The sequence below is a fragment of the Amaranthus tricolor genome, chromosome 14 (genome assembly GCF_026212465.1).
Source record: "Amaranthus tricolor cultivar Red isolate AtriRed21 chromosome 14, ASM2621246v1, whole genome shotgun sequence".
Lineage (NCBI taxonomy): Eukaryota > Viridiplantae > Streptophyta > Magnoliopsida > Caryophyllales > Amaranthaceae > Amaranthus > Amaranthus tricolor.
The window spans coordinates 5,416,861-5,479,717 of record NC_080060.1 but is presented as its reverse complement, the minus strand read 5'-3'; the positions used below and the strand labels follow the sequence as shown (position 1 = coordinate 5,479,717).

The following is a 62,857-nucleotide window of genomic DNA, read 5'->3' as shown; positions in this document are numbered from 1 at the left end:
TTGTTTCATTCCCGAGGTTGTGGCGACGACGCAGCTACCGCCATTGTGGTCGCCCGCTGATCGCCCGTATCAGAAGACAAAACATCATAAGAAGCTCTAAGTCCTCATTTCCTCCGCAAACCTCATTTCCACACTTCTTCATTTTACTTCAACTTCTACTCGTCTTTTAATCCTTCAAGTTTTTCATTTTCCTTCTCTATTAATTTACTTTTATCTTCAACTTCTACACATCTACAACTCTAAAAAACTCATCTTCTTATTAAAAGGTTAGTGTTTATTGTTTATTTTTTAAATTATTTCAATGTTCTTGATGATGATGATGATAAATTATGTTTGAATGCTTTTTTTTTTTAATAATCAACTATGGGCAGAGATTCGAAGAGGAAATGCTCAGACAGCCTATGAGTATCATCAAAGGATGACTGAACAATTAGCACGAGAACGAGAACAATTTATGAAATTCCTTGAATCGCATTTCAATTTAAATCAACCCCCTCCTCCACCTCCTCAATGAATGATTATAAATATTTGTAATTTTTGTGACTTTGTAAATAAAGTTAAGATTTATATATAATATTTTCAGTTTTTTCATTTTAATATATTTGTTTTATGTGTTTATATTTATAATTTATAAACATAAAATATATATAAACATAAAATATAAAATATATATAACTAATATATATAATAATATTCATTTTAACAATAATAATAATATTTATAACAATAACAGTAGTAGTAGTAGTAATAATAATAATAATAATAATAATAATAATAATAATAATAATAATATTAATAAAAATAATAATAATACTAATAATGATAATACTTCTAATAATAATAATAATATTAATAGTAAAAATAATAATGACAACAGTAATAATGACAATAGTATAATAATATTAATAGTAAGAATAATAATGACAGCAGTAATAATGACAATAGTAATAATGACAACGGTAATAATAGCAAGCGACGGTCTAGCGACGGAAAAGTGGTCGATGACCTGTAAAGTCAAACAGATTAGTCTTATCAATGCAGGCGGCAGTGGCGACGGCCCGGTTGGTCGCCAGTTGGTCGCCCATGTCAGAGCTCCATTGGCGACATCTTGTTTCCTCGCCCTTTCGTCGCTAGCTTATTACATTTTGGGCGATGGAAATATTCGTCGCTCTCTTGTCGCCCTGGAAACCGGCGAGGAAAGGGCGTCCACCTTGGGATTAGCGACGAAGTGAATAGCGACCACCGTATAAGCCGTCGCCCGCTCGTCGCCAACCCTACTTTTTGACCATTTAGCTATGAAATGGCGACGAAAACGTCTGTCGCCAATTTGTTAGTTTTTTGTAGTGAATCTTGACATTACGATTACACTGTGTTTACATTATAAAAGAAACATCTAAAATATTATAGAGCAAGAGTCGCACCGGCATCTTTTATCAAAGATGACTTAAGGAGTATTTGACAAATATTTATTGGACCATTCACCATTATAACACATTTTAGATGTGTAGTCAGATGTGTAGTCAAATTATTTTAAATTTGCACCTTATAACTTAAAAACTCTTATATTTGAGTTAAATATTACAAATTCAAAAAGACAAATAGAGCATAAGTTAATACTCTATTTGTTCTTTAAAATTGTTCCCACAAGAAATATTTACGGTAATTAAGAAAAATAAAATTTTTTAAATTGTAAATATAATTATTTTATTTGATAATACATTTAATGGAGTAAAAAAGAAAACCATAATCATTAAAACATATTATAATAAAGTTAATGAAAAAATATAGGAACTACAACTATTAAAAAAATATTTTAATAAAATTATTAGAAAACTTGTAAGGACCATAAAAATAAAAAAATTGTTAAAATAAAATTAGTGAAAACTACATTGGGACCAAAGTATTATTAAAATATTTAAGTATAAACAAAGTTAATTATGTTCAAAATTTGTGATATAAATAGGAATATTAATAATGAGAACAACAAATGGAACAACGCAAAATGACAAATGATTTTTATTTTATACTATATTTGAAAACGATGATCTTCATATGACAATTAAAAATTGACTTAAATTTAATGTTTAGTAAATCAATGGGATTCAATTTTAGATTCACAAATTATTGTGACAGAAGATCACTCCAAGAGACGCATTAGATATAGCACGATTAATACAAATAGAGAACATAAAAATATGGACTTCTTATTTTTAATACCATCTCTTTAAGAAATGGTCTCTCACAAAAACAGCTAATCATTTTCAAATTTTTTTCTTTATAATTTTGTAATTAAAATCTAGTGCCATGAATAATACAATTTTTTGTTGATTTTCCTACAATAATACCAACTATTGATTAACCATGAATACTACTAATTTAGTGGGGTATTTTTCTAGAATAATAACAACTTTAGTTTAACTAATATACCAATTTTTTTGTTTTATAATCACTTGTAATTTGATTTTTAACATGTTAGGAATTTTCTAGGAAAATGCCCCTTTAAGTTGGTATTATTCATAATTAAGCAATACTTGGTATTATTGTAGAGAAATTAACAAAAAATTATATTATTCACAATAATTTTTCATTTTCAGATTTAGATCATTTAGATTTAGACCATATAATTTTTGTTGGTGCTCCTGTATGATTGAGGGTGTAGGTCCAATTGTCTATTAGGCCGGGCACAATAGTATGTTGGCGATGCATGTTTAACGCTTTTATATGACTTCCTAGTCCACAATTTTGAGCAAGAGTCCATTGATGACATGTGAACCTAAGAAAAGCAAATCTTAACTGCGACGTAGTAAATCCCCCTCCAATGCCTGCGTTAATTCCTTTGCTATTGAGTAAATTCCTTTTTAACTTGTCGTTTTTGATTAAATGATTTTATGAAGCACAATAACCTAAATAATATTTTAAAAGATAAAGATACCCCAAGTACATATTGTTAGATGTGGTGACTCAATAAAACCCAATATGTACATTTGATATGATGGGTATGTGTCTTGGATGTTTGAGATAGAATATGGGTTCATTGATAAATGGTGATGGATTGAAACTGCTCTGATGGGCATCTGCTGCTCGCTTGACCATGACTCGACCCAAGGAAGGTTACTCGACCAGTCGAGCAAGAGATCAGAAGCTGGACTACATTCTGATCTCCCGCTCAACCCACTCGCTCAAACTTACAATTGGGAATTGAGTGGAGAGCCATAAACAGATTATTAGGGTTTTAGTGAGAGGTTTTGGGGATTTGATCTATTCTCTCATTGTGATCAACTCTAAGGGGTTCTTGTCAAGAGTGGATTATAGTTTGTAATCAATACTCGAAGAAGCAATAATATTCATTCAATTGTTAAGGGTGGAGTTTTATAGTCCAATATCACATTGATATTAGGATTTTCTCCACCTCCCAAGTCTTGTGTTGTTTCTCTTTGTTTTGCAATCTCTGCTTTTGATATTTATTGTGTTCTTTCTTGATTTATTTGGATTAAACTCTAACACATATAATAGCTCATCTGCTTTTTGTAAAACCCAACTAGTACGTTGAATTCATTGGACCTTCTAGAGGGTCAGATCTAGCCAATATAGTTGGTACACTTCATGTGATACCCCAGATTTAGCTTTAAAAAGGAGTGATAGACTACTCATATCAATAGGGTGCATCTTCTTTTCATGAGATCCCATTTGCTAAGAACTTCACAGTTAAGCGTGCTTGGTGGAGATCAATCTTAGGATGGTGACCTCCTGGGAAGTTTTCTCGGGTGCGCACGAGTGAGGTCAAAGTGTGCTGGAAAAACTTGTGTTGGTCTGTGGGGCCAGTCTACAGTCTGCCTGAATAGTCACCGGCGATCCGAGAAGCCGTGGTGTTACACTTAATATACTAGTCAATTTTTATTTATAAAACAACAATTTTCTTGTCGAATTCTTAAAAGCGCTATATTGATACTTCTAATATTTTATAAGAAACAAAAAAAATTATTTTATGTCCAAGGCTCTAATATTAAGCAAAAATTTATTTATGGTCAAATACAAAAAAAAGCAAATTAAATTAACTAAGCTCACCCTTTAGTTAATTGTGACTTATGACCTGTCTATTGATAGACAAAGACATTTGTAATGTCACCTAACATACTTCACATTGACGAGGGACCGCGGATATCTTGACTTATTAACATCGATTATCATTGACTAAAGCGGTCTTGAAAAATTAGAATTTTGTATAAAATTTTTATTTTCTGCTGTTAGAATATATAATGTATTATTGGGCCTTAACCATCAGCTTAAGGTTTTAATTGAGTTGGTTTCTTAGCATGTTATTAGAGCCAACGTGACAAGAGGTCACGGGTTCGAATCTCAACCGCCCCTCATTTAAAGTGGAAATATTCAGCACTTATGTGCATCCACACTTCTAGTCCAAAGGACTCTTCTCTGAGGGGGGGCGTGTTAGAGTATATAACATATCCTGGGGCCTCAACCATCAGCTTAAGCTTTTCGTTGAGTTGGTCTCTTGACATGCGCCTTTTATATATATATATATATATATATATATATATATATATATATATATATATATATATATATATATATATATTATTAATAAACTATTAATATAAACTTAAAATATTTATTTATTTTATTAATCTTTTCATATATGATAGAAAGAAGAGGCTTTGTACAATCGATCACCTTGCACACTCTTAAAGACCCCTCTAAAGATCCCTCTGTCATTGAGTAACTATCATAAATTTATATTATTATTACTCTCTGGAATTTTAAATAATCTCATTGGGTTGTATATATTTAATGCCCTTTTTACCTATATGAAGTTGTATATAATATTTACTATTAAAGATTGATTATAAATATTTTATTATTACTTTTATTATAAACAATTAGACTTGCCAAAACAGACATATGAATTTTAGTTTAGTACAGGTTCGGATCATGTCGGGTTTGAAACGCGTTTGAGTCAACTCAATGGGGTTGTTGACTTTTGTTTTATCGGCAATCATTAAATTTTTTACAAAATATATGTATAATAATTTTATTTTGTAGTGGCTCCCGGCTAAAAATGATGACGTGGAGCTGAAAATGCTAACGTGGATCTGAAAACGGGTCAAAATGGTCATATTTAGATTCAGTTTAATTTGACCTACTTTTCCAGTGGAGTCATTTTCGATCAGGTTCCGGATCAATTTCGAGTCGGATTAAAATGTGACTGATTTATTAACAATTATAAAAAATTGTCTATATTTAACCCTCTTAAAACTCATCCAAATTAAAAACCACAAAATAGCATCGGCGAAAAAGAATGTTATTTTGACTAGCTAGAAGCCTAGAACTATTCCATATTCTCCATGCCTTAGCTTCTTTTAAATTATCTCAGCAATTCTTGGATGTTACGCGGTTGCTTCTCTTCACCATCCTATGAAGCTTCAGCTGTTTGACAATTTTTCCAACTCCAAATTAAAACAATTACTTTAATCGTTGACTGACTTTTTATTATTATAAATTTCAGTATTTGTACTACCATCTCTTCATTCTTTTCTAGGCATTATTCACTTCAAACTTTTTATTCTCTTTCTAAATCCATCATCAATATTTCTGTTTTTGGTTTTTTCAGTTATTATTTAACTTTAATTAAATTAAATGGCTACAAAACGGCTTATTGCTAATGATGATAACCAACTCCAGAGTGACGACCATCAACCAAAAGAAAAAAAATTCAGACGCATGCCTTCTTTTGCCTCGTATGTAATTATATTCTTATTTGAACTTATCTTCGTTTTTCTTGAATTAGTTTTTTTTAGTTTTTTTTATATGGTATCAGAGTTAATGTGAAAATAAATCACGAATTTAAATCTCGATAACTCCCTATTTAAAGTGGAATATTCAATATTAGGTATAAGGAAAATATGTGTTACATCCACACTTTTAGTCCAAAGGGCTGTCGTGTAAGAAACATGTTATATATAACATATTCTAGAACCCTAACAATTATTGATTTAAAAATGATTGAAATGGTTGATTTAGAACACGTTGGTGGAAACAACTTATTGTAGATTGACTGGTTCATCATAATAAGTTATTTCAACTAGTCTGTTAAATACTAATTATAAATAATTTAACTGTCCAATTAATTATTTTTTAAGAATTGGAAAATTAACTAACAAAAGTGATTTCTTTATTTTTTTTTAGAGTGATTAGAGAAGTAATGATGGCGACATCTACTCAATGCTTCTTCAAGTCCTTTGAGCCAATGCTGAGACGTGTGGTATGACTCTTTCTATCTAACCAAAAACTTGTATAAAGCTACTTTTCTAGGAAATTTTCTAGGAAATCATCTCTTAGTTGTGAGTTTAACATAAGAAGTTTATAATAATTTGTATTAATTAGATTATTTAACTCATATATAAAGTGTATTTTCGGTGAGATTGTCTCTACAAAAACTGAGACCATCTCTATTGGCTAGCCCAATATACATTTATCGTATTAAAGTGATTACTTATAACCTTAAATTAATCAGTAATAATTTTAAAAGAGCTACTCTTATGAGATATCGTTTCTTGGTGAGACGACATCAAACAAGGAGCTCATATTCTCATATAATGTTAGATAAGCTTTTTAATCTATGTTTGAGGCGCATTTTTTTGTGAGACCGTCTCACACAATAATTTGCGATTTTGAAAATGATCCTTTTATAGTCTTAAAGTGATCACTTATATGAGACGGTCAAATCTAAGACAAGTTGTTTATATTTATGTTTTTGTTTTTTTAATGAATACTCTTATATATTTATGTTTTTTTATTAGGTTAGTGAAGAAGTAGAACGTGGAATCAAAAGAAGTATACGTACCATGGGTAGATATCCCTCTTTGAGAAATAGAATCCATGCACCTGAAAATTCATTAGATTACTTAAAATTGGTATTCACCAATAAAAAATTACAAAACACCATTTTTACAAGTAACAAAATTTTAGACATCAACCAAAACCCCCTTCAATTAGAAGTAATTGGAAATGAAAGTGCCCTCAAAACCCTACCCAACACTTTAAAGGTAGAAATAGTAGTCATTGATGGTGATTTTGATCTAGATTCTTGGTCTGTTGACGAGTTTAATAAAAATATTATAAAACAAAGATCGGGAAAACCACCTCTTGTTTCGAAAGAAGTTAATTACACGATTCGGAGTGGAAGTTCCATAACTCTTGGCGAAGTTGAGATTACCGATAATTCGAGCTGGACACGTAGTAGGAAGTTTAAACTTGGTGCTAGAGTTGTTGGTGAAAGTTCCAAGAATTTAAGGATTGTTGAAGCTTTAACAGAGGCTTTTGTGGTCAAGGACCAACGTGGAGAATGTAAGTTTTATTTAAATTTGTTTTACTTGTTTCGCGCTCTTTTCTTTTTTACAATGGCCATTCCTTTTTTAAATTTCATATACTGACATATCTTCTCACTTCATCTCATCAACTTATTCATTAACTATAAATTAATATACTATATTTAATAAAAGACATGTTGTTTTTTGGGGACAAAGAAAGTAATATTCAACATAATGAATGATTTGTTAGATCTTTTATTTATTTTACATCTCACAAAATTTAAAGTTTAAAGAATGCTTGATTTAACTAAACAAACTACGAGATATTTTCATTTGCTTTTGAGATTTGACATTTTGGTTAGTCAAATAACCAAAAAGTTTGTCAAAAAGTAGCTATTATGAGTAGGTTTTTCATTAGCTTTTGACTTTTTAATTCACTTTTTCTTTAATAATTAACCAGCAACAAACTATTAATTGTTTCTAAATATTTTCATGATAGCTAACGAAACAATTGGCTTAAATCAATTACTATATTTTAAGACCTTAATTATATATTCGTCTAAACACCTTTTATGATCTTAAATGCGCTTGTGGCTCAATGGATAGAGCATTTGCATGTGGAACAGAAGGTTTGGGGTTCCACCCCTATTGGGCGCAGGAATTAATTGGGGGTTTTTTTGACTGCGCGCATCTTTCTTTACTCCCTTCTTGGGGGAACGAGTATGATTTGTCTGCAGTTTTCAGAAAAAAAAAAAAAAAAAAAAAAAAACCCACTCAAACCCTCCTTTACCTTGTGATCTTAAACCATCCATCATTCATTTGTCAAAAAAATTAATAAATTAAACTTAATATCTAGCTAAAATCATATTATATGTCTGTTACAATTTTACACGTACTTAAAACCACGGTTATGACCTTTTAATACATAGACTAATAATTACTATTGTGACATGGCAGCATATAAGAAGCATTATCCACCGATGCTAGACGACCAAGTATGGCGCCTAAAAAAGATTGGCAAAGATGGAAAATTCCATGAAAGATTAGAAGAGGCAGGCATTAAAAATGTGCAAGACTTTTTGAAACTATCAGTTGTGCACCCAACTAGACTAAAGAAAATACTTGGAGGAGATAAGGGTGAAATGTCCGATAAAATGTGGGACACTGTCTTAAAGCATGCTAGGACATGTAATTTGGGCACTAAGCTTTACAAGTACTACTTTGACTCTACTTCTACCATCTTCTTGGATGCTTCTTGTAACATTTTTAGCATCAACATCAATGGACAACACTATCGTGCTACCGATATTTTACATGAGGTACGACTGAAATTTTAAGTTTGACGACAAATAAAAAGCCTATTTTGTCAAGTTTGGTGACAAACATTTGTTTTGGCGACAAAGTGGATAGCGACAAAGGGTATTTTTGCTATTTTGTCGCTAAATGCTGTTGGCGACGAGAACTCTTTGTCATCATTTGATTTTAATTTTGTAGAGTATAATTACTACGTAGACTTACTACTTTTTTTCGTCTTTTGAATTTTTTACATAATTGTAAAAGGTTTAAATTTTAATTAGCTTTATGTAACAAATTCAGAAAGACAAAAGAATATGACGGTGTTACTATTCAATCTTTTGGTTTTATTGTACGTTTAGTGAGATGTTTATAAAATGACCCATGACTTACATTGGCAGATTGAAAAAGAGATGATTGATGGGTTGGTAAAGCAAGCCTATGAAAATTGGGAGTCATTGCAAGTTGAGGAAACACCAATCAATGAGCAATTTGAAGGTAAGCAATTTGATGAAACATACATGTTTAAACTCTGACTTTTATCAAGATGGCTTTTGAATATGTCACAGATCTTCTTAACCAAAAGCATAATTTAATGGCTTTAGCCCCATGATACATTATATACTTTGTCAGAAACTGTCAAGTGACCAAATCCGTCATAAGCTTAAGCATATGGTTAAAGTATCAGAATATGTTACGTATTCTATCACGCTCCCTCACACAAGAACACTTTTTGAGTTAGAAGTATGTATGCAACACATACATGCCCTCTCATATACGTTGCTAAATATTCCCCTTGAATCATATAAGTGTTGAATGAGATTCAAACTCATAACCTTTCGTCATGTTGGCTCTAGTACCATATCAAGAGACCAACTCAACCAAAAATATAATCTAATAGTTGTAGGCTTGTAGCTTCATGAAACGCTATATACTTTGTGGGAAACAAAAACTATTATATAACTAATTAAGATCTAACAATTATGTTCTTTTGCAAAATGAAACTTTTGCAGGGATTTATGAACTGGTTGGGAATAGGTACAACAATAATGAAACGCAATATCAATATGAGATAGTAAATGGCGGTGTTAGCACAGAATTGATGGATTTAGGGACTAATTGGGAATCATCTCTACAAACGTTTTACTAATAGAATTAAGAGCTTACTTTAGCTACTTGCTTTGTTATTGTAAATATGTTTGGTGTGCTTGTTAGATTACGATTTTCCACTCTATTAGTGCGACTACTCCTCTATTTTTTTGATTTTGCTACATTTCAGAATTTGAAGTGAGAGCATTTGGGATAGAGGAAGTGTTTTTGTGACTTGTTAGCTGATCTTAAATAGAAGCTTTAAGTAACTGTTTTAAGGGGAATTATATACAATTGAACACATCATATGATGTTTTTTTGGCCGTTGCCAAGCATTCTCTTGTATACTCTCATTTATATGTATAGACAAAATCTTAGTTATGTCATGTGACTCATGTCTCTGTTTTATTATACTTGCTACAATTTCATGTGTTGAACCTATTATTCTGATTGAATATTTAGTGGGAAATAAGGAAGGCAATATTCTTCTAAGGGCCATAAGTCACTCATTGGAGGTGGGTGATGACAAGAATTTAAGGCCGAGAAGCTACTAAGAATATTCCTTTTTTTTTTTCCCACTAAATAAGTAAACATCATGAGAAACTCATGTAATTTGTCTAAGTATCACATCCTTTAAAGAAAATATTGAAACATTCAAACTCGAACAAACACGTCAGAACAAGGGTGCTCAAACGAGTGACCGAACAAGAATCCCACTAAAACACACTAGAAGCTACTAAAACCAAAAGGAATTGTTTGCTCCAACAAGTGAACCTTACTCGAACAAGCACTTAGGTGATCAAACAAGCATATTGCTAGCACTTACGCCATTTTGTTTTTACTTTTTTCAATTTGCTCCATCGAGCAAATTTTCATCGAACGAATACTTTGACATTTACAAAATTAAAGTCTAACAAAAATCAAAGGTCTCCAAACAAGAATAAATATAGACACACCAATCTAACAATTATATGAAAAGTTACAATTAGTTGGTGTATATAAAGTTTCATGTATACTAACATATACTCCCTATACTAACATGTACTCCTATATCCCTTTAATTTTGAACTGTTAAAGCAAGTGCCAATAATCTTAATGATGATGTTAACTTTAAACATATAATCGAACATGCTTTGTCTTGTACTTTAGAGAGGGTCGATAAAGATGTGGCGTATGTGAATGGTTTGAAGTTTGGAACGTTTGATGAGAGTTGCTTGATCGAAACAACAAGAAAAGAAGCAAACTGTGAGTGGCTCGACTAGTCGCTCGATCGAGCAGTGTCTCGCTTGACCGATTGAGCGGTGTTGGCTCGGTCGAGCAGAATGTCCAGAACAAGTCAGTAGCTTCATTGGAAGCTCGCTCGACCGAGCGAGGTAGTGGCTTGATCGAGCGGTAGTTGAACAAACTACATTGGATCCAGTTTTTGTTCAAAATTTGTAGTAATTATGCAATAATATGGTACATTACTTTATTGTTTATTGTCATAGTTAATTGGGGTGTTAAAAGTGCTTTATGGTGAGTATTTGAGAGGTTCTAAGAATAATACTCACCTTTCCACTATAAAAGGGAGCATTATTCATAGAACAAAGCACACCACAAACACACATATTGTTGAGAGGGTTATTGCATTGTTAGAAACTTGAGAGTGTTCTTATTTTGCTTTAGTATTTGTGATCTTGAGAGATTGTTCTCAAGATAAGGGGAAGTTTATTACATAATAATTGTAAATTTCAATATAATAAAACTACATTTGAGGATGAGGTATCCAAGATACCTCATAAACACTTGTGTTCATCTTTGCATTTTATTTTTCATTTGTTTTTCGTTGTTGAACCTCTTTGAAGCTTTCATTTCATGAACCATATGACCCAAAAAACTCATATATATTTGAGTCTAACAGTGCAAACTCAAACAAACAGAAAGAGATAGATCACATAACATCGATGTCTTTATTATATTAGCTATACAAAATAATTACTATCAATGAGTAGTATTTAAGATCATGAAGCATAGATCAAACACTAGCATAAGGTTTATAACATGTAACCAAATGATATTCTTCTCTTTGTGGTGAAGCAGGAGAAAAATCACCCTTTAACATTAAGACATCATCAGCAGGAATATCTACTACTTCTGCACTATCCATTTCACTTTCTTGCTCATCTTGTATACTTAACAATCTATTATAAACTTCATTCATAGTTGGTCTCATTTCTTTTGTACTTTTCAAGCAATGAAAAGTGAGTTCCGCGACTTCTGTTAGTTCCTTCTGTACCTTAAAATCCGACTGATACCCAAGAGAAGGATCAACGAACTCGTGTAGAACATGGTTTTGGATCTTGTTAATCGCCATGTTCGATAAATTGATGTCCGTTCTGTGCCTTGTGATATCGACAGCAGGCAGAGAAGATATAAGTTCAGCTAATACAACGCCAAAGCTATAAACATCACTTTTTTCCGTAAGCTGATAACACTGATGATATTCAGGGTCTACGTAGCCAGGGGTGCCTTGAGGGGCTGTCGATACATGAGTGACATCTAATGGGAATAAACGAGAAAGGCCAAAGTCCGCTACCTTAACCGAAAAGTCATTGCAAAGAAGGATGTTTTGTGTCTTGACATCGCGGTGAATGATGTCTGAATCATGAAGGTAAACCAGGGCGCTTGCTGTTTCTGTGGCGATGCTTAGTCTTGTCGACCAAGGGAGTAACCCAAGTTTGCTCTTTTTTCCATGAAGATGATCCGCGACTGTGCCATTTGGAATAAACTCGTACACGAGTAAAAGCTCTCTACTTTGCCGGGATGTGCAACCATATAGATTGACTAGGTTTTTGTGGCGTAGATTAGCAAGTATTTCAACCTCATTTAGAAACTGCTCTGCTCGTTTGTTGTTGTTTTTGTATAGGCGTTTGATTGCTACCTCGCGTCCGTCTTGAAGCTTGCCTGTTATTGTACAGACTAGTAAGTATATAACGTATCATGGGGCCATAACCATCAGCTTAAGTTTTTGATTCAGTTGGTTCCTTGACATGGTATATGATTCTAACGTGACAAAATGGTCACAGATTAAAATCTCATCCACCCTCATTTTCAAGTGGAATATTTAACAGTAGGTATGAGAAATGTCTTTGTTACATCATATTTACACTTCCTAAAAGTCTCTTATTTGAGAGGGTGCGTGTTAGTATATCTATGATTGTTAGAGTAAAATATCCTAATAACGTTAGCCATCAACTTAAGTTTTTTAGTTGAGTTAGTTTCTTGACAATGATCAAAGCAACGTACCATGGTAAACTGCGCCAAATCCTCCTTCTCCTAGTTCCTTTAAGGGATTAAAGTAGTCGGTGGCTTCTTCAAGTTCTCTATAATTGAACACATTGACACCAAAATAGGTACTCCCCTGTAAAAATGGGAAAATTGATGCACCATTGGATGAGCCATATGAATTGTGACTCAGGAATTCTTTGGAAGCATTCTTTTTATGACGCCATCGATATAAAAAGATGCACAAAAGGCCACTCAAAAGTGTACTGACCCCAATTCCTACACCTGTGTTGGTAAAACTTATGTTATAGAAGAGGAAAAAGAGAAGAAAAAAAATAGACATTCTTTGTTGCTAAAGCCAAATATTAGAGGTGTTCAAAATAGATCTGACGATCAGATGTTTATGCGACTTTGAAACTGAATCTGGTTTGACCAGACTTTAAATTTGGATTTTCAATTATGTAAAAATCAATATGAACACAAGACCAGATTTTAAATTGAACTAAAACACATGATCCGATGACCCGAATAAACACCTCTATCAAATATGTTGGTGATATGGAAAAGGTTACCTAAAGCAATTGGTGTAATCCTGGCAGACTTCTTACCTGCATTTAGAGACAGAAAATACAGTTAGCTCAAATATGAGATAAGGGAACAAGATTAAGTTACTATATTCATAAGGATAGCCTATGATATGCTGAGAAACTTATAAAGCATCCACATGAATCCTATTTCTAGGAGCTAAATGGTGAAGACCGAAGATATACGTGATGAAAGGTCATAGGTTCAAATCTCATCATCTCTAATTATTTTATATGGAACATTTAGCGACACATATGAGGAGGATATGTGTTGTATTCACGGTTCTAGCCTTAAGGATTCTATTATGAAGGGGCGTGATAGAGTATAGATAGCAAATTTAACTATTTATTTCAACTTTTAATTGAGTTGGTTGCTTGATAAGCAGATCTCAATTGTGGACATACTAGTACATATGATAAGACAACTTAGGAAATTATATGTGATATCCCTTAGGGAGATGAGAGAAATTGTAAAACACTAAAAAAATCAGTCTAATTAGTGGATAAACAAAATGTCGTGTTTTTAATATTACAAGTGTACTGGGTTTTTTGTTTTCTTTTACTTGGTCATTCTCGAGTTGAGAGTCTCACTGTTCACATATGGTCTGTTATCATCTAATTTTTTTCGGAATTTAATTAGTTTTTATGAACGACATATATTGCATATGATAATGATTTTGTAATGGTGTATGACAAATTATTGAATATTATCATAATCCAAGGCATTTACAAAATGAATGTTATTTTTGAGAACAATCAATATGAGTGATGACATATTCATCATTTGAAACTTTGATAATTGGGGGTGATATTGTTTTTGCAAGACTTTAAAAGTTGGATGTCCACAATTTTTATTTTTATTTTTTTTTGTTTGGTGGGATTAGGGAATTCAAACATACCTTGTACTTAAAAGATGACCACGACTTTGAGGAGCAAATACATTGCAATTTTGGCAATTGGTATGAACATTGAATTTTGATAATCAATGAATGGAAAATGAACATAAAAAGGAGAATGAGATTTTTTAGGTGATATATTAATGAAACAGCCTCAACATGACAAATGATTATTTTCGTATTTGTAAATTACATTTTAACCCTTATTAATTCTAGGGTAAATTATTAATAAAATAATTAATATACTAATTTATGGTTGATCCGCTGAAAATAATTCCACCTATTATTTATTTTTAAATAATTCAGATATATTTTTCTAAAAATAAACCAACCTTTTGTTTATAACAATATTCAAAACTTCTTTGTAAGTCAAGAACAAGGAATAAATAACAGTTAAGTTTATTTTCAGCAATTATACTGAATAAATAGTTTACTTAAAAATAAACAATAGTTAAATTTATTTTTAGCGAATCGAGTAAAAATTAATTTATTTTTTACCATTTCCCCTTAATTTTATAAGTACAATTTATTTTTTCATTTATTACCAAATTAATATTGATTTAATCCAAAAAAGTGAAACTCCAAACAAAAATAGAATTATTTTGAATAGGGTGTGCATAAAAGCCCGATCCGAAATATCCGATCTGGATTATCTAGTATTCGATTTTCAAAACCGAATAATTTACTCGTTTTTTGCAAACCGGATAATTCGAATCGGATACCTGGTTTTAAAACCGGATACCGGGTTCAGATTCAGATCACAAATTTTTTGGAAACGAGGTATCCGATTTTATTTATATATTTATCTATTTATTTACTTTTTTCGTAAATAAAATAATGATAGTATCTCTCAAGCTAACCTTGAGTTGAATCTTAATATAATTGTTCTCCCGCAATTTTTTTTTTATGATTGTCCTTATTTAAACCAATAAGCAATAATGTTATTCTTTAATTTTTTTTAATTTGTGGTTTATGACTAATTAAGCTAAATATTTTTAGAGAGTTATTATTTGAATTTTATATAAAAAAGATATTTAAAAAAAATAGAGATAAAAACGCATAGTTGAACGAAAAAGTCAAAAAAAAAAATCATTTTAATAAAACCGGGTATCCGGATTCAACCCGAATTTAACCGGGTATTCGGAATCCGGATTTTCGGATATCCGGTTATTCCGGATACCTGGTTAAATCCGGATCGGAATCTGATTGTATTTTAAGGTATCCCAAAAATCAGATTTCCGAATCCGAATCGATTTAGTATTTAATTTTGAACACCCCTGATTTTAAAGGTTTAGCAAATTTAAGTTATGACAAAAATAGCAAATCCAAAAGTAATTACCAGCCGCTGCAGCAGAATTTGAAGTAGCATTAAGCGCCTTACAATTAGAACCATCTGCTTCATTTTCACAAAAACAAGTAGGTTGTTTCAATTTATTATCATATCCACATCTTCCCCCAGATTTCGAACAATCTTCACATAATCCATCATCCTCGATCCTCCATTTCAGCTCAAATCCCTTTTTCAACACATTCTGGATATTCGATTGACCATTAACAAGTTGTAAGGCCATACTCTTGAGGATCGGAATTTCTACCCTAAATTGGCAGTATTTTCGAATTGATTCATCCGTTGTATTAATCGCCATAAAACCAAGATCGGTGTGAAAACCGGAAGAACTTCCATCATACGTATTACCAGATGAACTAAACGAACAAGAGAATCCAAATATTGGATTTGAACCTAATTTGAAGGTTTGACAATCGTAGTAAAGTGTTGCGTGTTGAGTATTCGAAGTGTAGGTAAACAATTTGGTGTCGAAAGTTGAGTTGACTAATTGATTCTGTTTTGGCGGACATGGACCCTTTGAGAATTGTAATTTTGAAATTGTGAGAACGTTTTTAGAGTAATTGATGTCTAAAACTGTGTATTGTTGATTGTTAATGGTGATTGTGAGGGATGAATCGTTTTCACATTCTACCATGAAAGATGGATGGCCGCAATAATTTGGGATTCTGCTGTCCCAAAATGGATATGCGATTTGGAATTTGGAGCCACATGATGATTTGATTGGAGCGCAATCGTCAAATCGTTGATCCGCGATTGCAGAAATGATGAAGATGAAGATGAAAAACAAGATTGAATTGGTAAGATTCATTTAGCGCATATTTTTTGAATCCAACGAAACTATTTGATTAAAATTGCCTTCAAAAGTATTGTAATTAGGATGAACAAGTCAAAATTGTGACAATCATGTTATGATGATGTTGATGATAATGATTTTTTAGTATCTTATGTTAAACAATTATTTGTCTTATTCGATTTTTTTAATTGATCAACTCACCTAGAGTATTAAATTATTATTAATAAGCAAAGAAAATCAAACAGTAAACGAATAATCCACCTAATTAGAGTAGACTTTCATTATTGACATAATTTGACATGTTCATTTCTGTGCAAACTGCAAAACATATATTTTTCATTTATGCATTTCATTATATTTGTTATATTTTTATGCAGTTTAATGCGTTATTTTAGTCATTTATGTATTGATATATTGAATTATACATAATTAAAAATAAAAAGTTAATATGCACAATTCAAATAAGATTCTAGTTGACTACTTCCTTCATTCCAATTTACTTGCAACGTTTTTTTTAGGCAGTCCAATACACTAATTCAATATTTCTAATTATGAATAATAAAAAATTATAAAAATTTGATATTAATAATCTTTACAATGAGACGAATCAAACAAGATCTCACTTGATTATATTTTAACCTATAGATTAAAAATTAATCACAAATTAAGAGTGATGAATGAATAGTGTCATTTTTGCCCATGTTACGACTAATTTGGAACGGAGAAAGTATATTTTTTCTTATGCATTAGCCGCAGTATACTTCTTCCGTCCCAATTTACTTGTAACGTTTGTTTTTTCACACAATCCAATGCACTAATTCAATCCTTCATATCTCTAATTATGTATAATAAAAAGTTATAAAAATTTAATATTAATAATCGAGACAAATCAGATAAGATCTCTCTTAACTATGTTTTAACTTATAGATTAAAAACTAATCACAAATTAAGAGAGATGAATAAATAATATTATTTTTCTAATGTTAAAACTAATTTAAAATGGAGAAAATATAAAATAAATTTAAACGATAAATAATGACAATAATCGTAATATAGCAAATATTTTGAAATAGAGGATGTTATAGTTTTGTTATGCGGTCATCACACCTGTCTGGTCCCCTTCAATTAAACTGTCCATTTTCTTACTATCTTTTCAGCTCTACGTAATTTGAATTATTTTTTATCTTTTTCGGATTATTTCCATATTTAAAAATTGATTCTTTTTTTAAATTCGATCATAAATTTAATCATTATTTTTTCTTTTTTATTTTTAATATGAAAAATGGCATTAATAATTCAATCTTTCGCCCAATCTGCTGTTAATAATCTCACCTTTTAACTATTTTCTAATACTCTAACCTTTGTCATATATTTACCCACAACATACCAAATTATTAATAATAGGTAATAATAGGATATGTTGCCAGAAAATTTAAAAAAAAAGTTGGATTATTTTTAGCGTACTTAGAATTAATGTTGAATTATTAGAAAATAATTTAAAAGTAAGATTATTCACAGCAAACGAACAAAATATTAGATTTTTAATCGGACCCGTCTAGAGCCCTGTGCAAGCTGGGCTTCACACAGGGCCCAATTACATTAATATTCTGAAATAGACAATTAATCTAACACTAACGTAGCTTAGCTAGTTGTCAATGTGTATTGTTAAATTATGGGCACGAGTTCGAATCCTAAGAGAGCCTTTGAGTGATATTTTTGCCGCAAGTTTCTATTGTTTTAGATTGTAGGGGGATGTAGGTTAGTTAGCCTTAAGACTTTATTTATGCACACTTTACTAGGGATGTTGCTATCAAATCTATTTTATTCTACTAATATTTTTACATATTTTTAGTTTTGAACTTTCAATTTTTTATATATTGTTGATATTAAACAAGTAAGTTGGACATTTATATCATTATAATCTACTATTTATTCATATGAGTATCATTTTTATTGAAATGGAATGTTTAAAGTATGAATGAAGAGAGTATTAGCTTTATAGGGCCTCTAATTTCAATATTATTATTTAATTTATTTAAAATAATTACAATGTACTTTATCAATGTTATTTAGTTGTTAATATGTAGTTGTTATTATGTAGACTTTTGTGGTCAAATTTTAAAAAATTTAACCAATATTAAATCTAAATGTACGAATTTATGAATATAAGAATTTATTAAATTTACTTAGATATCGACCATAGTGTTTTTTTGGATGAGGGTTGACATGTTTCATCTCGTCCTCCCCAAACTGTAAGCATTGAAAACATTGGATAAATGATGATAATGATAGATGGAAAAAAAAATTATACAAATTGTTAAGTCAAAACTGTCAAATTTACGCTATTTATTTCTGAGGGCCTTTTTTTTAAATGTCGCTCTGGGGCCTAAAAATATACGAGACGGACCTATTTTTTATATCAATTTTCCCTATTTAATATCACTTTCACAATTTTTCATATTTTTCCTGAAAATCATTTTAATTCGATTTATTTAACCTCATTGGGATAGAGATTGTAATTTGAAAAGGGAAGAGATCTACTACAATAGTGTGTGTGTCCATTTGCTTTCTAAGCATGATATCTACTATCAAGCCACAAACAACAGTTTGAACTCTTGACCGCTGCATTATTATAAAAATATTGATGACTTAGTCGGAACCCAAAGAAGGATTCCTAGTATAGTATGTGCTACAAGAAACAAAATACAAAATTTTAGTGTATAGGTATTATAATTTTATTTAAAAACCTAAAATTGTTTCAAATATTGTGTCTAGAAGATCAATAAAATAGAATTTTAAATGAATTTTATTTAAAGATGAAATATGTAAAAATTTATAATTTATTCTCAAATTCCTTATCTATGATTTTGTAATTGAAATCTATAATTTTAAATGATTTATTTATTCTCAAACACAACCTATGATATTTTTACCAAAATCGCAATTTACATATATTCTTACCTTTTAAAACATTTCAGGTTATAAGATCTTAGCCCGAACAATTATAATAATTTTATTTTATTTTTTGTTACGTAAAACATTTAGTTTTCATTTATAATGATCTTCTCGGTGGTGGATTGTTGTATTTAATTGTATCGTACATTGTTTTGTTGTAACCTTTTAAATCTTTAATTGAGTTTTCATTAGTTGCCAACATATGAGGTGTGATTTGAAACAAAATTGAATGATATCAAATCAAGTTCAAAAGGTATTTGTTTTAAACTACTTTTGGAAAAAGGAAAAAAATGTAAATACTAAGATTCGAACTCTTTCGAATCAATGCTATGACACAAAAAAAACTCCTACCCACTTAAATACTCTCAATTGACAATATTATTGGCCTATATCAGACCCTATTTGTATGGACTAATGTGACATTGGGTTTTTTTTTTTTTTTTTTTTGAGTAATGAAGAATTTTAGAATGTTCATCTTGTGACTTATGATTGTTCGTCTTGGCTTACGATGATTTTATCCTTGTAAATTTATACTATATGTTTTCGATAATGTAATTTTTTTTTAATGTGAACATACTTGATCTTAGGCTTGAACATAAAAACGCTTATTTGTGGAATTAAGTTAACCCAAAGCTTTTTTTTTTGTTAAAATTACTTATTTATTATTAGGGTGGTACATCCTATTTTTCACCCTATTGTACTTCTTCCGTACCATTATACATTCTAGTGATAGTGACGTTTTTCCACATAACATAGCATAATTGGATGCAAGTGTTTCAAAACGGATTTGGTACATTTTACTTCCTACATACCCAACTATCATATATCTTGTTTCTCACACATCGCAAGTTCTGTCACCTTTTTAGGAAAAACTTCATTTTAAAATGTTAGTCTAGATGCAATTACAGAACAATTTCAAAACACGAAAGCTCAGCTAGAATAACCGTAGAACTATAGTAATTTTATTCGAAGATCCGTTAGCTCTAAAAATTGTGGACTACCAGTTAATTAAAATCTGATTGACACCACCTATCTATACACACAATAGATCACTCAATTTTACATAGCATGATCCAATTAGAATTTAAACAATCATTTTCAAAAAAATAAAAAATGGGAACAAAGCTAAGTGAAAGTAATTCAACAAAAAGAAATTACACCAAAAGTGCCTATTGCATGCTATTTTGGTTTACCAAAGACAAATTTACTGAACATATCGAGATTTACTTATCATTTATCATTTATCATTTATCATACGAGAAGATCGTAGTGATTCCTACCACTGTAAAGTAGTCTCACAACTTGTCGTGACTTGTTTGCTCCATATTCTGCTATAGGAATGAATCCAGACCCCCAATTGCCACTTTTATGCTGCCAAGTACACCAATTGTAAAAATTTCTCCAACAACTAATCACAAGCTTCTAAATATTTCAGGTTTGGAATAAAACAAGCAATTTTTGTAGTGCCACAATAATGAATTTTAAACCATTCCTCAGTTGCATTGAATTTGCTATATTTTATTTTAAAAGTGTAACAAATTCAATAGAATAAGAGTACTTCACTAATAGGGAATGATATCAACTGTACCTAAAGCTCTATATCAGCTCTGCTTAAAGATGATTAATGTTAGGAGAAAATTGATGATTTATCAATAAAGATTTGATGAATTATTAATAACAAAACAATCTTATAATAATTAAACAGCAAGTCAATTATTAGCCCCAATATTTGAAGTCATAGCAGCAAAAAGTACTTTGAAGGCTATACTAGGCTACGAAAACATTTAATGCAAATATGCAATAATGCTGTATATTTATATGTTGATGTTTGGTGTAATTCAACTAGACTGAACATGGGAAGAAGAAACAAGATGAATGGATGATTCCAAAGACTTGCGACAAGTCGCTTCTAGGAAGGGTGCAGTGACTAGTCATCGTTGCTCTTCTGATGTTAATAGTTTCCAGTGGCTGAGCGACGAGTCGCTGCATTTTAGGAGACCAGTCATCGCTTCTTCACTGATGTCGAAAAAACAATGTAGTAACTATGCATCTGGGCGACGAGTCACCGCTTTCTACGAATATGCGGAATTGCAGCAGTTACGTGTTTTTTTGACGGTTTTTTGTTAACCTAATTTCTTTATAAGAGAGGGTTACTACATAAACCCTTCTCTAATTAAAATTAGGGTTACACAAGAGAGCAAGTAGAGAAAAACAAAGTGAGACGCCATTAAAAGAGTTTCTTTGTTTCATCTTGTTCTGTAATCTCCATTTATAATGAAATTAAAGTTCTTAGTGCATGTGGACGTAGCTACCACATTGATGGTGAACCACGTTATACTCTTGGTGTGTTCTGTATTGTTCTTGAAATTTTTATTGTTTCTTTTATTGTTTTGGGGTAATTGTTTCCCCTGCCTGCACAACTGTATTTTGTTTGGGTAACTCATCCCACAACAGAGACCCAAAACAAAACAAAAGAAAACTTTATTAAATAGATGAATAAATTAAAGAAAGTTTGACAACATTAATCCATATTAGGAAAAATTACCAACAATAATCCAACTTTTCACTTATTTTCATACAATAATCTGATCTTGTGATTAATTATGAATAATCCCAACTTTTAAGATTGTTTGCTCACCATTTTATTAACCGACTATAGCGAGTAAAAGCACCTAAACAAAAGAAAATTAAAAAAGTAAAAAAAAAAAATGTCCCTTTCTACCCATGACCACCACCACAAGAAGCTCCAGCACTACCCCTGCCAGCACCATCACCATCCGCCTCCCTTTCCAACACCATCACCTTCACCATTAATCTAGTCGCAACACGACCACATGCCTCCCTTCCATCACCACTACCTCCACAGTTGACCTAGTCATAACACCACCCTCCCCCTAGACCCCCTCCTTTCCAGCATCATCACCCTCAACCATAACCTTCGACGCCCACTTAATCACCACCATCGCCACTTCATCACTTCACCTTCAATTTCTACCCTAGTAACCACCAGTTTAGCTGCCTACTTACCTATGACCATGAACCTGAGCCCAATCATAATTTTATTAATGACCCCCGTATAATAGCCTCGTTAATGTTTGCAGACGTAATTCAGCCTTAACCCTCTTCCTTTGATGGTGGTCAGAAGGTTGCAAAATTTGCAATTGGTTGAGACCTTGAGGACTTTAAAGATGTGGGAGGGGAGGTGGTCATAGCGGCATGACTTGAATGGGTTGAGGACTTTTAAGTGAGGAAGGAGGTGGCCCTGGTGGTCATTGCCCTATTAGGGGTTGTTAGGGAAGAGAAGGGAGGGGTAGACAAATTTTTTTGTTCTTATTTTTTCTTTTAAATATAATTTTAACTTTTATTAAAAAAAATGATTTGTATTATTGGTTGTGGTTTGCATTGATCATTCCAAGCAAACACCCAAAAAGTTGGGATTATTCATTATTAACCAAAAAATATTAGGGAAATCAGTGAAAGATTTAAATATTATGGCTGGTGTTCAGTGATTTATCCCAACTTTACAAGGTATATATCCAAATTGATCTTGAGTGATCATAAACTTGTTTAATTGATTAGTTTTTGTATTTCTATTCCAAATTTCGCTTCAATTTTCCCAAACCCCAAGACTCATCTAACTAAATTTGGAATCATGGACCATGGTTATTTGATTTTTTTTTTTTTCAGTCTATAAATTACACTGCAAAGATGCCCTGAAGTTGGGGTTATTCTCAAATGGTCCATAGACATATGACCGGCCATAGTTAGAATTATTCTTATTAGTTGTTTCATAATATAAAAAAACTTGACATGATTGCTGATCTTTTTCTTTAAATATGTCTTCTCAACGACTAATTGTAAACAAACTTTGCAAGAAACATTAAAACACAAATGTAGTAAAATGAGGGGAAAGTAAGAAGAAAATGGAGTTGCAACTTGTGAAGCAATGCTTTTAATCAAATATTAGAATGAAAATGATTAGTAAAGACAGACTTATAGGGACATTATTTATAAACTCTAAGTGACAGATCTTCAAAACTTAAGATATATTACGCTCGTCCCAAAAGACGCTTGTTGTAGCATTGTAATGGGGCAACAAAGGGTAGAGGAGAGGAGTTGGAGAATCACTTTAATGCTATGGAGAAAGATGGGAAGAAACCTTTGAGGTAGGAAGAGGAAAATCTGCTTAACTAAAAGAATAAAGGGAACATGCAAAGAATATAAATCATGGAATATAGAGGAAAACCAATATGATGGAAGTGGAACAAGGCCAATACAAACTTTCAACAACAATGGCATCATTACATTATCTCAATATCACTAAGGAGTAAGGGATTCCCACCTAAAAGGTTCTGGGGGTTCGTAATTCGTACCTTTGTAACTTCACGTAACTGTACTCTTATAATAATAAAGAGGTTAATATTAGGGGAAAGTAAAATCATCCTCATAAATTAGCAACATTAAAGGTAGGCATCGGATCTGTTTCGGGCAATTGTGTTTCGGATTGGATGTTTTTGTGCGCGCATAAACATGTCACTTCAGTATCATTTTAATGTTTGGGTCATTTGTCGGGAGAGTAAAGTCAAATTTAACCCAATTGCCAACCTCTAAGCAAGGTGACCAGAAAATTTATAACCCTAATTAAAAATAAAAATAACTTGGCACCTTTATGAAAAGTTGGTAAAACTCCATGGATGACACTAATGAATAAAATTTAGAAAATTTATAATTTAAAAATCTCAAGCTTGCATGATAAAATTTTTAAAATGTCGCCACTCAAAGATGACAATTTTAGTTATAATTTTCCCTATATTTTTATGTATACAACAATTTGCTTTAACAGCATTCTCTTAGTAGGAAAAAAAAACTTTTGCTATTATCCTCACATTTAGAAGATTCAGATAAACTTCATAGACACCACACACATTAAAGTCACTCTATTTTGAATTTTAACTTTAGCAGTTTAGCTTTTCCAATATTTACAAATCACAATGCCAAGCTTCAAGTATTTGAGCACGGCACTTGACATAAATCACAATAAGCAAAGTTTGAAAGCAGATATCATCAATATAACCTTTGAGACTATGACTATGCCACTCAAAAAAAATAGTCAAGCTAGAAAAGTTACCTCAGATTCTGGTATATATACAATGATCCGCTGTTTGCACAACTTTGACAATACCTGCAAGCAAAAAAGTCAATGGAAGATACTAGTTAAAAAAACTGTCTGGATAGTAATTATCTCTACTCCTAATGAATAAGTTATAATACATCTAGCATATACAATAGTATGCATTTAAAATGTAATACTCAAATGAACAGCATTCAGAAAAATATAAAACTTCAGCAGTATAGTAATAGAAATGAAGACTAAGGCAATTGAGGCCCTACAGCTTGGAGAGAGAGAAGAAAGATGTGTGAAGTGAAGGATGTCTAACTGTACAGCATTACAGGAGTGTATAAGTAATTTGTACGTAATAACTAACTCGGAACAGCATAGTCAACAAGCACAAAAGTAACTAATGACAATCAAGCGATTTGATCAATGACTCCAAGTGCAGTCATGTATCTATGATATTATTACAGCGAAAGCTCAGCAGAGAACTAACCAATAGCTCAGACTCTCCGCCCCAGAAATCAGATCTTCCAATTCGCTGGCAGTACCTGCACAAGAATTACAGTGAGTCAAGCAGATAGCTGGACTAGTTAAGAAACCACGATAAACACAACAACTTCAGAATATGCATGTCCAAAAGGGACAAACCGGTGCAAAGGCTCATCAACAGTAATTGCTGTGACTGCCTCTTTATAGTGGCGCTTATCATGTTCATTGTCACATATAGTCTCTTTCACTGCTGCTCTTAAATCATCTGCAATGTCACAAAAAGCAAGTTAGTGGTTACAAATAGGAAACCTTTTTCCATAAAAATTCACTGGATTTCCAGGAGAAGTAAATCTCAGGAACAGCAGAAATAGCCATAATAATTAAAATAACAAAAGCATACATTGAATTTCAAAATCAACCAGTAGAAATGGAGAACATGGAAACCAAATTGCCATTACCAGCATCAACTCTTTCTTGATGTGGTGTGAGATTGATACCCTTGTTCCTGGCCATGCCTTTCACCTGTCTCCACCAATAAGAATCTTGTTAATTAATAGAAATAGGAACAAAGCTTATAACTCCACTAACTATACTCCTTCACTAGTGTAACGCAATATGTGCCAGAATATAAGACCCTCAAAGCATAGAGAAATTTACTAGCTCTGGAAAAGGTATCATGTATTGGGTAACTTACGTTTGCGCCTATGTTGAAATGAATAATTTTTGCTATTTTCAAGTAAGCAAAGCATGAAAGTACCACTATTCTAGCCCCAACACACTTGTCTAACACTTATACCCTGTCTCTTCCAAGATATCATTGCCCCCAATCTCTAAAAAACCGCCTACTTACAAAAAGGCGAGGGGGGTTCCAACATAAATTGAGGCTTGTTCACACTTACACGAATAATGTGGAGGAGGTTCCTTGTGGGATCCTATATAATATTGTCTCCTATCATTTCCATTCCTTTATATTAATCCATGATCAAATGAACATAGTTCATGAATGAATTCATCAATTTTCCACTGTTTCATACCTAATAGCATGAAATCAAGTTCCACCAATGAAGTGCTAGCGGAAACAATTCCACAAAATCCTTAAATCTACATCAAACAAAAAATGGCTAAAGCCTTTACTAACTTGCTTTGAGATAATAAAAGAAATGGCCATAAGACAACAGAAATTTAAGAACTATTTTGACTTTTAAACCAATTAAATGTAGCAGTCAAGACATATCTAAGCATTTCATTTCAAAAATCCAAACACTTCCATAGAGTTTGTTCAAGATTAAACAGAATGCAGAAACAATTCAATTGACATCAAACATAAAACCAATGCCAAAGCCTTAGTCTCAAAATATTGGGATCATATGAACCCATAAATCAGTCTTATTGCAAACAATTCAATAGACATCCAGAAATTAAATTTTAAAAAACAACACAAATCCACAAAAGCTACACTGTTACACATAACACTTGACACTACTTAATGGTGTTCTCTGAGAGAGAGAAAACACAAACCAGAGCTCGAAACATGCAACGGCCATCTCCAGTAACCCTTTGAATTGCATAACGCTCTACTTTTATAGAACTATTCGAAGAAGACACTGCACCACTGAATTTGAAAATTCCAATCAGAAATTCAAACATAATTACCCTAACTCCTACCCTAAATTGGAGGAAGAACCTATACATAGTTAATTAAAAAAAATCAACAAGAGTTATAAAAAACTAAATAAATGTGGACAAGAACCTACAATGGAGGTCCGATTCTAGCAAAAAAGCTGCGATTCAACGAAAGGTGAAAGGGATCATATAGTTTAGATTGTAAAACTGGACGAATACATGGAGATACCAGCTCAAATTGAGCACTGCCACTTCTCAATTGATCAAGGATTTTTTCTGGGACAGGAAGAACACAAGAAAAAGTAAGAAACAACTTCAAGAATATTGAAATTTGTAAAGTATGTATGAATCTACCATTAGAAAATGTGGAGTCCATTGCAGGTTACTTTCGTTTTTTCCTTCGAGCTCAAGGGACAAATGAAAGATTGAAAAAATGGGATAAGGAGCGGAAAAATGAAAGAGCGAGACTGTGTTTTCAAGAGATATATGTCAAATGTAGCCTATTAAAGATTAATGTTTGTTATAGTATTCTTACCTACCTACATTATCCTTAAAGCTTATTTACATATTTTTAATGGTTACTTTTAATATTTTAAATGTCTACTTACATTATTCTTAATAAAAAGGCTTAATTTTAATATATTTGGTAAAATAAATTTAAAGACAAATTAACAGACTTATTTTAATTTTTAATTAATTTTGAAAAATATAAGGTTTGATCTCATTTTTTCACCATAGTACCTTAATTGTTTTGTAACGAATAGAAAAGGTGAAATATGATCCTTTCTCATTCCCTTGTTATATCACTTTATGCAGCTTTTTTTTTTAATTCTTCCAATTTCATGTTTTTTTTTTCATTTTTCCATTAAGATTCTCTTCCTTTATTTACTTCTTCCAATATCTTTTAAATTTTTTTCTCCTTTTCATTTTAAAAAATAAAGTAATTTGATATTGAAGATGTATTCTTCTTCATCATCATCTTAATTTTAAACATCAATTGCAAAAAAAACTCTTTTTTTGTAAATATAGTGTTGTTGCTAAATTATGAGTTGTCAAACAAGGAACAAGGGTTAGTAAAAGGTTTATGGATGTGCATTTTAACCAGTAAGTATATATTTTTCTATAGCTTTATTTTATTTAAAATATAGGCACAAAACTAATGAAAAAGAGTAGCAAAATTCATTTTTATTCGGAATTGTAGCTTCAATCACATACATGTTATAGCCAAAATGTTACCTTTACATACATACATAAGCATACCTTACACATACAATTACTAAATTGTTTTCCAAAATGCAAAATACTTGAAAAATGTTCGAAGCCATAGATTACACCATAATGGTAACTTAACATAAACAAACATACTAAATTGTTTTCCAAAAAGCAGCAAAATGACACTAATTTCTTTGGCTTTTCCCTTTTAGCAAGAACCCTTTCACATGTAGTTATACCGCTCCTTCCGCTTGCACTACCAGTCTTACCCTTTAACTCCCTTCCTCTGTTCTAATTGTCTTATTACCTTCGCCTAAAGAACTAGGTTGTGCAGACATGTTGTGATGGGATAAGTCCGATGTGGTGGTTGTTACATCAACAATCTTTTTTGATCATCCCCTACTTCTATTTAATGTAATTGGATGAGAATCAATAGATTTGTTAATTTTAGGCTAATGTCTCTCCCTAATGTAAGGATTGATGTTTTCTTCATAGGCTCTCAAATAAGCCTCTTTAGTGTGGCACTCATGAACGAAAGACTCAACCTCTTTGTGCAAGTAAAAATTAGAGCAATTCCATGACAACATGAAATCTCTCATAAATCTCATTTTTTACAAGTGTAAGTTCTATTTTCAATATCGACCTCTAAAACATCAATATATTGTGCTACCTGAAAACAAGCTAATGTTGAAGGAATGACAGTGCACTTAGTTGCTTCTTACTTCTCTGTATCTACAATTTTTTGTACTTGTGAACACGATAAACCCTTCCACTTGTTTAATGTCTCTTTCTTTTTACTAGCCCTCTTCCTCATTAGCATTGTTCTAATTTTTTCAAGCATATCAATGAAGTGCTTCGATCTTGCATTCATAATGTAGTTGTTGAAAGTTTCGGCCATATTGCTTACACCAAGGAAGTTGGTGTTGGTGAGAGAATGAAGAAGCGGTAAAAGAGATGATGAAGCAGTAAAATATTGATTAAGTCCTTAAAAAATAAAATTATAATGAAACCAGTTAGAAGTTAAAAACAATATTACTGGAGAAATGATATTAAACTCCGTATTATTAAGGGTTAAATTAAAAATTTGTATCATTGTAGAAAAATCAATGAAATATCGTGTTATTTACGGTAATCATTCCATTAATTAATTAATTATATCTTGGACAAACCGTTTGACTATATCTTAGTTTTCAACTTTGGAATTTAGGGGGTTCTTAACTTCTTACCCTAGTTAATTAGGGTTTAGTTGTTGGAGAGGGTTTTTTTAGGGTTTTAAGATTTTCTCCTTTGTACGCTATAGTATCGACTAAACCTCCATGGTTGAAAACAACAACCTTTCCGCCATTAATACAAGCATTTGGTAAAGCAGAGAAATTTATAGAGTAGAAAAATAGTACAGGAATGGAAGCAAGAGTAGGCGTAGTAGTTGAAGGACAGAAAGTTATAAAATCTAGTCATGGCGGAGGAGCAGCAGGGGTTGTCGAATGTAGTGCAACAAGGAAGCTTTTACAACAATCGCAATCGCAGATTCAGCTTGGGACTGTTTCTCAACTTCTGGCTGGTGGTCTTGCTGGAGCTGTCAGCAAAACCTGTACCGCCCCTCTTGCTCGTCTCACCATTCTCTTTCAGGTTTTATCCGTCTTTTCTTGGTTTAATTTTAATTTAGTGATTTTAATTGAGTTCATTTGTTGAGAATTGTACTAATTTGTTAGTTTTATTATTAATGGAATATTAATTTTTTGCTACTTGGTTAATCTGCTACATCAATAAATTTTGAGACTGCTTGTTTTACATCCTTGTTTTTTGAATTATTGGGCGTATGAAGAAGTAACTAATTAAACCAAGCAACTAAAAACAATGTAAAATAGGAGTAATATTTAAGGCCCTTCCTGTGCGGTTGGGTAAGGTGTCAACAATGCTAGTCTTGCGATGGATCTTGATCACAAGAGTGGTCGGGCATTGGTAAATTGGAAAAAACAGAGTCTTGCACGTAGTCTTGATAAATAAAACCTATTGCTAGACCTAAGTGAGCCAAGTTTCTAAATTGTTCACAAAACTTTTGATTAGTAAATGAGTCTAAAATAAGCATAGGAATAAAGTGTAAAATTAGGAAGAATCTTGTACGAGCCTGAATAGTTAAAGAGTGATATAATTTAGTGGACATGTGATCTGGCTTAAGTTTGAGGTTTGAGTATGGAGATATTAACATCTTAAGCTCCATCTGGGTTACGTACAACATGATGACGTTTTTATTTTCACAATTTGATCAATTAGCATTTCTTGGCTCATGCTGAGATAATCAATTGTATTGAGTTTTATTAATTCAATAATATAGATGCAGCTTATTACCATCTTAAATACTCCTAATAATCTGCTGAGAAACTACTGGATAATCTCTAGTCCTTTTTGCATTATTTCTTTGAATGTTAATGTATTTGAAAATTGCTATGGAAATTAAATGTTTTGTATTATTAGGTTCAAGGAATGCATGCTGATGTTGCTGCATTGAGAAAAACTAGCATTTGGCATGAGGCTGGTCGTATTGTTAAAGAGGAAGGATTCAGAGCATTTTGGAAGGGAAATTTGGTTACAATTGTGCACCGTCTTCCATACTCTGCTGTCAACTTCTATGCATATGAACATTACAAGAAGGTTAGTATGACTATTTATTTTACAGGTGATTCAACTTTTTTGTTTCTTGCTCATTTCTCACATCTTGAGCCTTTTGTAGTTGTTGCAATCCATTCCTGGCTTACATAGCAAGAGAGAAAACACTACAATGAATGCCTGTGTTCATTTTGTGGCTGGTGGTCTTTCAGGGATAACATCCGCCTCTTCCACATACCCCTTGGATCTTGTAAGGACACGTCTTGCAGCACAGGTATTTCAGTACCCTTTTTCGAGAAAATAAACTCTCTTTTTCCTTTTGTAATTGCTCCTAAATTGCTTTCCATCATGCATGGTTCGCGTATATTGTATTCATGCCTTCATATCTCTATTCTTCTCGTGCTCACTGTTAGTGTCTTTTTACCTCCTTTCTGTCAAGGAAGGGACAATAGTGTGTGTTTTGCTCTTAATTTTTTTCTTCTTTTTCTATTTTGTTTCTTTTTGCATTGCTATGATGATGATGATGATGTTGTGGGCTAGTCAAAGTCATAGTGAAATGTTTGAGGCACATTTGTTTTGTGGTTGATGCTCAACTTAGTTCATTTTAGAACTTTTGGTATATGATTTGTCTGAGGAAAAAGTACTTTTAAGATTGGTTATTTAATTTGTTTCGGAAAAGAAATGTTTAAGAATCTGATGTTGTAAATTATGTTAAACAATGAGAGATAGTGAAATGTAGGCTCTAGAAAATTACATTTCTTAGTGTGGGCTCATCTAGATACAAAATGTGCGCGCTTTTGTGCACTTTTTGTGCGCCTTGCGCTTTTTGTGCTTAATGCACTTTTGCTTTCGTTTGAAGAGAGTTAATGATGTATCTTTTGGTGCTGATGCATCTTTTGCTTGTTGAATTTGGGTCCGATTGCGTGAAGTATTCTTAAGTTGAATGTTCTGAAAATTTTGTCAAAAATCTGTTTGAAACTGATGATTTCTGTTGCGCATTATAATTTTGATCTACTCTTTTTGTAATATCATGAATGTATTCCTTTTCGCTCCCTTTGTTCATATAAAAGGGTATTATGTTTCCTGTGATAATATTATATAATTGTACAAATTTCCACTTAGTTCAAGTTTATTTTGACATGCTTTCATCATGCATAATATCATCTATGACTGGCATTTGTATCTGAATCACTACTCATGTTGATTTCTAGAGAAATTCCACATATTACCGCGGTATTTGGCATACACTTGAAACAATATGTAGAGAGGAAGGGTTTCTTGGCTTGTATAAAGGCCTTGGAGCAACAATATTGGTACATCTCAACTCTACCTTGTTCATTGATCATTTATTTACCCTTCAACTTGTGAATATTATTTTTCCATCTTTGTTTTTCTTTGGATTTATGCAGGGAGTTGGGCCCAGTATAGCAATAAGTTTCTCTGTTTATGAAACTCTACGTTCTCATTGGCAGTCTCGGAGGTTAGCATTTTTAAATCTTAAAATGCCTTTTTTTCGTTTGTAATTTTTATCCTATTTGCTTCTGGATCTCAAGCTCTAATCGGCTGGCTTTTAAATATCAGGCCCAATGATTCCACCAGCGTGGTTAGCCTCACTTGTGGCAGTCTTTCGGGTGTTGTGTCTTCAACAGGTAATTTATTTGACCCCTAAACTTTTGTTTTGTCCATTTGAATACCATTACTAAATAACTCTTTTATTCTTTTGTTCCTAATTTGATTTTGAGAGCTCTTTGGTCAAATTAGAAACATCCATGAAAGTAGAGTAATAGAGATTAACCTTTAAGTTGGAAAATGGTTGCACCATTCTTGCCTAGTTTTACTATCTTTAACTGCCTAGTTTTATTGTGGAGGTGTAGGTAGACTGCCTAGTTTTATTGTGGAGGTGTAGGTAGAGTGGGGGTGCTTTTTATTCCAACTGATGCATTTTACCCTAGCTGTGGACTCAATAATATGACCCTTGTGTTATAAACTGTATATTCAAAGCCACCAACAGTTTCCACCAGTCCAACAATGTGAAAACTGCGACACCACAACCAGATGTATTTAGTATTCTATATTATGTGGCCTCCACCTTTTGTTTCTGCTTTTCTCATTCAATTCTTGAATACCACCTTGAGTCAAATCTACTAAACCATCGTTGGTTCTATCACCAGCACCAAACTACCATGACATTTGTTTGCATTTCTTTCAAGAACTACGACTTATACTTTTCTTTCTAATCTCTATTTTTAGATTTTCTTGCCTCCAAATTTTCAATTAAATTAATATTCCCCACACTTACCTATATTATCATCTGTTGTTATCTCTGTTACTTTATAAATCAGGAGGTTGTTGATTTCTTGTTTATCAACACCAATGAGAGGTAATTGAAACTCATAAGGTTTTGGTTCTCTTCCTCGAGCGCAGTGCTAATTGAATCCAATGCATGTTCCAAGAAAACACTGTCAACTTCATTCATAATTCCATTGACATAGTTCTCAATATGCTTGTCATTTTTTCCACCGGATGAACTTGATCTATGCAAGTCAGATCTCTCTCTTCCTCAATAGTTTTTGTGATCCTGTTTTTCAACCCCCAACCCCAATCTTTTGGGATTAAGCTCAAGCATTGTTGTTGTTTTTGAACCCTTGATCTCTCCTCCTTAAAATCCTAAAAGAAATCCAGTGATTGAAGCCTGCTCCAACTTGTGTGCCTCCGCTATTGTGTAGGAAATGCACGTCATCTGTAATATAAATGAAGAATGAAACACTAAAACCCCTTTCTTCCTCCTAGCTGTGAGATATGAGTTTGTTATTCAAAGATTACAAGGAGGATAGTTTTACTAGAAACAAAAATGATCTCGTCTCTCTTTACTCCCAAAAGGTATATAAAAACTAGTGAGTTGAAATCTGCAACAGAGATATACTTGCATCCATAGATTTTGAAAAACTGGCATATCCAAACCTGAACCTGATATATGATCCTATTTTTGACCCAATCTATACTTCCTTGAGCAGAGCTAAAAATTAATGTGTAATATAATTTATGTGTTGGACTTATTGCAAAACCTTAGCGGTATCTGGTTTGCTTGGATTGGGATTGGTATCATATATTATTTCAGAGCTAATGTTTCAAATATATCTGGAATTATATTTAAATCCTGTTGGGAGCATTTCTTGCATATTGTTTATTGTCTTCTTAATCTCAACTTATGGCATATTGTAAAATTCATTTGTCAAGAGCCGTTTTGCTAGATTGATTTGTTGTGACACAATCAATATACACATTGGTGTTGAGAAGGTGGATGGTGATGTATACATTTGTTTTTGTCAAGGAGTCTAAGAAGGGACTTGAAAAATTCAACTTGAATTTATTCCCTTTTAGACAGAGGAGAAAAAACAGAGGGTGGGTGGAAAATAAACATCAAACTAATAGCATACTTCTCAATTTTTTTTTTCAGATTCCAATTGTAGTTGATCAACATTTGTGTATATGACTGGTATTTGGTTGCAAATTTTCCTATCAACCTGGCCGCTTATTATTCTGTTTCTGAAATACCTTTGGTAGTGTACTCATCCAATCCATTCTCAACATAGTTTTCTTCGTGCAGCTACATTCCCGCTGGATCTAGTAAGACGGAGAATGCAGTTGGAGGGAGCTGGCGGCCAAGCCTGTATATATAGAAGTGGGATCCTTGATGCTTTCAGGCATATATCCCGAACAGAAGGTTTCCGTGGATTCTACAGGGGAATCCTACCTGAATACTACAAGGTTGTCCCAGGAGTGGGTATCGCTTTTATGACTTATGAAATGCTTAAGAAGATATTATCAACGTAGTGTGACTTTGTGCACGCAAAGATGTTTATACAGTTTTGGTCCACCATTTTTTTTTTTTTGTGGAAGCTAATTGTTGGCGTTGTGGAGGTGGGACAGGGTGAGCGTACTGCTGGTGTAACCTAATTTTATGTACAGATTGATAGATTTTGCCTACAGTTGAGCATAGGCAACAGTATATTTAGGTATTAGGAGTTCTTAATTAGCTCTTTTAATGTTTCATACTATGGCGCTAAGCCCAACCTATTTTTGATGTAAGATAAACGGTCGTATGGCCAATCTCTGCTATGTAGCTTGTAGGTGACATTGATTTTGAACTCATATAAAGATTATTTAACATGATCTTGGGGACATGATTCATAATTTGGGCTTTGTCTTCGCATTTTTTTGGTACTTTACTGAGTGACCTACCATCTCTTCTTAACCAACTCTTTTGGTATCATGATCATCTACATATCTTTCGATGACAGAGGTTGGAAAGCCATAAGCTTATCAGAAAATGATTCAAGCAAAACATATGCTTTGCTCGTTTACTTTTTTTTTTTTTTTTTTTTTTTTTTTTTTGGTTTAGTTATCATTTTCAATGCAAAATGATTCAATGTTATATAGGAGTACAATTTTCCATTATATGTTCATCGTATGAAAAACTAGTGGGATTAAAGACGAAAAAAAAGAAAGAATGGATTTGAGAGAAATAAGGTAATATGATAAATGTTAAAGGTCAAAGGATAAAAAAATTAGCCTCCCTTGCGAAAGGGTAATATTTTCTAACGTTTACAAATCCAACAAAGGAAAATGAAAAATTATTTCCAGTAAACTGTATAGCATGGACCATTTGACGTAGAATTTACACAATTTAGTTTGTATCCCGAAAGATTTGACGTTCAAGACAAATTTACAATACAACAGGTCATCAGCCCGAGCAAACCAGACAAGCATTAGTTTGCAGCAGTTGGATGCCATTGTTCATGACCATAGTAAGCTTTTTCAATCGACGCCGCGATCCCTGAACACGAGAAGATCAAAATGTGTTAGCCAAACAAGCAGGCAGATAATGTATCGTTGCTAAACCCTAGTCTAGACTACACCTGTGCAATGATCCAGATAAGGGCCAGCCTAGACTAAAATAAAACAGGTAGGGTCAGGCCATGCGTCACAAAAAACAGATCGGGTCCATTCAAGCCACCCGCCCAGACAGTTCTAGTATGATTGAACTTCAAAAAACAAATAAGGGGAAGTAAAGGCTGTTGCAGCTTTAGTTTACTCTTAAAACAATGACAATCAGATTGTGATCATTGTTTGGCAGGTGTTTCTTGCAATGGTGTTCTATCATTTTGCATCAGATATTTTTGCACACCTCTAACCTTAACCATTATTGTCCTTAATCATGGTCGTCAAAAATTCAACTTTGGATTAGAGAAGGCGTAGTTACAACAAGTGTAAGGTGCAGTAAGGTGCAAGGGGTTATGCCTTGTCTTCTTTTGCCTCAAGTGCGCTATGGTATGCATTTTGGAAAAAGTGCTTGCTAAAACATGTAAAATTTTGTATTTTGTTGAACCATGAGCAAGCAAAAATGATGTCTGTTAATAGCTTTGTTGACATGATTAAAATAGATTCAAATTTGGAAGTTTTCGCTAGTTAAAGAAAATTTAATCGCATAGATTCATTTAAAAAATTGTTTGGGCATATTTGTGATGTTAAATCATGAAGTACTATTCTACTGTAGAATGGTGATAATTGATAATCATGGTTACTATTATTGTTACTTTATTATTGTTACTACTAAAGCTATTATTTTATTTTCATGACTTTTTACAAAACATATACAGCATATGGTCATCATTACTCTGATCTAATATGGTACGAAATGATACTTTCTAGTTTTCTAGTCAGGTGATGTGATCTGATCCCAAAAAATTAAGAAATAGGGGACTCTAATAAGTTTAAAGAACAAGCATGCTTAAAGCTCCCTAGCTTAAGGATCTTTTTATCAAGCGAGAGGCCAAATGAAAGTATACATGAACTACATTTATAGGAAAACTAAGAAAGTGGATTCAAGCAAAAGAAAACTTTACTTACATTTATGCACAGCTCGAAACCTACAACTCACTGTAGTTTCTCCAGACTGCACGAAATTCTTCACGGAATGTATTCAGGCGTGCTTTCAAGTTGGGAGTCCTAAAGCTTGCATGGAGCACAGTTGCTGAGGGAAAAGTGGACATCAAAAAAGATTAACAAAATTGCTCAAGATTACTCAAATTCTGAAATAAGATAAGAAGCGTTAATTACCTAAAAGTCCAATTGCAAATGCCCATAGAACAATGAGTAGGCCACATGAAGCAAACCAAAGAAAGAAACTCACTAAAACAAGGAAAATGACAAAAAAAACAATTAGAACTTCTAAAGCGATAGCTAACCATAACAAAACATATTAAGCATAGACCTACCACTAGAGAAAATCAACACGAAAACCCAACGAGGCCGTCCACAAATAAATATTTCCCTTTTAGCTGAAGGTCGTCCACGGATGACAGGCCTGTCACATTCAAGTCGTTAATAATATACAACTAGACAAGTAAACACACAAGCATACTCACATGCAGGAATGTTTGTTGCTAATATAATAGGAAAGTATTTTGCAAGGTTCAGAGACTTACGTAAGAGGAGGCCTCATTTTTGCAGCCATGTGTGGAGAAAACCGCCTCACAGTTCTTGTTACCTTCTCACTAAATGTACTTGCAAAGCTGTAAAGTAGGTATAAGCAATATTATTGATAGAAAAGAAACAATGGAAAAAAAAAAGCTAAAACAATAGTAAATTTTATCAACAGTGAACAAAAACACGTGAACAAGAAGTGTTAATGTGTTATTACTTGATCCCCTATCCAAATCAAAATAAAAATTCTATGATGCGCACTGTATATCCATAGAGCAAAAAGACTCAAATACCATTCTAATAGTTATATAGATGAATAACACATTATATGAGATGAATCCGAGAAAAATATATATTATGACCCAGATGATGTACTGCAGACTACAGCTACACAGACAATTAGTTTAAGACCCACTCGAGTCAGATCAATTGCTCCAGTCGCACATTAAAAACAGAATTTCCTACTTCAATGTTCAATTAAAATTCAACTTTCAAGTTCAAAATGAATGTATAAAGAGGGAGTTCTTGTAAAATTGTCAGTTAACAAGGTGATCATTAAAGAGTAACCAAAACCTTCAAGATCAAAGATTTGTTACAACACATTCACCTACCATAGGAGCTTGTGCTATTATATACATGAAATGTTACTTGTCACGGAACACAAAATCTACAGAGACCATCTATATTTTCCATCAGGTGAAAGGTAAGCATTAAGATCATTAGCTTTATTAACAAGTATAAATAAAATGTGCTACAGGGAAGTGTAAGTGGTTGAACATGGCAAAAGATCATTCTCCAACGTATGTCGTATAAGCCAGCAAGGGTAAAAGAAACTTTCTTTGACAGATAGAAATACAAAAGTAAAGACCTTTCTTCTGACTGAATGAGGACTTAAATGGGTCCAACAGGTAAAAACTGAACAAAGTTAAGGTACAAAGAAGTTTATTAAAAAAAAAAAAAGAAACAAAAAGTAGGTTAGAATTTCAAGAGTGTAAGGCCAACCTTTGAAGGTTGCTTTGGATATACATTGACCAAATGATGATACTATGGAAATATAAGTCAATGCTACCTCTATCCCGCATATAAGATTACAGATACTTATTAGAAGAATATTAAGAAATGAACAGGAAAGGGGGAAAAAAGAAGTGTGGGTTTTCCCTGTGAATTTAAAGCAAGTACATGAAAAAGTGGCCAAAAGTATTAGGACATCCTATAATAAAATATGTCAACTTACACCCAAATCGTATAGAGTTTTGTTTCAGTTTTCAGCTTAGTTAAAACGACAATGCAAAAGCCTTAATCCCAACAACATGGGGAATTATGTGAAATTTAAGAAGTAAAAACAATCAATAAACGCAATAGGTAGTTTCAGGTTTGCCAATGGATGATAAGATAGCGCATTTGAAAAAACAATATCCCAACAGCCCAACAATGGAGATTCAGTTGTTTAGGATAGGCTGTATTTAAGTTGAGAGCATCAGAAAACATATGTACATTTTTTTCTTATTTTTATATGTTCTTTCTAAATAGTGAGACGCCTCTCAAATACCATATTTTTGTTGAGTTTAAGTTTTAATATGTGAATTCGTAGCACAACCATTGACAGCTATTAAGAACTATGTGATTCTAGCATGTAATGATAACTAAAGTACTGAAGTCTAAATAATCAAACCTGTCATTCAGGAAAGCAATGCTAAGAGCTGTCAAGGCAGCAGCAATAATTGCAAGTGGCCTCCTAAGAAATCCTAGGCCTGCACATTACAAGTGAAACAGGCAAAGAGCACTAATGAATAAATAAAACAATATATAGCGAAAAATAATTTTATTTAGATGATAATCTTTCTTAATTAAACAGCACAATAAAATTCTCACCAAGAATGACAATAATCATGATAAAGTAGTTTGTCCTGTAGCTGCCAAAAAAATAGAAGCAAAAACAATATCAGTAAACCCATAAACACAAGTTCCCACTATAAACAGTTGAAACAGCACATATCAAGTAACAAAACAATGGGTGACAATGATGTCAAGAATTGTTTTCGTGTTTTGAAGGGTCTTTGTTACAAACAAGTAATACAAAAGTCTATTAGAAGGATAACCATTTATGAAAGAAGCCTCCATACAAAAGATCTTAATCTCAAACAGTCACTAAGCATGGATCAATATGTATTATATGGGCCACTAGAGCGACATAATGACTATGACGACATTCATTGATCCATAATAGTCAAGAATATCAGCTTCCCGGATTTTGGAGCTAGTTCCTAGTTTAAACTGGAAACACAGTGATCAACAAATAATGTTCAAAGTTCAAATGTTCAAAGAAAACAGTCAGTTTTTTTTGCTTAGATTAATGAAAAATTATCCAGCTGATTGGCAAATGAGGTATCATTAAAAAACAACAGGTGTAGCATCTGATTTACATCAGCATGAGAATAGTCTAGCACCAAAACGGAGTAGGTTATCTCAAAGGTGAAATAAGATCTTGTAATCTTACAAAAGTCAGTTGGTACTTGGTATGAGGTGGACTAAGATTGATTTACTGTTATTCCATAATGATGTTCATACTTTCTGTTCCTAACAATTCATATTAATGATTACACTTTACATACATTTTAGCCATCCACTAACTCAACAACTTCCTCCCTGCAGCAATTTTTATCTCATTTTCTCCTTTTCCCAACAATAAAGAACTACAGTAAATGTAAACATCATTGTGGGATGTAGGGAGTTTTACATACTCCCTCCTATTAACTATTGTTTTAAAACACTATTCATCAATCATTCTTAACATGTGCTTTGTTCTTAATCTATAAATTAAAAAATAGTCAAGTGGGATCTTGTTTGATTCGTGTTAATGTTAAATTTATTAATATCAACTTTTTATAATTTTTACTGGAACACAATTAGAGATATTTAAGATTGAAATGGTGCATTGGCAAATGTGCCAAAACTAAATGGGACATAATAGTGAATAAGAGGGGGTATTTTGGAAGCTTTTTTAAATCTATTTTTATACACAAACTTACAGGATATCAGTACAGCAAGGATACAAATAGCCAAAAAAATATATTTTTGAACAGTCTGCAAAGGATTTTTAAGATGTGCACAACAAAATAATTGAGGAGAAACGGCTTCTTGAGTAAATTCACACTTTGCAAGGAATCCTGAAGTTAATTAAAAGCGTGACCATGGTCCATATGTTTTGAGAATAGGATATGGTTAGTATGTAAAACAATAGAAGAGAAAAGGAAATGAAAATAAAGGAAATATGTAAGCCACATAAAGAACAAGGTACATTTCTCTTCTTTGACAACAAACTTTCAGGGTTCTCCCATTGCTTTCTTCTGCCCATTTTCTTCATTGTTTTCCATTATTCTTCACCATGGTATATAAAATCTGAGTTTGATAAATCTTCATTCAAAAATGAGGTCAAGGCTAAGCACTGTACTGTCCCCAAAAAATACCCCTTGGGAAACCCATGGGCATCCCCAAAATACTTATAGGCATTGTGGCCATGTATGGGAATTCCAAGCACTACCCAAGGTACCCCTGCCACGTATTCGTACGAATCATACCCTATATTTAGGTGTGAGAAACCACCAGGAATGCACTACACTTCATAGCAAAGCATTTATGACCCTTAGAATCTTCTTACTATAGAGATAATGTTATTAATAACCCAATAAAAAGGATCTTTGCACTTCATTAACTAAGGTCTATGGTTGATATCTAACTATCCAAAACTTAGACTCCTTAGTTTAACATGAATATTTTGAGAAATTAAAAATCAAGATTAAAATTAAACCTTCATAGTCAAATTTTCAAGCATGAAACATCCAAGTGTAGCAATATAACTTAGATATAAAAGCAAAACAAGTTATTAAACAACAATGTTTCATCACCCCAATGTCACTAACACTATGTTTGAGTAGAAAGAAATAGAGAGAAAGGAGGGGAAGGGAAATCAACGGATTATAGTTCCCTCATTTGGATACCAATAGGGACAAGAAGGAAAATTGAGGAAAGAGACTTGGAAGGAGGAACTTCTTCGCAACTAAAACAAAACAAATCATTCCAATTATTGTTACCTAGAGGGAAATTCGCTTTAGAACAAGAACGTGGAAAAGAAATGCAAAATGTTACCTATAGTAACTCGGGAGCGATAGGGTACGATATTGAAACATTTTATTAAAAATAGAAAAAACATAAATAATAATGAATAAAGACTAAAAGCACATTATATATATACCATTATTATAAGTATTTAAAAAAAGGGTACAAAAATAGATGTCATTCTATTCTTCCTCTATATACTTATATATCCCGATTCAGAAAGAAGAAAAGTAAATGCCAGCACCAACAACATCTTTCTAATAAAAAACTAATAGATGTGGTGATAACTTTTTCAAAACTAAATCTTTCCAATTAAAAAAAGAAGAAAAAAGAAAAGATTACAATTGGTTTCCTTAGTACGCATCTTTCCAGTACCTCTGATCCACTTCTCTCTCCTCTGATTATAACCTCCATTATTCATCTCTTTTCTGATTTTCCCAATTATTCTTCAACTTTGCTTACCATATCTCTTTCTTACATCAATCTTCAAGCGATATATGAACCATTAAATTGGAACGGTCTTGTTCACGATTTGGCTCGCGCTTGACCCGCTATCGGGAACTATGCTTTCAACATTGGAAAAGTTTAGAAGGAATACAACCATGCCCCTTCCCCTTCCCCTTCCCTACCATCCCCTTCCTTTCCATTCCCTTGATTGCCTTCAAAAGTTGTCATGCAAAACATTAAATAGCTCCCACTTAAACTCCTACCTAATATTAAACAAACTAAGTAAAATATTCCCTTATTAAAATGAGTTGCCAATAGTTCTTATCATTTCTAGTTCACACTGTTAAATTTAGTATTCCATGGTATTAAGAACAAACAATTCTCACCAAGAATAGAACAAAATGTTTAATATAGTAATGGAAACAACCACAAAAGGTGAATGAAATAATAAATTGGCCTAAGGCTTTTCATTTCACCCTTGAGATAAGAATTCAATTTTTACTACCTAAAAGATCAATTCCTCTCTCCCTCTTGCATGCACAAGATTCTCTGGAACAAAAAAGAAGGCAACACGTAAAAAAAAGAACAACAAGCTCTTAAAAAAGAGTGATAAACAAAGTGAAGAAAAGAATTGCTCGTCAATGACTTGGACCATAATTGTTGCGCCGCCTTGGAATGACTCAAGATCAAGGATGCCATTTTCAAGAACAAGCCCCCACAAGGCAAACAATTTTTTTAAAGAGAAATAAGGGAATAATTCGAATTTCTCAATTTGAATAGATTGTTCAGAAGCTAAAAATTTATACTCCAGGGAAATGTATACCACAATGTCCAAATGAGTGATGAATGATGATTTCGCCTCTCAATAAACTTAGTGCCTTGAGTCTCCAAATGCTCAATCCAAAGATAAATGAGTGAAAAGTTGAAATATATACTATAGTTCCAACGAATTTTCCATCGGGAGCTACTAGCGGCTAGTGCATCAATAAATCTACCAAAAGTTCAATTGATCTATTTCCCACACCCATCATTACTGTTCTATATAAGCCATACACTAAACATTTTAAAGTTTAATGTCTTTTGTTAGATTGGAAGCATCCTTAACCTTTTATTCTCTTTATTTGGGGGATTATAACTTAGTTCTAGTTGGTGATTATATGTTCTTATAATCCCTCTAATTGGATGGAACCTACTACTTTTAAGTGTGTTAGGCTCACAATTAAGGCCTTAAATGAGTTTCATGGTGATGAACCACACTACTTGATTTGGGTTGCATGGATGAGAACAAGAGGTTGCAAAATTAAGAACTAAGAAGTATCCACAATTGTATGTTTCTGAACTTTATCCCCAAACGAGGAACTAGTTGTGTACCACAACTTTATCCCAAGTTTGAGGCTTGAAGGCAACATTATGTTTTAAGATTTTAAGCCAACTTAGTACCATTTATATATAATTAAAAAATATATATTTTAGAAAAAGCTTTATAATCATTGTTGAAGCATTTCATATGATTCCTATAAGCAACCCACCCTGAGGGTTATCGGACTACTTGTTGGGCAACCATCATCATTGTCCAAGCAATCAATTGTTTTGAGCTCACAAAATCATTTCCTATAATCCTATTCTCAAAATTTTAACTTTTTGGTAATTAATTTTGGAATTTCTAATTACTAGCTTAAAAATTAACTCCCTCCTATACAGCCAATGTGTACCATCTAGTTCAGCACATTTTCCAATGAACTAATTCATTTCTTAATATCTCAAATTGTACTAATTAAAAATTATCAAAAAAATTTATATTAGAAAAATTTATATTCAGAGGAATCAAACAATCAATTAACTATGTTTTAACATAAAGTTTAAGAATAAAACACAAATTAAAAATGGCTGATGAATAGTAAAATAGGACACATATGACTAATAGGACGGAGTATTAGATTTATTTTCTACTGTAATCAATATTCTCCTTTTATTTTGTATTGCTTGGATTAAAAGATGTTAAGGGTTTCCTTATATCATGGTGCCCCTTTATACAAGAAGTTCTCTTAATGTGTAAGAACGCTTGATCATATCATTAAACTTTGTAGTGCTATTTCATGTTGAAATTCAATCTTATTTTCTTAATTTCTTTATTCTATTACCAAATTTGTTGAGCTAATTGGCTTATTAAATCATGTTTGCTTCAATTTAGGTGAGATTGTTAATGATGCATGGCAACTTAACTCTTTGCATAGATGTACGACATGGGCTACAAGACTACTCTCCCTTGCTTGATGTTATTTTAATCGTATCCCTCCACGGCTAGTTGTGTGCTCATCTTTTAGTTGTTTTGGCTGATGATTCAAGGGTAAGAGTGGTATGATTCTCTTCAAAACTTACACAATACTACTACAATTGTTTCACCCAATGCTAAAAAGTGGATTTGTGATAGTATTTGATCTGGGAAGTCACTAATTGATCCTTGGTAATGAATAGGATTTAACTACTTGCAATAAGTTATATAGCCAATAAGATGTCTTTCATCCAATAAATGTGATTGATTTACTATAACTACTAAAAATTGAAGGCAACTCCTTCACAAAAGGAAGGTTGAAGCATCCTTGAACTTTAATTCTCACAATTTGAGGGATGATGACCTGGTTTTAATTGGTACTTATATGGGCTTATAATGGTTAAATTAAAAGATTCTACAACTTTGGAACCTGTTATGATTACAAATAATGCTTAATAAAAATTCTAATTTTCAACGTTCTTGCATCAAAAAAAAAAAAAGAATTCCAAGGTTCTGAATCAAGTTACTAATTCGTCAAACAATCGCTTTTCCCGGAATAACAAAAAGAGGGTCACTAAAAACCTTGTGTATCATTTGTTACTGCATATTAGTACTTCAAAAAATGTCAGTGCAATACTATTTGTTGGGATTAAAAAACATGCAATGCAGCAACTAAAGAACACCAATCTGTTGGTACAAGCTTATAAATTAATAAGCTAATATGCATATAGAATTGAATTCAGCATCAGAATCATATAAATGAAAATAAATTATCCAAAGCAAAGTAGCCAACAGTGAAGGGAAGCAGAAATAATTATGTATATCAAAATTGAAAAATCCAATAAGAAAATTCTTACTAATAAAGATTGCATTTGAGGCGACTGTTCCATTTAGCATAAGATCGAGGAATAGTGAATCTAGAGAAGAATTCAGAAAAAGGTCGAGGTGGAGATGACCAATCAACCTCTCTCAAAGCGTCCATCAGATCCTCCGTTGTTACACTTCCCCAATCCATTTTTGTTGTTGAACATTCAGATTCAAAATCACAACACCAGCAATATCACTACAAATGCTAAGAAGAATCAATCCTCAATCGTAAATAACAAACCCTATAAATACGAATGATCGATAAGAGTGAAGATAGACTAAGAGCGTAGAACACCAAACGGCGTTTTGGAACGTTCCTAACAGAACGATTAGAAACGAGAACCCGATCGCCGGCAGCAACGTTCAAATTGCAATCTAAGGAACTACAACCCTAACAGAAGAGCACAAGAAAAAACGAGAGAGGAGGATGAAGAAAACTTACCGTCGTCGATGGTAGTCGTGAACAGAGGTTCCCTTGAGGATTTTATAAATGCGTCACTTTTTATTTTATTAAATGAGTTGTTCTTGTATCAGACCGTCTCACCATAAGATATATATTAGCCCATTTATTTAATTGATAGTGATTGTTTTAAGATTATAAGTAATCACTCTAAAACTATAAAAAATAATTAATTTAAAATTATAAGTGATTACTTTAATGTTATAAGTGATCACTTTAAGACAAAATATGTGTATTGGGCCAGCGCAATAGAAATGGTTTAGACCATCTCAAATTAGTGATTCTTAATTGGAACTAATTTTTACCTTCCCATCAAAAAAAATTAATCTGAAACTAAAATAAGGAAGGGTTTACCGACTCTTTTATTATTATTATTATTATTATTATTATTATTATTATTATTATTGATGACAAATTGGATTTTGCATTCATATTGATTTTACATAATTTTAAATTTTTTTTGAAGTCGGTTAAAGTCGAATTTAGTTATAAGATCGAGTAAATATCGAATCATCAATTTATTTTGAACACATGTGCCGTGAATTATATTAGTCCAAATATGTCAAGGTAACGATACCTTGGGGAAAGGGATCCATATAAATGTGTTCATTGGACCTCTTTGTCTCCCATCGGGCACCCAGTGAGCTAAGGTGTTCTCATTTCGCTTGTCGGATTTAGTTCATACTATTATTGTTGATTCCTTAATATTGTATTAACAAGCTCATACTTCACAGTTTTAGCTTGTCGTCATTTTCACCATGAGATTGACCTATATAATTGGCCAACTTCTTAATTAATCATTTAAGATTGTATGTAGTCAATTTAAGATTATAAGTGATTATTTCGAGACCAAAAAAGTAACCACTTTAAAACTATTAACATTTTTCAAGATCCTAGTCTGCTGGCGATGCAAGCAAACCACAATAGCTCTTTAATATGGTATTCTTTGGTAAAAATTTAAATAGATTATAATTTCTCCAAAGGAATTTGTGCGAACTATGATTGTAACACCCTCAAAATAGGTCGAACTTTTGAAAACACCTTTAATGAAAAACATGAGCCAAAACCAACTCATGGGAGTGTTACCGCCACATCTATTTCTAATAAAATAAATGTAAGGCTTAACGACTAAAAAATAACTTAATAACTTTAAATCCAACAAAGGATCTTACAACATAAGAAAAGACTGAAACGCAATCTATGTCCACATAAAATTTAAACAACTTAAGGTAAAATTTAAACTGAAAATACGACTCTAATAAAAGCTATGTTTCTAAGTGATCCTCACTCCACGATTCTCACGCAATCAATAACCTGCAACATAAGAATGCAAGAAAAACAAGGGAAAAACTCCCAAAATCAGGAAATTGAGTAATTCCAACTCCATCCCATAAGACGATTAAGTTTGAAAATGATTTAAGAAAATAAAATATAATCAAATTGAAAATAATTTTAAAAAATAATATATAATATCACATAAACCAATTTATTAATTGATATTTAATAATGACAAACACATAATCAATTTTTAATTTGAGGGAACGAGATGCCAGTAGGCCGAGGCTTTACCCCTATACCTACTTCATCAAGAGGTCGTCACCCCAAATAATTCAAGGCCAGCAGAGTAGTCTCAAGGAACCCTAATATGCATATATCTCTTCTACTTGGATCATAACAAATAGAAGGAAGACCAAACATCGTATCAAGTATCTGAAATAATAATACCTGTCGACAACTATACTAACCAAATAGGACAACCTGTTCATCACCCTTATACTTGGATCACAACAAATATAAGAGCTTTAAATCTCTCGTGTTACCCTTTACGTGATTTAATATATTTTAATAATTAGTCGCGTGCACACAAACATATAATCAAATATACATTATACATTTTATTTTATGATCATAGGTTTTCCCAAGAAAAATATATCTCAAGAATATTCAATTGCAATATAAATATCATAATATTTTTCTCTCAAATTCAATCGCATTTAAAATCATTATTAAAATAATAATATAACTTTCGTCAAAATAATAATATTATAAATATTTCTCTTTCAAATTAAACCGTATCTAATTCCGTTATCAAAATAATAATATAAATTTTATCAAAATAGTAATAAATTCAAGTTTGACAAAAATAATAGTAGATATAATTTGAGAATATATAAAACATAATATCATACAAAATAATGTTATATAAAATCATGCATTCTATTTAAACACATTAATTATCACTTAGCACATAATATTAATGGGATAGTCCTAATTAGATGGACATTGAGAATTACCTTATCACGCGATCCTAGACAAACGTACGCTCCTAATAATTTTTGTCTACGAATTCGCTGTCTTTAATATCAAAATTTTGCCTTTTCTTGATTAAATTTTAAGCAATTGGAAGATGGATGAAGTAGTTTGTGGGAGAAAAAGGAAGTGTGAGTAATAATGTGAATGAATTAAGGGTAATTGCTTTAATTTATAGTGAGTAAATGAGGTTAGTTATAAGATTTAGAGGGAGAAGTGGAAAGTTATTTGTTAATGGGGAGTTATTTATTTATTTTTTTATTTAATTTCTGAAATTTGTTTTTATAGATTTAGTATTACTATTTTATTTATTTATTTATTTATTTATTATTATTATTATTATTAAATAATATTATTATTTTCTTTAAAAAAAGCGGATGTTACAAGGATAGCACTTTGAAACAGGATGGTCGTGAGGTTGTAGCTCCACCACAACAACCATCACTAAAGGTCCCATACAGATTGAAATGGACGTTTGGGACGCGTACACGAACCCTCACCTGTATGGGTGTGGGATTCTATCTCAACCAACTTTATGTAACGGTTCTTAATGAACATTTATTATATATTTGTATTTATTAAATTAACTCGAACAATTATGTGACATTCTTCTAGTTTCTTTAGATTCTTACCCCTACTAAGGTATAGGTTGCTTTACTAAAGCACTTGGGTCTTCTGACGGGTGCGTGTATCGCTCATATGCTTCAACATAGTCAAAGTTTATCTTGTAGAGCGCATGTTGCACCAATATAGACTAGTACATGTCATTCCTCTCATTTGTGACACAAATGTCAAGTTGCATCGTACTATTAGAAAGGGCAACGTACCAAAGAACTGGAGCGAGATAAACACAAGACACAAATCGTGCGCTAACACCACCAGTTGGAGTTCATACCATAAAGTGTGTGCATCGACAAAGTAGACACACCTATTACGGCGGATTACATGACATGATTATTTATGTCCATCCCTCGTCGATGAATGACGTCCAGAGATGTTATTGATGCGCACAATACGCTACTGCTGCTGCTGCCGCACCTATGATCGATCCAGTTTGTATGTACTGCTTTATATTTCAAATTTTGTTCAAATATTTTTATTGTAACTTTTCACTAATTGCATTATTGTTTCTGGCACAAAGAGTGGTTGGTGTCATACGTTCTAGTCAGGGAGATAACAAAGGACATTCTTTTGGATTCATAGTTTCAAGTCTTCCAACATTTAACTCCACATGTTGAGGAGTCAACCCAGCTTGCTACATACCCTAATGTTAAGGGACCTTGTTTATCCTCCACCATCAGAGGTTCATTTGGACGAGGTGGATTGTCGTATCCAAGTGAGGGTGCAGGGTCATCACAAAAAATTGGTGTCTAATTCTAGTCTCCTCCAGTACCCGATCATCCTATCATTGCTTCTTACTATCATAAGAGGTGATCTTGGCCTTCACAGTTAGATACAATAGAGGGAGATGAGTAGTAGGAGACTAATATGGACGTATACACACTTTGAATTGTATATATACCCGAATCGTGTATATATTTTATTTGTCTATTAATGGATTGTTGTATAAAATATATGATAAAATATTGTCGAAAATTCAAATAATATTTCATTAACATTAAATAAAAGTAACTACAACCTAATGCTCCATATACCATGGAAGAATGGGCATGCAACTAAGTAATGACCTAGAAGAAAGTTGTTTCAATTTCGATCATATTCAACTCGGCACCACAATAACACTTAATTTCATCGATGATAGGTCGTTTTACTACCAAAAATAATTCCTATTTCACCTAACTAGTATAGTTGGGAAAGTAGGGTCGAACCACTGTGGAAGGACAAATAAAGTCACAATTTGAACCAAGTTCACTATTACTAACGATCAAAAGTTGGATTTTAGTTTATCTAAGTAGAACGCAAAAACAAGAGATGAATAAAATTCAATAATTAAAAACCTAGGGCTAAAAGGATTCACTATGCATCGATCATGATTCATGAACAACAATTAGGATAGGAATGAATATAGGCGAAGGAAGATGTTTCTCTCGCAAACAAATTCGACAATCAAACAATAAAACAAGCTATCGCGATTAAAGCTTAATTGTTCAAAGAAGGAAATCGTTCACTCAAACTCGCAACTCTCGTTTATAGAATTGAGCGAATAAAACTTGCAAATTGGCCAAACATGCAATCAATCTAAAACCCATCAATTGAATCGCCTAGATAAACCAAATTTAAATCCTAAAATCAAACAAGAATCATGACCTTTTGCATAGTTTCACCAAACCCTAGAAATAAAACTACTCACTAAGCATATTAAAACTAACAAGAGATTCAACAATGAAATTCATGGAGAAAATCAAATTTAAATTTAATAGAGAAACAAGCATTCAAAGATAACAATAATAACCAAGAACAAGAAATTAGAATTGAAATTAATACCTTCAATATAATTAAAATTACAATGTCGAAGCGTTGATTAACAATCCCTCAAGGCAAGTAATATGATAAATCCCTTTCAATACCAAACCCTCAAAACAGAGAAAAAGAAAAAGGGACAACGTCTCTCCTCCTCTATTACATTCCCTAATGATAAAATATAAACCGTGCGAAAAACGGTTATTAAAGCAGGATCATACCGGGTTTCTGGAAGACCGGACCGGGTCCGTATGCTGGGAGTTTTCAGAGAGCAGAAATCGCAGGACTCGACCGGGTTTAGGCAAGACCGGACCGGGTCCGTAAGCTGAGCATTCATGCAAGTGATTATTGACAGACCCGACCGGGTTTAGAGTATACCCGACCGGGTCCTGGGCTTGGAGGCTTACATTCATATTTCTCAATTGAAATCGCTCGGGTATGAAAATACCCGCTCGGGCCCATCATCATGTGCTTATTTTTCTTCATTAGAACACGGCAAAAGTACAAACGAGACCCAATGGGACTAAAAGCATATCCGAATGGACCCTTGAGCTCACAAAAGTGCCGTAGTGCGGTCTCGAACTCTGCCAAATCTCGAAGCACGCATCCTAATGCTCAGAAGTGATCCGCTTCCAATACAAGAGTGGAGTAAAATGGCCTGAAATAATCAAAGACACACAAAAACTCCAACCAAGCGTAAAACCACATGGAAAATGCGAAATCACACATCAAAATGCCATAAAATGCAAGGGAAAGGAGCATAAAAATATAATATAAAGTGCATACATCAATCGATAATAATATTCGACATCTAGACACAAAGATCAACAAAGTAACTAACTCACTAAATTAAATAAAACAGATAATAGTATATAACTATGTATTTATCAAAATAATTAAATCATTAAGAAAGGAAACAGTGTTATACATTAGTTTAATTTAAGATACATATGTTGTAACAATCTAATATGATTTTATAAAACACTTGTTTGTTGCCATCAACATCGAACAAAGTACCAAATACTTTGAACAATGACAAAAAATAGTTTGAATATCTATAAATCTGATAAAAACGTTAACAATTCTTTATTCGTTGTTAATAATAACGACCAAATAAAGTTGATAAAAGAATTCAACAACCTTTTTTTGTTGTTCAAAACAAAAAATACAAATAATTCGAATACCCATAAATCCGTTCCAAAAAACCCTCCCAAATCAACCTTTTCAGATAGCAGAAATTTCTAATCAATCACCGTGATTTGTATATAATCATAAAAAAGACAAAACAAATATCAATAAAGTAAACAAAACAAAAAAAGACAAATAAAAATCCTAAAAATCTCATCCTATTAAATTTTTCCATATAAAAGTAATTTATCAACATTACAAATCACTGTTATTTATTTAGACTAGCTCATTATATTGAATCACGAGCAATGCTTAGGGACCCCAATAACCTTTCGTGCAAGAAATTAGTATCCACAACCACAAAACATAAGTGAAGATAGATTATCATTTATATAAATAAAAAAGAAAAATCATCCGTAAGTAAAGCATATGCCAAACGTTTTCTGAATGATACTTTCTCAAATCATATGAAAATTAAGAATATTCCATTTCCATCAACTGATTCCTATTACTTAATTTTGCATCTATTTGACTAATGATTAACATCCATATTATAAAAGAAAATGTTTAGCGAAAATTATTTATTAATAGTTAGCTATTTATCGGAGAAAAAATAAATAAAAAATAAAAAATTAATGAAAAAGTTATTTTTTTATTTTTTACTATTTGATCAACCAAAAAGTAAAAAAAAAAATCAAACAAATTAAATATAAAACTTAATTGTTAAGGTAAAATAATAACAAGTCTTGTATGAGACCATTTCACCATGAGATCACGAATCTATATAATTAAAATTTATATAATTAATTTATTTCTCTTTTTGACTATTTTATAATTATAAGTGATCACTCTAAACTTATAAAAAATAATTATTTTTAACGGTAAGTAATCATATAATAAGTGATCATTTAAGATGATAAAGATAATTTCATGGTCTTTTTTAGAAATTGTGAAATAAAAATGGATAAACTACAACTGCTCCTAATTTAACGAACAACATATAGTATACTCCATTTTTCTATCTTCAGTATTTAACCCTCTTCAGTCTTCACTATGACTACTACAACTTCTCTCTCTACAAGGTCTTCTCTCATTCATTCTACATTTTCTCTCCCTTCTTTCTACTTGCCTTCACATTCATCAACTCCAAGATCCATTTGTTGGAATCTATCTAAGACTAAGATTAGATCTGAATTGCTAAAATCCAAAAGGAGTTTTCGAATTACAGCCACTAATATGGCGATTACTGAGGTTAATGAAGGAAATGAGGAAGAAGTTCCTCTTTTGGATGATGCGGAAACTTCTGCACCTCGACGAATTGCTCTTTTTGTTGAGCCTTCTCCGTTTGCGTTAGTTTCATTCATTTCATATTTTCATTTTAATTGAGTTGACTAAATTCTTTGTTTTATGATTTTTTTGGTGTTGATTATGTGATTGAGATGTTTAACATTATCACCGAATTTTATTTTGGATTTTGTATTAGCTAATTATGTTTGTATTTGGATCTAAATTGTTTTTAGTTGTTGCTTAACTTAAATGAGTGTGATTATGCTGCTTGTTTATCTGTTTTTTGATTGAACTTGTAATGTTGGTCATTTGTTGTGATTTGTTTAATATTACTCTAAACAACTTTCGCAAGTATAGCCTTGCTATGTATTTTCTTCATTAATCACTAAGATTTAAATCTGATTAAGAACTTTCTTGGAATGGGGCAAATAAAAAATAGGAAATGAAGTCAAACTTAGAACAATTATTGTGTTAAGAGGTGGGAACAAAGGAATAATGCTGTTGTGAAGGCGTGAAATGGTTGTAAATTGTAATGTTAGGGAGCCTTACCAGTTACCACCCCCTAAGGTAAATATCTCCTCCAAGAATGTGGGAAATAGTTTCCACCCTCCTCCATCCCCTTCTTATTCAGGTTGCAACAACCTTAATCCTCTTGTTTTACCTCAAAGTACCTTAATTTTATATTTGACTTAATATCGCCTTAAATATTTACCTCCAATCCAAACATGATCAATTCATATTCGACACAGGTACGTTTCTGAGTGTCTGACTTGGCAAATTTGAAATGAGGATTGTACTTTAGAGTTGTAAAATCATTTGTGAGTCCTAATCAATGCACTATTCATGCAATCCTTAGAAATTTTAAATCCTTACATGTATTAAAGGGAAGCGTGGTGCACATAGCGTCCTCTATAGCGAGTGTTCGAGGAAGGGTCTACCACGGGGGTGCACAAACTGATTGTGCTTTTTTGAATAAATGAAGAAGTATCAGTTAGCATTTAACTATACCAACTTTATACAAAACTTTTCAATTAGTCAAGTTCGTTAATCTGTCAATTCAATCCACTATTACCTATTACTCATCCGCTTGTTGCCAAAGAGGCAATTACTACGATGGGACTGATTGGGTTACAAAATGAAGGTGGTAATGTGACAATTAAGCTGAATGATACCTCTTATATAACATTTTAGGTCATCCCTTAGAAGCATTTTTCATTGATGAGGTGGTATATACCCTTTTTCTTAACTTAAGCTATTTTTGAGCTATAATTGAGAGATTGTGATGCAATCTTTTTTAAACATTTTTGGCTGTTGACGTTGTTGGCTTGCTGCTGGTGCCTTCCATAATCAGCACTCTTTAAAGTTTGCAGAATTGGCCACTATATTTATAAACCTTGGTTAGGAGGATATATGGCTGCAAGCAAACTAATGCTATGAGATTACTCATCTTAAAAAATTTTAATAGTGTTTTTTCTTGTGTCTTGGAGGATGTTTTATTTACGTTCTACCAACATTACGCATATTTGTTTTTGACCTTTTGGGATTAAAAGGTCCACCATGACCATTACATACATTTCTATTAGTTTGTTTGGTATAAGGAAATATGTGGCATTAAGAGTAATGAACGTATATGTGTTTTTGCAAAGAAAGGTTTGTGCCAATCCCCCATCTAATGTAACTCTGTCACTATGACCAAGTATATCTTTGAATTTTTCATTGCCACTTATTGTCACCAACTCATCTCTAGTGGGTGGAATTAAGTGCTAATCAAAATTTTCAACAGAATTTTTAGTTAGGAAAGCAGTAACCTAGACGTAGTTATGGTGCTTACCTTGCGAATTATGTATAAAACCATTATCATTGCCTACATTCAACCAAAACATGCCACAATGCATTGTTACCAAATTTTTTTTTATCAAACCGTAAAATTGAAATTCAGTTTTTGATAGTTTGTACTGGTTTCCATTTTGTTGTCTTGCAGGTATGTGTCTGGATATAAAAATAGGTTTCAGAATTTTATTAAATATCTACGTGAAATGGGCGATGAGGTATAATTTATTTTTAAAATTTTATGGCGTTGTTTGCTATTTGAAAACCTTCCTTTTATGCTTATTTTTTCATATATATCAATAGAGTCTTTGCCACAACAAATTAATGGAAACATAATACAATCACGGTAAACACAAGCACAAGGGAAAGAGAAAGTCATTCGAGTATTATATTTACATTTGAAATACCATCTTTGAGAGTCTAATAGAAGCTAATTTGAATATTGTGTTCAATCAAATAGCCAAAGAGAAAACTAGTGCTTAAGATTCTATCACTCCACTCCTCTTTATGAGAGCAACAACATCATAGTGCAAAAAGATGTATTTGTGCTTCAGTTTAACTTTTGAAATCGATTGATGGCAGCTTGTATAGTCTTTATCTCACTAAAAGTCTATCTGTTTAACTAGAAACAATTGCATGAATTGTTTCTCGTAATTGAATTTAGTTCGGTACATGGTATGAGAATGGGAAGGCCTAACAATACTTAGAGTGACTCTGGAACGATTGGGTGTAAGATATATCATGTAAACAATATATACTCCTCCCTTCCTCTCTAATCTCCAAATGGATGCCAATAAACCTTTACAATATTGGTTGAATGGTTGAAGGTTTGCAACATCGAGATGACACCCTGAGTGACGTGGGTAGGGTTTTTACTGGGATTGACACTGTGAGGCTCACATAACAGTGCTATTTCCTCATACCAGGTTTCCATGATCCTATGACAATGCAATAATAAAAGAATTCTTATATCTTACTCGAAAAGGGCAAAAAATGTATATGCATTGATCATGTCTATGCCTTATTTGGTCTGAAAAACATTGTTACACAAAACAATTCGGTACAAGGAGCGAGAATGGGTAGGGGACACTAATGAGAGTGATCCGGAATGATCAAATATGAGATGCTTTAGCTTAAAAAATTTTGTTTTTTACTAGACTTTTATCACATCAATTTCCTCCCTTGTATTTCTAATTTGAGCTTTAATTAACCTTTTACAATGTTGGTTGAAGGTTTGAGGGACGACACCTTAAGCAATTTAGATCACGTTTCAAGCTTCATTGATGCATGACAAGACAATAATAAGTTTTATTTCGGACGTTCTAAGGCTGCGGTCAAGATATTATGGCTGCATGACAATGCAATAATTAATATCTTATCTTTTACTATGTCCTATTTGGCGTCAACACTAATAAAACGCACACCTCTGACGATTTGACTTGCTTTGAGATCCTTTTTATTCCATACACATAAGTAAGGGTGCACACGAGACCTTTTTTTTTTTGGTATGTGCCTATGTGGCACAGTATAAAAATGCGATAATAGTCACAATCGCGCGCGGTAACGAAACGGTGATGCGGCAACGAGCGTGAGGCTGTTATTGTATCGTCCAAATATCAAAAAAAAAATTTTTACACCTTTACAATGCAGAAAATATTGTTCATTTGTTTCGAAAACCTTTACAGAGTGGCCAATGCGATGCGACGCACCCTTGTTTTATACTATGGTATGTGGCTATAAGCCTATAACTATCATAATAACCGTTGAAGAATATTTTGTAATTTATTTACCAAACTTTCGTCTCTTAAAATTTTTGGCATTTATATAGTTTCACCCTTTAGCAATACAGTCATGACAAGTTAGTAATGTTTCAATGTATTTAATCCCATTCTTTTTTGTTTTTAAAACTTTGGTTACAAAACTACCATGGCTTGATATGCATTTGTTAGAGACATCTGCATACTTGTTTTTTTTGTCAAAATATAGCAATTTGTTGTTGGGCAGCTAGGGAATACATCGATGTACAGTATTCAAGGTTTATTTTTGAGCCTACCAAAACATCATTTTTTTTGTTTTGCTTGCCTTTCTTCAAATTCATGTTTGACTCTCTTAATGAATCTTTGAGCTCCCTGCATCACTATACAAGATATGTTGTTTGATGCTTGAATGTGTGTAAATTCAATTAACAACTCATTAGCAAACTGAGGAAATGATGACAATATCCAATAATAGTAGAGTTGGATTCACCTTGTTCTCAAATGCGGCCTGCCAGCCTCCTGGAAAAAGTTATGTGAAAATTGAATTTTAATGGTACATTTGTTAATTCAAAATGTTAAGTCAGTTTGTTTGTCAGCTTTTTGCAGGAACGTATGGGAGTTTATGTTCTGTTTCGTATTTTCTTTTAAATAGACTACTATTTACTGAAACTTGTATTTGTGATTCTATTTTTCAATGTCAATACATTTCTTGGAAGTACAAAGAGTGAAGCTTTAATGCTTGTCACTACGTTGAATTTGTGGGATACACAATAATGCTCTTTTTATTACAGGTGATGGTTGTAACAACACATGAAGGTGTGCCGGAGGAGTTTTATGGGGCAAAATTAATTGGCTCACGGAGGTCAGTTCTCTTTGAAATTAATTTTATATTTTTGTATGTACTTTCAGAAAAACGAAAAAAAACACTCCCTCAACTTTTATAACTTCAACTATTACGTATGTAAATTATTGACGATCAAAAGACATTGTGGACTTAACTAAACGATTACAGCTTCTTTAAAGTCTTTTACATGCCCAAGATGTCGTCATTTTGTAAATTATGTTGATATGAGTGAGTTTTGTTTTTCCTTGTTTTATGGATTGTTATAAAGCTCACATCCTTTGGTTAAATACAACAATGGTAGTTCCACAAGATTTATAGGATAAAGTTTGTAAACCTGGCCTTTTTTTCCAATGAATTTTAGTTTTCCTCAAAAATTGAAACAGATGGTGTTTTATGAATTAGCTTCGTTACTTATAAAGTTCGTACATATTCTGTTGTTTTTTGTCTAGGGCTTTCAGCTCATGGTGTTTTTGTATGTGCTTTGTGGTTGGCCTTGTATGTACACTTGTTTGATGCTAAGATGAGCAACCCTGTGCTAGCTGTCCATCTTGAGGAAAATGCACAAGAAAGCCTTGTATGAGCGTTTCAAGAGCTAGCATGGCATGCAGAGTATGGCACTGCCATTGTGCTAAATTCACATACATGACCTAGTTTGTGTGTAGCTTTTTTGGGAAAAACCTTATATTTTCGCCAACCTAGGCTTTGTTTAGTTCATTTTCATTCATATATGCATTTATGCTTATTGCTTATTTGAGTCACATTAGATAAGTTGCCATCACACCTGAAAATAAGCTTTTAGTTTATACCTGATCGGATTAGAGCAGGTATAAACTAAAATTTCTAAATAATTGAGTTCATATAAGATTTGAGAACTTCATATCACATTTGAAAAAGGAATTAAGATCAGACTAAAAAATTAATTCATGTCAGTAAGAATAAAGAAGGGGCAAGTTCAGCAAATATAAGACAATTATGCATAGCCTTTACAAAGTGTTTTCTCTTTGATGATTCTAAAATATCTTTAAGGTTCTTGTTTTTTTACGATATTAAGAGTTTTCAAATTTGTTTTCTTTCGGTTTTATACATTGTTCAGCTGTACTAGTACAGAGATTCTTATATTTTGGACACACTTAAGTTACTAATAATCAGGAAAGAAAATGCCATGGATGTCCTAAGACATCTATCGAAACTGGACCATAATTTTTTTTATCTCAACAATTTCATTTGTTTAAAATTTGTTTTATGCTTCTGAAAGGAGTAGTCCACTATTTATATGGTGCTTAAATACTTTCAAGAATTTCTTTGTGAATGTGTGGTTCTTGACCCATTGTGCTTGACTGCTTGGTCTTTATATTATATAGTTTATCTGTAAAGGTTCTTGGCCATCTTTCTCTTGGATTTAATGCTACTGTTGTGGTTTTTCAGTTTTCCCTGCCCATGGTATCAGAAAGTACCTCTCTCCTTGGCTCTTAGTCCAAGAATAATCTCAGAGGTTGCAGCATTTAAACCTGATATCATTCATGCATCATCTCCTGGAATCATGGTGTGTTGGAATAAGATAAATATTTATTGACTTCATGCTGTTTCGGTCTGCTGAATGAATTATTGCAAAAACCTGTTGATTAAGCTAATTTTCTTAATTTGTAGGTATTTGGTGCACTTGCTATTGCAAAAATGCTGAGCGTTCCATTAGTGATGTCATATCATACTCATGTCCCTGTGTAAGTTGCTATTTTTCATCAACATTTCTTAGCTTCATACTGATTCAAATAGCTCAAGTTTTGACAGCACCCAAATTTTCTTTATCTACAGATATATTCCAAGGTATACTTTTAGTTGGCTAGTGAAACCAATGTGGCTCATCATAAGTAAGTGTTCTTTGGCATTATCTGAATTCTTTACAGTATATTTTTCAACTTCAATATTCTAAAGTGAGTTTTATTGACCTCCTTTCTTACCTCCACCAGAGTTTCTTCACCGAGCTGCTGACCTCACTCTGGTACCTTCAGCTGCAATTGCAAGGGATCTCTTGGCAGCAAAAGTAACAGCAGGTATCAAGAAAAACACCCATGTATTGTGTTTTTGGGCTTTCACTACTCACCAATGTTTCACACATTATGAGGATCAAGTGTTTGTTTTCATCTATTATTTTATTAATTACATCATTTCTTTCTCTGCAACTCAACAGAAAATAGGATTCGTCTTTGGAATAAAGGAGTGGATTCTGAAAGCTTCCACCCTCGCTTCCGCTCTTCTGAGATGAGATGGAAGCTTAGGTAAAATCAAACACCTTTGTTATAGGGTACACATATAGGCTTCATTCTACTAATTTTGGATTGCATATTTCTGTATCAGTAACGGAGAACCTGACAAACCACTCATTGTGCACGTGGGTCGCTTAGGTGTTGAGAAGAGTTTGGATTTCCTTAAAAGGTATTTCTCAATACAGCAAGTCTTCAAATAAACACCGGAAGCAGGAAGATAAGAAATATTATGAAGTGGTAAATCTGGATTCCTGAAAAGTAATATGATCTCTTTTTCTACATAATTCCCTCCCTTCAAATATGAAAATATTAACCTCTTAACCTCACTGTTGTCCGTTTGGAGGAATAGTGTCCTTCTGAAGCTCAAATTTGAAGCTATCACTTTCTGGTCGAATGTTTAGCCTCCACGACCACACAAAACTGCTTAAAATAATTGATTCTTTTCCTTTTCAGTCTTTTTTTAATGAAAAAATCCCGTTTCTTTTGCCTTTTCATGTAATAATGCCATAAATTATTCTCCCTCCGTCCCCTGAGTTTGACACACTTTCTAATTTTCCACTTTGATTTTGAACCTTTTCTATTTTAGGCAAGATCTCTCATTCTTTTGTTTAATCTCATCCACAAACATGTTCTCTCTTTTATTGGGTGTTTTGAGGGAGATTAAAGGTGGAAATGGGACTTTAGGGTTGAGATTATAAAGTCTTCTGTTCATTTAAACGGAATTGGAACTTTGGGAAGGTTGAGGAATGGGAAATTAGAAAGCTAATGTCCCACAAAAAATTTCTTGGGCGAGGGCTTGTATTTGAGGTTGACATTTGAGTAATGCAAAACAACATATTTGCCAATAATTAAAGCTAAGGAGAAAAAAAATGAGTAAGATTAAATCTGTAATATTATATTCATTTTCAACTAATTCTCATCCCTTGCCAAACAAAGATATAGACATATTTTCCTAAAGTTTCATCTCATGTCTCATCCCAAGGCTCACCTATAAGTCTCACAATTCTCATTCCCTCAAAACAAAAACTCGATAATGTCATCCACATATTCCTTCTATCCACTTATTTTTCATCTTATTCTCCAACTACTATCAAAAACTGCTCCAAAAGTCTCAAACTGGAGGTCGCGGAGGGAGTAATAAATACAATAGCTTTGCCAAGAATTACTTTGCTTTGAACTGATATAAAAAGGTTGATTTCTTATTGAGATGGATTATTTATAAATTAATTTGAGTGTCAAAGAAGTTGAAAGGCATCAGTTAGTGTACTGTTTTCTTTTAAATACTGTTTAGTGTTTAGTAAGTTGCAATGAGTAAGATTACTGTTAGAGTTTTTGGCTGTTAATTCCACTGTAATCTGAATTTTTACATTTGACATGAGTATTACGTATTTCCCTGTATTTGCGTAGACTTTATTTTCTTATTCCTTTAATGTGCTTGATGGATCTAAATTTCCAGCTTTTAAATCAAAGTAATTGCCAAATTTGTCTTCAAAGGAGGAAATCCTACATATAAAGTGTAAAGTTTCCCACAATGCTTATCTTTCATATGCTGATTTCTTGCCATGCAGTGCCACAGAGGATTACATTTTCATTTTCAGTTTCCTTGTTTACATATCATCCTTCATCTCTATGTTGTGAACCTAAATATTGGCCTTATGCAGGGTAATGAATGCATTGCCAGAAGCAAGGATCGCTTTTATTGGTGATGGTCCTTATAGGTGAGTCTTGTCTGGCTGCTGTTAGTTTTTGTTATTGGCATATGCCATGCTATTATTAATTTATTATTGAACATGTTTTTGGTTGCTTGACTTGCATTGTAGGAAGGGTTTTCTGTATAGCCCTCCCCCCCTTTCTCAAAGTCAAAAATGGGTTTAAAAAAATCTGCACTTGGATCTTCGGAATGATAACATGATTAGCTTCTTGTGCCTGTTTGGTAGCAGTTACAATTTGGATGTATTGGGAAGCAAATTCTTATCCAAGTGTCCATATTAATCATATCCTAGCCTTGACCAGTTTTCTAATTCTAGAAATTCAAACTCCCACCCAATTCCGCCTTTTAAGCGGTAATGAATATTTACGAAGGAAAAGAGGCTCTTGCAGGTAGAATAAAATTCGTAGAGCCCTAATGCATGGACATTAGTATTATTTTTTTTCCTTGATGCTATGTTTGGGAATCATAATTTTATTTGGAAATCTGGAATAGATATAAATTAGTGTTTGGCAAATAAAAAATATCAAATTTCAATTCGAGTCATTTCCAACATTGCTTTAAAGGGAGTTAAAATTGAGAATTTGAGAATGACTTTTTTATACCTTGTCATTCTCAAAATTTTCATTTATCATTTCATAATTGAAATCTAGAATTTGAAATGAAATATTTGTTTGCGAACATAACCTAAATGTACTTACAAATTATTCAGTTTTTGAAGTACATTGTTTCTCCCCGAAAGCTCTCTAATTTTTGGGAAAGTGATTCACTTTAATAAGAACATAGAGGATGGTATAAATCATTGATCAAAATTGAAACAAAATCACATCGAAGAAAAATTGTGGGCATTTAGTCTAAAATGCAAAAGTAATATTTCTATGGTTACCTATAATCGTAACAGAAGAGCCAACATCTGGATTTCTGCAAATTCGTAACTTTAACTTACCACTGATGTTTCGAAATTTACTATCAGGCCGGAGCTGGAGAGCATGTTTACTGGTATGCCTGCTGTATTCACAGGGATGTTGCTGGGCGAAGAGCTCTCTCAAGCATATGCCAGTGGTGATGTTTTTGTGATGCCCTCAGAATCCGAGACTCTTGGCCTTGTTGTGTTGGAAGCCATGTCATCTGGGATTCCCGTTGTGGGTGCTCGTGCTGGTGGAATACCCGATATAATACCCGAGGATCAAGAGGGAAAAATTGGTTTTCTGTTCAGTCCGGGGGATCTGGACGACTGCCTCAGTAAATTGAGGCCGCTATTACATGATAAAGAATTGCGAGAGAACATGGGAAAAGCTGCCCGTGAAGAAATGGAGAAGTATGATTGGAGGGCTGCCACTAGGACGATTCGCAATGAACAATACAATGCGGCAATTTGGTTCTGGCGGAAGAATAGGGCGCAACTGCTGAAACCTGTACAGTGGCTGGCAAAAATTTTCGTTAAATCTCCTGAAGTCGGCTACAGATGATGCTTATAATAACCATTGGCAATGGTCTTTGAATCGAAAGTATGATTAATGATAGATTGTAACTTGTAAGCTTGTTTAAGGGGTCTTTAATTGAAGACCTCATTGAGATTTCTCATTTCTGATTGAATAATTTTATTTTTTTGTATATTATGTACCATAAATAAGATCATCACTATGTTTTTCTGAAATTATTTATCAGAATGAGTTGGGTATCTGTTAGCTTAGATAGGATGCATGTTAGAAGTTAGGGTGATACTCGGCTTCCCTCTTTTACAAGGAATTAAACATGTTGAGAATCGGGGGCACACATGCATTTCACGAAACACGAGCACTTGAACTAATATATTTTTGATCGGGGCAAGACTGGAGAATCTATTACGGGCAAAGGAAAGGAGAAATTAATCCGCTACAGGCAAAGGAAAACAAGATGTTTGAGAAATTTCACGTTGTGATCTTGAATTTTTTACTTTTTCACAAATGTTTTTTTGAATCCGCGTGGTGACCTTGAACTTTCTACTTTTTCATGTCATAGACAAAATATTAAATTTTTGGTTAAATTAAGTATTTATTTCGATTAGATTTTAAAATATGTGGTTA

The 62,857-nt window shown here is 32.6% G+C and overlaps 6 protein-coding genes across 7 annotated transcripts; 3 read left to right on the top strand and 3 right to left on the bottom strand.

Moving 5' to 3' along the window:
• The first annotated feature begins 5,366 nt into the window (after window positions 1-5,366).
• Window positions 5,367-11,550, top strand: LOC130799957 (protein SAR DEFICIENT 1-like). Of its 2 annotated transcripts, none has more exons than XM_057663262.1 (6): window positions 5,367-5,753; window positions 6,202-6,277; window positions 6,816-7,362; window positions 8,283-8,644; window positions 9,020-9,116; window positions 10,857-11,550. In XM_057663262.1, exons 1-6 carry the CDS (start codon window positions 5,653-5,655, stop codon window positions 10,967-10,969), a joined length of 1,296 nt encoding a protein of 431 aa, XP_057519245.1. In that variant the 5' UTR covers window positions 5,367-5,652; the 3' UTR covers window positions 10,970-11,550. The 2 variants fall into 2 exon arrangements, with proteins under 2 accessions (XP_057519245.1, XP_057519244.1); XM_057663261.1 differs by lacking the exon at window positions 10,857-11,550 and adding an exon at window positions 9,632-10,093 and having other exon boundaries at window positions 5,375-5,753.
• Window positions 11,551-11,571: 21 nt separating this feature from the next.
• Window positions 11,572-16,730, bottom strand: LOC130799956 (LEAF RUST 10 DISEASE-RESISTANCE LOCUS RECEPTOR-LIKE PROTEIN KINASE-like 1.2). Its single transcript, XM_057663260.1, has 4 exons — window positions 15,791-16,730; window positions 13,544-13,579; window positions 12,993-13,256; window positions 11,572-12,650 (listed from the first exon to the last, which is right to left on the bottom strand). The coding sequence occupies exons 1-4, from the start codon at window positions 16,605-16,607 to the stop codon at window positions 11,722-11,724; spliced, it is 2,046 nt and encodes a 681-aa protein (XP_057519243.1). The 5' UTR covers window positions 16,608-16,730; the 3' UTR covers window positions 11,572-11,721.
• Window positions 16,731-20,581: 3,851 nt separating this feature from the next.
• Window positions 20,582-27,253, bottom strand: LOC130799958 (OVARIAN TUMOR DOMAIN-containing deubiquitinating enzyme 3). The gene is made up of 8 exons (XM_057663263.1): window positions 27,130-27,253; window positions 26,907-27,051; window positions 26,671-26,764; window positions 25,611-25,674; window positions 25,312-25,417; window positions 25,157-25,211; window positions 24,676-24,729; window positions 20,582-20,918 (listed from the first exon to the last, which is right to left on the bottom strand). Exons 1-8 carry the CDS (start codon window positions 27,149-27,151, stop codon window positions 20,799-20,801), a joined length of 660 nt encoding a protein of 219 aa, XP_057519246.1. The 5' UTR covers window positions 27,152-27,253; the 3' UTR covers window positions 20,582-20,798.
• A 1,948-nt stretch (window positions 27,254-29,201) lies between these two features.
• LOC130799954 (uncharacterized) lies at window positions 29,202-34,789 on the top strand. Its single transcript, XM_057663257.1, has 7 exons — window positions 29,202-29,616; window positions 30,463-30,639; window positions 30,719-30,868; window positions 31,806-31,907; window positions 32,004-32,074; window positions 32,176-32,243; window positions 34,202-34,789. Exons 1-7 carry the CDS (start codon window positions 29,389-29,391, stop codon window positions 34,426-34,428), a joined length of 1,023 nt encoding a protein of 340 aa, XP_057519240.1. The 5' UTR covers window positions 29,202-29,388; the 3' UTR covers window positions 34,429-34,789.
• A 320-nt stretch (window positions 34,790-35,109) lies between these two features.
• Window positions 35,110-45,301, bottom strand: LOC130799955 (PRA1 family protein A1-like). The gene is made up of 9 exons (XM_057663258.1): window positions 45,225-45,301; window positions 44,773-44,978; window positions 38,953-38,993; window positions 38,753-38,831; window positions 37,083-37,169; window positions 36,873-36,961; window positions 36,715-36,786; window positions 36,505-36,628; window positions 35,110-35,431 (listed from the first exon to the last, which is right to left on the bottom strand). The coding sequence occupies exons 2-8, from the start codon at window positions 44,928-44,930 to the stop codon at window positions 36,525-36,527; spliced, it is 630 nt and encodes a 209-aa protein (XP_057519241.1). The 5' UTR covers window positions 44,931-44,978; window positions 45,225-45,301; the 3' UTR covers window positions 35,110-35,431; window positions 36,505-36,524.
• Window positions 45,302-52,104: 6,803 nt separating this feature from the next.
• LOC130799953 (sulfoquinovosyl transferase SQD2) lies at window positions 52,105-62,461 on the top strand. Its single transcript, XM_057663256.1, has 11 exons — window positions 52,105-52,450; window positions 54,370-54,436; window positions 56,767-56,837; window positions 58,245-58,362; window positions 58,467-58,540; window positions 58,632-58,687; window positions 58,787-58,870; window positions 59,008-59,095; window positions 59,175-59,252; window positions 60,745-60,801; window positions 61,765-62,461. The coding sequence occupies exons 1-11, from the start codon at window positions 52,155-52,157 to the stop codon at window positions 62,258-62,260; spliced, it is 1,485 nt and encodes a 494-aa protein (XP_057519239.1). The 5' UTR covers window positions 52,105-52,154; the 3' UTR covers window positions 62,261-62,461.
• Window positions 62,462-62,857: the final 396 nt, after the last annotated feature.

Excerpts from the sequence above, each read along its gene's own strand:
- LOC130799957 (XM_057663261.1), top strand. The coding sequence starts at position 5,653 with ATGGCTACAAAACGGCTTATTGCTAATGATGATAACCAACTCCAGAGT. Across the intron at positions 5,754-6,201 it reads CGCATGCCTTCTTTTGCCTC|AGTGATTAGAGAAGTAATGA; the intron begins GTATGTAATTAT and ends ATTTTTTTTTAG. Across the intron at positions 6,278-6,815 it reads AGCCAATGCTGAGACGTGTG|GTTAGTGAAGAAGTAGAACG; the intron begins GTATGACTCTTT and ends TTTTTTTATTAG.
- LOC130799956 (XM_057663260.1), bottom strand. The coding sequence starts at position 16,607 with ATGAATCTTACCAATTCAATCTTGTTTTTCATCTTCATCTTCATCATT. Across the intron at positions 13,580-15,790 it reads AAATTCTGCTGCAGCGGCTG|GTAAGAAGTCTGCCAGGATT; the intron begins GTAATTACTTTT and ends CTCTAAATGCAG. Across the intron at positions 12,651-12,992 it reads ATTTGGCGCAGTTTACCATG|GCAAGCTTCAAGACGGACGC; the intron begins GTACGTTGCTTT and ends GTACAATAACAG.
- LOC130799958 (XM_057663263.1), bottom strand. The coding sequence starts at position 27,151 with ATGGACTCCACATTTTCTAATG. Across the intron at positions 25,675-26,670 it reads GTTGCATGTTTCGAGCTCTG|GTGAAAGGCATGGCCAGGAA; the intron begins GTTTGTGTTTTC and ends TGGTGGAGACAG. Across the intron at positions 20,919-24,675 it reads TATATATACCAGAATCTGAG|CATAAAAGTGGCAATTGGGG; the intron begins GTAACTTTTCTA and ends TGTACTTGGCAG.
- LOC130799954 (XM_057663257.1), top strand. The coding sequence starts at position 29,389 with ATGGAAGCAAGAGTAGGCGTAGTAGTTGAAGGACAGAAAGTTATAAAA. Across the intron at positions 30,640-30,718 it reads CATATGAACATTACAAGAAG|TTGTTGCAATCCATTCCTGG; the intron begins GTTAGTATGACT and ends AGCCTTTTGTAG. Across the intron at positions 30,869-31,805 it reads GGACACGTCTTGCAGCACAG|AGAAATTCCACATATTACCG; the intron begins GTATTTCAGTAC and ends GTTGATTTCTAG.
- LOC130799955 (XM_057663258.1), bottom strand. The coding sequence starts at position 44,930 with ATGGATTGGGGAAGTGTAACAACGGAGGATCTGATGGACGCTTTGAGA. Across the intron at positions 38,832-38,952 it reads CATGATTATTGTCATTCTTG|GCCTAGGATTTCTTAGGAGG; the intron begins GTGAGAATTTTA and ends TGTAATGTGCAG. Across the intron at positions 36,962-37,082 it reads AAAATGAGGCCTCCTCTTAC|GCCTGTCATCCGTGGACGAC; the intron begins GTAAGTCTCTGA and ends TGAATGTGACAG.
- LOC130799953 (XM_057663256.1), top strand. The coding sequence starts at position 52,155 with ATGACTACTACAACTTCTCTCTCTACAAGGTCTTCTCTCATTCATTCT. Across the intron at positions 58,363-58,466 it reads CATCATCTCCTGGAATCATG|GTATTTGGTGCACTTGCTAT; the intron begins GTGTGTTGGAAT and ends CTTAATTTGTAG. Across the intron at positions 60,802-61,764 it reads ATTGGTGATGGTCCTTATAG|GCCGGAGCTGGAGAGCATGT; the intron begins GTGAGTCTTGTC and ends ATTTACTATCAG.